Genomic DNA, 72,089 nt, shown 5'->3' with positions numbered 1-72,089 from the left:
ATGATCTGAAGCCATGAAAGGTAGATTTACAAGTTTACTCGATGTGAAATCACATCTCAAATCAGCATTGGTAAGAAACCAATTGATTCTTTCTTTAGTTGTGCTATTTTTCAATGTGAATTGGGACCCTTCATTTCCATTTCGATGAGGTTATAGTAGTAAATCATTTCGTTAAAATCTTTAGTGTGGTGAGTGTAAATTTTCATACCACATTTTTTATTTTATTTTCACTACTTCTAAAAGCATCTCCCATAAGACAGTGAGCCCCATTTGTGTTGTTTGCAATTTCTTTAATTTAGAACCATACTATCAATTGATCAATTTTATAGGGAGGGGCATAAACAAAGGTATTAAACCAACACTTTCTAAGTGTCTCCATGAAGTTTGATTACTATTCCCACACCTCTAAGGATCACTTCTAGGTCCTCCCTAGACTGGAACTCTAAATGAAGGTTAGGGAGCCTCACCCAAATATCTATTTCCTCTAGTTTTGCTTTAAGAGGGTTAAGTCCAATCTTCTATCTCATAAAGGACAAGTGCTTTTCATTTACAACCCAAGGTCCTTTTGTGAGAATCTTGTTATAATCTGATTCAGTTGTGAAAGAGAAAAGGAAGAAACTGTTAGATAGTTTTGTATGCCCTTAACTTCAATCAAATTGATGTACTTTATGAGTTTAGTGTAAATGAATAAAAGTGCATATTTGGTTCATGTTCCCTTGGTATGTTTCTGTGTAATACCCTTAAACTGGACACTTATTGACACTCGTGATAGTTTAGAATGTTCACAGCCAGTGGGTCGGTCTGGGGAGACCTATCCTGACAAGGCTGACACTGTGGTGCCACCAAGTTGGTTGGGGTGGCTTGTCTCAGCTACCGGGGTGAGACCCTAGGCACATACCGTGTGGGATTAATTGAATCTTTGAACTGGACCAGATTTTCAGTATTGCCTTGGACCTTGGAGATTGATGGGCAAAACTAGAAAGTTACACCCGACCCCTAGACTCGATTATGATACTGCACTAGGTGTCGGATCGGGCTGTCTTTGATGTACCAATCAGTGAGATCCTTAGCGGGGGTCAAAACCTGGGTATGTTGGGACAATCCGAGAATTCATCTGAGTGGGTGATCATAGTGATAGGATCAGCCCCTTTGTCGGACAAAGGTAATGATCGGGGATGCGCTCTCACTGTTGGAAACCAAGACTGCCGACAACCGATTTCAACCGTTGAGATTTGTTTTGCAAAGTATATTTTATATGAGATATAAAAGTATATATATTATGGTTTCTAAAATGTTTGCAAAAAGGTTTTAATTCCCATGATCCATATAAGTGGAGAGTGCAACATTGTTCCTTGCAGCCGAGGGAGAGGTCCTCTCTTGTCGGGCAGTGTATGATCATTAAGGGCTGAGAGGTTAAGTGTAAGACCATTGAGGATAATACCTGATGGGCTAATCTTGCATCTGCCCACAGTCCCTGGGTGTTACAAGGTGGCTTGGCCCAGGGACCACTTAGGGTAAGTGTTGGGCCCATAGAGCCCATTCGATGGGTTTCAAGGGGTGCACTGTCTTTAACAGTGTATTCGACCAGGCCTTGTAACAAAGGCAGGGCCAAACCCATGTGGCTGATGTGTAGATCAATGCTTGGGTCCCACACGATACAAGGAAGCCCAACTGGGCAGCAGTTAGGAAGGTTAAGTGAGCACATAAGCTTAATGGGCCTAAAGCCCATTTCGAACTGGGCTATTTATTTAGTTAATTAAAGGGGCGAATTCTGAGATGGATTAGCAGATAGGATAGGGTCTTAATCCTATCCACTCAGAGAGTCCAGATCTGAATGTGATTTAGATCTAGAAACCTCCTAATGGGATTAGGAGAAAGCTGATCTAATCTGCAGATAAGATAAGGGTTTATCCTTATCACTAGAAGAGAAGGCTGATCCAAATATGATTTGGATAAGCAGCTCCTAATGGGATTAGAAGCTGATCTTTTAAGTTAACAAAAAGAAGGAGGGGGCGGCAGCCTTTAGGAGATATACATCAGATCCTCTTTAGTGCTGAAATCAAGAAGAGAGAATTCTGCATCCTGCGAATACTCTCTTGCCGCCTCCCTGTTCTTGTCGCCCTGTTTGCCAGTTCGATCTCCAGTTGTGGAAGAAGTCAAGATTGGATCTTGATATCAGTTATTTAAGAAAGGATTGAAAGGAAGCTGTGCTCACGTATCATTCTACTGATTCTTGCGAAGGACAGAGTTCTTGGGGAAGAACACTGTTGATTCTGCTCCATCCTGCACTGCGCCATCTTCAGTGGGAGCAGTCTTTGGATCCTTCCTTGGGTGTGAACACCTTTGTTGGGAGATATTACTTCTCCGTATCAAGTATAATTCTCTCCTATTCCTTTTGGTTCAGATCTAGTTCAGTTTAAGGTTCAAGAATGATCATTGAAAATATGATTTTCTAAATAGGGAATGTGATTCCCAGTTGAAGGGAGAGAAAAATTTTGGAAATTCGCCCCCTTATTCTGCAATCTTTGGAAGTCCATTGGATGGATCTCTCATCCCTTCAGTGGTATTAGAGCCATGGTTCAAATCTTGAACCATTCTGTTTCAGATCTGAACCTGCGCAATTAGGGAGAAGGTGTTCTACCCAATTTTCGCAGATATGGTTTTTTGAGAAATTTGTTCCCAAATTAGATGGGCAAATAATCTGAAATTAATTTTAAATAAATCTGATTATTATTTAGATATATTCTTTATAATTTTCTTGATTTATGGGCTGTTCGTACAAGAGGAGATCGAATTCTTGGTTTGCGCAGGGAACCTGCGATTTTGCAGTTCTTGAATTAATTTTGGGTCTGTAAATATTTTTTTTTATTTTCTAGACTCAATGTATAGGTATTCGATCTGATGTAATTATTAATAGAAATAGGGTTTCTATTTATTTTTATTTTGGATCAAAGATGGTGGCACAGAAAAGGAGATTTCGCAGAGAAGGAGATTTCGCAGATGAGAGAAACACTATCTGCGATTTGCAGTTTGTGAAACTGCATTCTGTGATCTAACCTCTGTTTTACAGGAAGGATTGTGCGAACAACCCTGATTGACTGATTCTTGGTTTTCCTTTTATCAATATTTAATTTCAGATTAATTTCTTGAATTAAGGATTTAATTAAAAATCAAACCCTAGACCCATTCGAATCGAGATTGGTTCAAACTGTTTGGACCAATTCTAGGGTTTAATCAAGGCTGAAAGTCAGCCCTAATTTCCCACTAATGGGCCTAAGGATTGATATTTAATTAAATGGTTAATTCGGCCCAGCCTGTAAAGGCCCAGTTTTAAATAGTTAAAATTGCAAAAGCCCATTTTAAAGGATAAAGCTATATGGGCCGAACTGGGTAACCCTAATTCAGCCCATATACCTAGATAATATTAATGGTTAATATTATGGAATTTTAACGGGTTTCCAACGGGCCTTACAGATAATTAATTGATTGGATCAATTTATCCCTGCATGAGATGTATGGATGTGTGATGTGCTGCGTACATGGGCGATAAGTACTTGGCCCATGCTCATTCAACAGTGGCTCTTGCGCACACCATGGCTGAATGCACATCATTGCCATGGTGTCCCTTTTGGTCATTGGATGACTTCCCTCAGTTGTGGGCCCCACACCTCATCAAGAGGTTACGTACAGAACCCTAGCCGATTTAAGGCCCACCGAAATCTGGCTTTATGAAAGTCAGTGGGAGCCACTTTGGTTTGACCTAAATCAAACTAGGGCGTAATTTTGTTTCCTCCAGCTAATATGAGTGCATGTGATAGGGAGATTCATATGATGAACTCTCTAAAGGCCTTCCATCATTAGCATGAGGATGGGTCCTTCAGTAATGAGGAAACACACCAAAAAATGGGCTATCCATTTGCTGTTGGACTTGTATGAGTGTTTCATAAGATGATAGGGGCGTCATAGACCGATGTGGGAGGGGCTTCAACAGAAAATGGGAACTCTCTCACGGTACCTTGGCGTTCACGAATATGATGGGTAAGCACTCACTGGACAGAAAGGTTTACCTGAAAACGGCTCTGAACCTTGTCTGATAGAGGCCAAAGGGAAAACTCATATGATGAGTGGATATGATCCTTCACAGAAAAGTGGTGGGGTTATACAGCTGAAACAGTTGGCTCCATGCACCCTATGTGATTTCCCACATTTCCAGAGACAACCCGTAGTCTCTGTCACTAAGAAAGGAGGGAAATCTCAGAGACGAATAAATGAAAATGGATCGTAGATTAAAATCCATATCTATGAAATGAACATGAGTCAAATTAGGTTGTGGACTGATGTTTGCTCTTTTATCAGAAAATGTCAAACGGATCTTTTGCAAAACTGCTTGATTCCAACAAGTTGAAGGGCCCAAACTATGCTGACTGGTACAGGAACCTTATGTTGGTCCTAGCTTATGAAAAGTTGGACAAAGTGGCAAAGAATCCTGCCCCGGAGCGTCCGGGTGATAGGGCTTCTGAGGCCCGAAGAAGAGACTATCAAGAATGGGAGGAGAAAAACTCCCTTCCCCGGTGTTACATCATTGCCTCCTTGGACAACTCAATACAGAGGCAGTTCGATCAGATCGAACTTGCCAAAGACATATTGGACAGTCTCAGGACAATGTATGAAGAGCAGAATCGTTCTACTCGACAAAAGGTCTTGAAACAATTCATGACCGCACAAATGTCCAAGGGTCAACAAGTTCACGACCATTGTCTTCGGATGATGGGATACATCATCGAACTGGAGGCTCTTGGATCCGGGCTGGACCTTGCAACCCAGATAGATGCTATCCTTAACTCTTTGCCTCCTTCTTTTAATCCGTTCATCATGAACTATAACATGAACAAGCTGAATGTCAGTTTACAAGAGCTCAACAATATGTTGCAAAGAGTTGGAGAACTGATTAGAAAGGATGAGCCTATAGCCATGCTTGTTGAAGCTGGCAAGACTGACAAGAGAAAGAGGAAGGCAAAGAAGCATCAGAAGAAAGCCACTAAGAGAAAGAAGCAGAAGAAAGACAAAGCATCGGATGCCTGTCACTTCTGCAAGAAGACTGGCCACTGGAAAAGGAACTATCCTACCTACCTGGAATCCAAAAAAGGTAACTTTGAAACTTGTGTTATAGAAACCAATTTGTTGGTAGCTTCTGCGTCTTGGTGTATTGACTCCAGGGCTTCAACTCATGCTTGTAACTCACTGCAGGGGTTCAAGGTAAGCAGAAGGCTGAGTGAAGGAGAAGTCACACTCTACTTGGGGACTACTACAACTGTTGCAGCCACGGCGATAGGAACCGTGGAGTTAAATTTTAGAGAAGGAACAATTGTACTGAAAGATTGTCTTTATGTGCAAAATTTAACGAGAAATTTGATTTCTGTCTCAAAACTGTGTGCAGATGGTTATTCTGTATTTTTTAGTAATACGATTACTATTAAAAGAAACAATAGATTCATCGCATACGGGGAACTAGAGAACGGTCTCTATGTTCTACATCATTCTCTAGAAACTAACATAACCGAAACTACGTAGGCTGAAATCCCCAAGAAGAGAGCTCGTGATACAGTTAATCCCACGTGTCTGTGGCATTATCAACTTGGCCACATCGGTGTTGACCGAATCACAAGGTTGGTAAAGGACGGTCCTTTGGATTTTCTAACTATAGAAGATCTTCCCACTTGTGAGCATTGCCTACAAGGCAAGATGACGAAACGGCCATTTAACGGTAAGCTTGAAAGATGTATAGGCACACTTGACCTAATACATACTGATGTATGTGGTCCCCTGAGTGTTAGGACACGAAATCAGCACGTGTATTTCATCACATTCACAGATGATTTTTGGGGTTACGCACATCCTTTTGGGGTTACGCATTAGAGACCTTATTGGATATGGTCCGGTCACTTCTCATACACTCAGAGTTACCCACATCCTTTTGGGGTTACGCATTAGAGACTACGATTTATGTGCTGAATCGGGTTCCAACCAAATCGGTTCCGAATACTGCATATGAACTTTGGACCGGAAAGAAACCAAGTGTCAGACACTTGAAGATTTGGGGTTGTCCAGCACACGTTAAAAGAACGAGTGCAGACAAGTTGGAATCCAAGACCAGCCGTTGCCTATTTGTAGGCTACCCAAAAGGCTCTGTAGGTTACATATTCTATGACCCAAGTGAGCATAAAGTGTTTTGCAGTCGTAATGCACAATTCTTGGAAACCGACTATATCCTGGACACCCATCGTCAGGAAGTTGTTCTTGATGAGGAGAGCTTAGGAGTAGTGGGAGATGTCCCACAAGTTCCAGGTAGTGACCAACCTAGAAGATCCACTCGGGTATATAGGCCATCAGTCCGTTATGGTTATGACCAGGATAGTTACCTGGTGGAAACCTTGACTAGTGAGGAGGATCCTGTGACTTACACGGAAGCTATATTGGACATAGATTCCCAGAAGTGGGTGGAGGCCATGAGAGCAGAGATGGACTCAATGGAGACCAATGGAGTCTGGACTCTAGTAGATCCGCTCTCCGGGGTAAAAGCAACTGGTTGCAAATGGATTATAAGAGGAAGAAGGGCCCCGATGGTAAAGTTGAGACCTTCAAGGCTCGTCTGGTGGCGAAAGGGTACACTCAGAAAGAGGGCATCGATTATGAGGAAACTTTTTCACCTGTGGCCATGCTTAAATCCATTAGGATCCTACTAGCTGTAGCAGCATACCATGATTATGAGATTTGGCAAATGGATGTCAAAATTGCAATCCTGAATGGATATCTTACTGAAGATATCTATATGCAGCAACCGCAAGGCTTCATTGCTGCAGGTTAGGAAAACATGGTATGTAAACTTAATAGATCCATTTATGGACTTAAGCAAGCTTCTAGAAGTTGGAACATCTGTTTTGACTCTGCCGTCAAATTATTTGACTTCGAGCAGAATCCGGATGAACCCTATGTCTACAGGAAGTACAGTGGAGATAATGTTACCTTCTTGGTTCTGTATGTAGATGACATTCTACTCATTGGGAATGATGTAGGTATGTTAACTACGGTGAAAGTATGGTTATCACAATAATTCTCCATGAAAGATCTTGGAGAAGCCTCCTATATACTGGGTTTTCGACTCTATAGAGATAGATCGAAGCGGATAATAGGATTATCCCAATCTGCCTATATTGACAAAATAGTCAAGAGATACATCATGGAAAACTCCAAGAAAGGAAATGTTCTTTTTAGGCACGGAGTCACCCTCTCCAAGAAGATGTCTTCCAAGACTTCTGAGGAGATTGATGGAATGAAAGACGTTCCCAATGCCTCTGTCGTAGGAAGCATCATGTATGCCATGCTGTGCACTCGTCCTGACATAGCTCAGGCAGTGAGTGTAGTAAGCAGATTTCAGGCCAACGCAGGGCAGGAGCATTGGACTGCTGTGAAAAACATATTTAAGTACCATCGAAGGACAAAAGAGTTTTGTCTAGTATTCGACGGTAGCTCACTACAGATCCAAGGGTATATAGAAGCCGATTTCCAGTCAGACCCAGATGATAGAAAGTCTACATCTGGATATGTTTTCACGATAGGATCGTGTGTTGTTTCCTGAGTGTCAGCAAACAGGGGTCCTAAGTTGCAAATTAATAGTCCACAACCCAAGCCGAGCGCATTGCCATAAGTGAGGCTGCCTTATGAATGAAGGTGTTCATTCATGAATTTGGAATTCAGCACATCACCCATTCCATTGTTGTATGACACCACTGGACCTACGGGAGGATGATAGTAAGAGGTAGCATCAACGGCGGAGAATGTGGTAGACTCTGAGTCAAGGTTAAGTTTGGTTGGCAGGAATAGGGGTATGGAATCGCAATTACAATGGGTTATTCCGATTCCAACTGTTTGATTGGGTGGAATCTGAATTCCATTCCCATTCCTGCTGAAATGGCATTTCCCCATTTGAGGGAATGGCCATTCCCTGTCCTTCCCTTGGGAACGAAATCCCATTCCTGCTGATTCTAATTCCCATTCCCATTCCTGTCTGAACTAAACAGACTATGGGAATGGACCATTCTGATTCCGATTCCGGATGATTTTGACTCCAACTGCAAACCAAATGGACCCCTATGTCTTTAGCCCAGTCGATGGTTTAATCCAAGATTTAAAGCATCAGTATTCCAAAGAGTCTGAATTGTCTCCATTACCATCCACCAGTACAGCTTACTTTCATCTTTAAGATCTTAAAGAGTTCTTCCTGCTATGTCAGCAACATCAAATTCGAGGAACATACCATAATTGGATCCATTAGTTGTAAGTCTTGAACTTTACAATATAGATTATTGCAATCATATGGAATATTTCAATTGTTCTATATATGACTCAGAAGTTTGTGTTATTTTTGGATTTGACAATTTAACTTTCCCAATGTAAATGGCAGAAAGAAAATTGGTTTTCTTTTTTTTTTTTTCTTTTTACTTATTTTTAATTCAAATCACCTTATAATCTAGATGTTCATTTTTTAGGCATCTTACATAACAATTACAAGTGGCGGGAAGGAATACTGAACAGAAATCCAACACTCTTACCAGTAAAATGAGTTCTTCTTCTCATGCCCATTTAGATTGAGATTAGTGTTAATCATTTCTGAAATATCATGTAAGGAAAATAGGTTGCTTGGTTTGCCAGCCCCTCACATATTTTCATTATATTGTATATATAAATTTCATCCAACTATGGGGTTGAAACTTATGACGGCATTTGCACTGATCACAGTTGGTCCTTTAGGGGTGAACTCGAGCTCAGTGATTGTTTATGAGCTGGGGGTTAACTTGTTCTAATCCAGCTAAATTGACTGGTCTCATTCTTACCATTTTTATCTAAAACTGTGATAATTAGATTACTTGTTCGTATTCAGTGGTTCATGATTACAGATTATATTCTCACTTTCCCTTCATTATATTTCATGGTAATCTGTAATCCACATCATTGGTCATGTCAGTGCTCTCAGTCTACTGTAATACTACCAAGAAACTTTGGAAGTAACAACTAAGGGAAAAACCTTCAGTACTAACAGCATTTCAATAACTATGAACTTTTGAATGGTTGCCTCAGCTTTTGAGCTATACAACAAGAAATGGAATGTCTATTTTTTCTCATCCTCTGCTTCACTCTTATGAAGATAAAATATGAATTCATAACACAGATCACAATAACTTTAGTAAGTCTTGAAATTTCTGTTTCTAAGGGAGTGGAGAACTGAGACCCTCTTGATAAGATAATGGGAAGGATGGTTGCCTCTTGATTGTGGATGCTTTTCTATTGAAAGAAGGCCTCCTATTTAGCTGTCGAAGTATTTTCTTGGTGAAAAGGGTATGGAACAATGGTGACGTTCTCTCCCTAAACTTCAGTATGACAAAGAAAAGTAGTCTGCAGGATATAAGAATGATAAAAACAGCAGTCAAGTCCATCCACTTGGAGTGATCCATCGGAATCCCAAACATTGTTGTGATGATTGTCTCTCCCTTGAGTTTAGGACCACCAGGTATAAAAGGATCAAACTCGAGCCCAATCAGATCGTTCTTGTACTGTCCCTGCATCATTCATTACAATTACAATAATACGCAGTTTTGGATGTAATCAATACAAGAAAATAGGCACAGGGCATGAGCAAGGAATTAGTGCTGAACAATAAATTAGATCGCTAAGGCCTTGGTTCAATCACAGAAATTGTTGGGTTCTTGAAAGATTCAACAAATTGAAGGGTAAAATCATGCATTTTGATCAATATTTTGCCTATAAAATTGAATAATCCAAACTTGTGTAATGATGGGTAAATCACCTGAACTGTTGTGTTCAACATGAAAATATTAATTATGGGGAAATGTTAATAAGCTGCCTATAAAAATTTACCTGTAACGACCATGAAGTGTAACTGATATATGACATTGGGTAACGCCAAAATAGTTTGGGAAGATCGGGCAGCAAACGAAAGAATCCGGAGCCCAAATTCATAATTCCCTACACAGAAAAACCATAGGAGATGAAGGATGAAGCTTGTGGAGGTAATTGGTGATGACAGATGATGAAGATTATGATGAACCGGAAGTCTAAAACTGGTTTCCTTACAAGTATTGCAATTCCAACTATGACACCCATCAAATAGTTTGGTACCAATGAAGCAACAACCATCATGATGCCTTCTACAGTACCAATGCAGCTTAGTAGATTAGTGTAGGTGAAAAGAAGGTTAGAGAACCCTGGGTGGAATTTCACCATGTAGAAGGTTATTGAGCCAGTAAAAAGAGACACTGCCAACAAGAAAGGTAATGAGGAGAGAAAATTGGACAGGATGAAGACTGCATTTCCATAATGTCCATTTAGCCTTTCACGATAAAATACCTGCTTCAAATAGAAAATTTGTTAAAATTTAGTAACACAAGTTCCATTTTTTCTCCCCCGGTTCCCCATTGAATTGAGATTACTTGCCTTCATTTCTTCAATGAAAGATGGGAAGCCTCCAACGGAGAGGAATGTCATGAATCCTACTATGAACGCAGCGCTATTTCCTCTAGCCATGATTGCATTAAAGCTAGTTCCAACATCAAAATACATGGTGCCAACACCTAAGGATACCACAATGTAGATTATGATCCTTACCCAGTAGTATCCAAGATCCCTAGACATGTTTGAGAGAGACCTCCTAGTCAATGTGGAGAGCTGTCTCCACCAGCTAGCATCACTTCCCCTGTTTGATCCAATTACAGGTCCTTCCTGCATTGAACACACACTTGAGCTTACATTATATGAAATTGCTTTGACTACTCTATTTGATTCACAAAAAAAATCATTGGTTCAAATTGATTTCAGAATATTTCAGTCTTAAGACTATCTCATGCCATTGAATAATATTTCATCACATCCTAAACTTGCAATTCCTTCTGATGGTTGGGGGGTAGTAATTATGTTTCTGCAACTGGAGTTTGAAATACCTACAATGCATGAGAGTTCTCTAATCCGTCTTCTTGTATTTGTTCCATATTCTGATGTTTTATATTTCTCAATAAGTATCTTATTGATCTCTGAACTTGCCATATTCATTAGAGGATCTGATGATGCTTGAATTGCCTGTAACAAAGAAAAGGTCCCCATGCCATAAACAAAGTAACAAAGTACAATAGGATCATAAAATGGTAATTGCATGCATCAAAGAAAGAAATAAAACATTGAGGAATTTAAAGACTTATATGTTGTTAGCATAGGGAAAATAAATGTAGAAAAGCTACCATGACAACATACATGAAAGCTCAAAGAACCCCTTAGAGCGGCAGATATAATATCGAAGTCGGTATTGATACAACGAAGGAAGTGGTCTGAAGGGTTTCTTTTACTTGGACATGGGAATCCAGCTTCAGAAAAGAACTGCATTACGTAATATCAAACATAAAAGATAAAACCCATTAGAGGTTTTAATCATTAAGTGATATTGTTTGATTTTAGGATTGTTTAATTCATGCTTACATTGACAGCCATCTGTGCTTCTCCAAAATAAATAGCTTCTCCACCAGAGAGGAGAAACAGATCATCAAACAATTCAAACACCTCACTGCTAGGCTGGTGTATTGAGGAGATAACAGTTTTTCCATCACATGCGATGTTTCTCAGAGTTTGCATCACAAAGAAAGCAGCTGCGCTGTCGAGTCCAGTAGTTGGTTCATCAAGAAACAAGAGTTGAGGACCTGTAAGGATCTCAAGCGCAATGCTAAGGCGCTTCTTCTCTCCACCACTGATTCCTCTCATATGCCAGTTTCCTATCCTTTTGTCTGCACAATCTTCCAGACCCATTTTGAAAATTGTTTCTTCTATCACCTCATTTACCTCCTCTTTGCTTAAAGAATCAGGAAGCCTTAAGAGGGCTGAGTATGTTATTGTTTCTCTGACAGTCAGAGTACCCAACAAAACATCCTCTTGTGTCACATAGGCCTAAATATGTGGAAACACACTTATATACTCAATTAAGAAGACGATACGAGATATATCAGTTGGAAAAAAATCTATCAAATAGCTAGAAATTTGGATGTATGAATTGCTTTACTTACAAGCACTCCATAGTTTAAACTCTTTTTCTTCCCATTCATGAGGACACTCCCAGTCATAATAGTATTTCCTGCAAGTCTCCCTAGTGGAAGCTCAAAGAGTATCAGTGAAGGTGAAAGTAAAATAAGAGAAAGCTACACCATTCCTAGTTTTCCACCTTAATTAACATTTACTTCATCATATTTTCTTCGGACTTCCCTCTTTCTTTTTGTTTCTTTTGTACACTATTTCTATAAAAACTATATAGTGCCTTAATATTCAGGTTTTTGGGTAACTTAGGCCATGTTTGATTTGAAGGAAAAAGTAGGGAAAGGAAGGGTTTGTACAGGTTTCCCTACCTTTTCCTTCAAACCAAACTTAGCATTAGAAACCTTGCTTTTTCCTAAGGATGAATTTGTTTAGCATCTTTTTATTTTTTAATTTGCTGCAAAGAATAACTAAGGATGAATTTGTTTTAAGTTTTAACCATTAAAGCAATCCAAGAAATGGGGGTGATCAGCTTATTAATGATATTTATCTTGCATCATAGTAAGAGCATCAAATTTATTGATTCTATTTCTATCAGACCTTGAGTAATAAATATTTATATCTACCAGTACTGTTCAGAACTATCCAATTAAATGCAATCCCTAGGATGGGTAATTTGATGAAGTGGGTGAAACCAAAGAAAAGTCTATACAGGTTGTGCTCTTTCAGGCGAATATTTATGAAGAATGTTGGTGCATTTAATTGATAGATTCAAGATTTCCACAGAAGGCGACTACTCAAGTTCTGAATTATAGAAGGGCAAGATCTAACGAGGCCCAGATCTAACATAGCTGCCAACTGAGGCTCAGTTGGTAGGTTCTCTTGTTATTTGTAGATTTCAGGAGGGGTGTTAACGGTCTGATTTAGTTTAGTTTAGAGATCTCAGGCCAAACTAGTAAATTACAGTTTGAAAAATTTTCAAACCAAATCAAATCATTTTAGCATAGAAATTAAATCAGATCCAATTTCTAATATGATTTTTCCATTTTATTGGGTTTAACCCAACTAGAAAGCCCTCATAACATGCATACATACATGTTTAAACACATTAGTCAATCCCATATAATTGGGATAAGGCATGCATGAAGATGATGATGATGATGTGTTCAAACACATGTATAATATATTATATACATTAATAAATATATCATTAATAATTCGGTTTACCTTTTAATCCGATTTCTAAAATAAAAAAACCAAATAAAATCAAAACGTTTTAAGGCCAGTAAAATCCAACTACCAATTTTTATTTAGTTTGGTGTGGTTTGCCATTTAGACCATATAATGAACATCCATAGGGTTTGGGGGATGGGTTATTCCTCATTATGCATCTCCTTTCAATAGAAAAAAAAAAAAAGAAAAAAAAGAAATCTAACGCACTTAAAACCCTACAATTCCTTTTTGTGATGTGACATATTTGCAACTGACAAAGAGCAATGGTAGCATTGAAGAATACAAAATGAATGATGTCTAACAGGTACACCATCATGATAGCTCAACAATAACTTGGTAGTGTGGTCACACCACAATAAATAGGCCACAGGTTTGTATTTTTTCCAGACCATAGAAAATTTCCTTTGAGGATCCAAGAGTTCCTCAAGTATTTAAGCTAAATAAATAATAATTTATAAAAAAACATTACTAGATTGATTAAGTGGTAGGTATAATGCAAAATTTCAGCTAATTTACTATTCATTACTAAATTGATTAAGACTTCCTCACTACCCTATATTCAAGCATCAAATTTCAGTTAATGTTCTAGAAAATAATGCAAAATAATTCTTTCTTTTCTATATATGCATATATATATCATTAGGATATGACTTTTCATTTCATGGAAGTTGAGATCTAGTGGGTGAGAGAATAGGATCGGAGATGGGATTTGTTCTTGAGTGTTTTGTATCAATCTCACAACATATCGCTGGGCATTAAAAATATCTTTTATACTTTATCATTCATGGGAAGATATTTTCAATACATAGTTGATCTATCTACAGTATGGGTTGAAAACTGACAACATAACGGCCCCAACTGAATCCTTGGGCATTTCAGATCAGCAATTAAATATGCTGATTGGACAAAATCTAGAAATGGTTGAAAGAGGAAATGCTATATCTCTCTCTCCATTGTTGGTGCACATCAAAATCGGTCCACAAGACGTTGCACCATAGTTAGGGGTGCAACTTATATCTCTCTCTCCATTGTTGGTGCACATCAAAATCGGTCCACAAGACGTTGCACCATAGTTAGGGGTGCAACTTTTGCCTGTTAGGGTTGAGATTCTGTCAAAATTTTAATGGGCCCAACCCAAAATCTGGGCTCATTACAGTTGTAAGTGACATTAATTGAGGTAATAAGAAATCTCCAGTATGAATTAATTTTTTTTTCATAAAAAAACCACATATTTCCTTTTGAATGGGCTCCATTTGATTTTTTTAGGTTGAAATATTTCCATTTAAATAGAAAAAGTCAAAAACAAACTTTAAAGGACAAGATCCAATTCACGCACATGGAACATTTATCTCCGTGTACCGGAGAAATAAATTAAACACAACTAATAAAAACTAATTCTCATTAAGTTCAGTTTGGACAACACCTATTTTGTACCAAAAATACCTATATATTTTTTACCCAGGAAACATCAAATTTTACATTCAAATCATTTACATTGTCATGCTTTTGTTTCAGTGCAAATTTATTTGCAACTCAACCAAATACAGCCTTATGTTACTTTTTATTAACAGTTAAATATATCTTTATCTAATGTAAAATATCTACTTTTTATTAATCTTTATCTTTTACGAAGAGGTTTAAAAACGAGAAAAAGAAATTAAAAAAATGTGAAGATAGGAAAGAAAAAAAAAAGAAATATAAAACTAATAAGGCTCAATTTGGAAGGAGTACAAATACAAATAGGTACAGTGCAAATACATACAAAATAATACAAAATACAAGGTTTTGCACTCTATATATTTGTATTTGTACTCCTTCCAAACTGAGCCAAAGGTGCATATAGCTGCCTCCTAAGATTGCAAATTAACATCTTGCAACGTTTACACACAATTGGAAGCAGGATTCTAAAATTTATCAAATGGGCTAATTTCCCTTGTTACTGAGGCTTGAGCTGTGAGTCAAGACATCAAAGCTTCGACCATCTTGTACCAAATTTGTATTGCTGTGTGTAATTCAAGGATGGTCATGCACCAGACTCTTTGCAGGGGTGGTAGAGAGATTAGCACAACTTGAGCTTTGTCTTAATACCACTCCAAGGCTGGAAATGATTTGTGATATTGCTAAACAAGTAAGTATATGGTAGGAGTAAGGGAAGGAAGGGGATTACGTACCAGCCAAGGAGTCAAGTAGTGTGGATTTGCCAGACCCAGAAGGACCCATGATAGCCAGTATCCGACCTGGTTCTTCATACCCACTAAGTCCTTTGAGCAGCTTTCTTGGTGGGCTGTTCCCCAAGTTGGCCACCACCACCGACAGGTCTTCCCATACTAAATACGTCCCCATCCTGTTTTTCCTATTCCAAAAACCTCCTTCCGATGAATTTGCAGCTATATCATCTATCCCGTCGATCTCCATGTCTGACCACCACCACCACCACCAGTTAGCACATCTATCACAAAACTCCTGAGTCCTGAGTTTACAGACTGCAGTAGTGGTGATATAATGCTTAGATATGGGCGAGAATGAAGTACAGAATAGGGGAAAGGTGAGGGGATATGAATGTGCCTTTTGTATACGATGGATTAACTCATGTGCCCACACCTGACAATGTTGCTTCTGTATTAAAAAAAGGTACAACGAAATTAAAGCATTGCCATCCTTCAGACTCTATGGCTAGGTTTGGAAAGAGTACAAATATAAATATATACAGTGCAAATGTATATAAAACAATATAAAATATAAGGTTTTATACTGTACATATTTGCATTTATACTCATTTCAAGTAGAGCCTTTCTGTTTGAAGTGAGTATAAATGCAAATATATACAGTATAAATTCATGCAAAATAATATAAAATATAAAGTTTTACACTCTATGTATATATTTGTATTTGTACTCCTTTGTGGATCAGGGGACTGGGGAGCAGTGAGGCCTTAAATTTGTTAATACTAAATAAAGAAGGTACAACCTAACTGGATGAGAACTGAGCATTACCCCATGCCCTATAAATATGAAGGAGACATAAACAATGCCACCTAACCAGATGATCCAATACGCCGCTGAATATTTTCTGCTTGATTAGTTTTTCTTCACATTGATCAATGAATTGATCACCCCACATCGAGTTTGGCTTCTGTCAGGGCAACTCGGTGCTCACACTGTTCGAGCAGTCCCTTGCAATTTTGCATTGGGAATATCTCTCATGAAATATATCACATAATTATGGAGATATTCTCAACGTAAGACTGTAAAGGTTGTTGGAACGGGCTTTGCCCTGACTGAAGTTGGACTCCCCTACATCTAAGGCAGAGTTTGGGATTACTTATTTAAAAAATAAGTGCTTAAAATTAAATTCTTATATAATCTAACAAATCTCCATGAGTGTTTAGTGAAAAATCATTTATTTCAAATAGGTGTAATATAGGTATTTTCAAAATGACATGATGGGCCAAGACAGGCCAAAAAGGAAATAAACACTTAAAACTAAGCTAAAATTTTAGACTTTTCGAATAAGTTCATCTTATTTCCCAAATACAAATAAGTGTTAATTTATTCGAATAAACACTTCCAAACTGTAGACTAAGGGTGGCTCACTGGCCACAAGTTAGATTAAGAGCTGAAAAAAAGCAACCTCATGATCAAGTTAGAGCGTATATCATCACTATTGGAGTTGACAACTTCTAACATGGAACTTCATTATTTTCTGAGGGTTGTGTTTTCTTCTTCTTAATCTGATGTAGACCATCCTTCAATATTATTGATCTTCTAAGTGATTAGTATGAGGAAACACTCGTACAGTATGAATTAAAATGTCGATCAACTATCACTATAATGGACCCAGATCCACCAAATTAATAATGGGAACCTAGACTTTTACTCTCTTCCCTCCCTCTTAATTAAAAATTTCAAGGTTTGTATACTTGTTGGTGTGTTCACCAGACCTTGGGTTAGTGCTGATTCTTAATGGCCGTTGAATTTGTGGAGCCGAATTGGGACATTATGCTTCAATCCAGAATCTGTGGCTGAGGTTTAGAATTAGAGGAAGAGGACCTAGGACTAGGGATGCTAATAAGAACCAAAGAACCAAACCGAAAAATGTGATTAACCAAATGGTTGGTTCGATTTTCGGTTAAGATAGAAAAAATTGGTAGTTAACTGAATCAATCGGTATATATATTTATATTATACATATATTTTTAATATATGTCACATATTATCTACATAAATATATATATTATATATAAATAAATACATATATATTATATTATAAATATATTATATATATTATATATCTATACCACATATAAAAGAACAAATGTCCCTTCTTTCTAGAATTTTCATTATACGTTTTTTACCCTTTATCCAAACAATATACAATGGGCATAAAGAGGGCATATATGTCCTTTATTCTCACTCCAAAAATTGCCACTTATAACTGTTTAGAAACTGTTTACTTGTAATTATTCAAAAACTGTCTATGAATTATAAATAATTTTATCTTAGAGATGCTGCCACGTGCAAATGCATATACATGTTTATTAGTATAAATTTCCAATAGGTACCTTATACTTTAGGCCTAGTGCTAATTCAGTATCCAAACTTTAAAATGCAACAATCTAATACCCAAATTTTCATTTTGCAACAATATAGTACCTACTGTTAATGAATGAACCATCAATTATGTATATTAGGTGCCCTCATGTGCAATTTAAGAATTTTAAAAATATCAAAATTACCCTTATAAAAATACACTGTTCATCATCTTCTTTGTCTCTCTACATGTCCAATTCCTCAGCCATAACGAAACTCCACCGCTCCATCTCCTCTCTCACATTTTCTTGCAAAGCGGTTTCCTTGAGATACAGTGTAAGCCACATGATGCAGACCAACCCAACCCACGTCCACCTTTCACTTCGTCATGTGTTAGCTACCCTCAGTTCATCTGATCCACCTTTGACAAGCCCTCTAGAGCTACGGTCGAGGCCAACTCCAGAGCCATCCTCTTTTCCACCGGAGGTGACTGCAATTCGTACAACTCCAGATATCGAAACCATGCCGCTGCCTGAAGTAGGGATCCCCAATCCTCCTCTTGCTCCTCCATCCCAGATACCGCCGAGGCCTAATCTTGGGCTGGAATTTCCAGGACCCCCAATTCCGTCTCCGAGCATTCCTGACATTCCGATACCAAGGCCGTCAGATGTAGTGCCACCTCAACCGCTGGATCAAATACCGCCTAGGCCTCCAAGTATCGACCCACTACCATCGCTGCCTAGTGTCTCCTAATATCATACCACCCACGGGGCCATTTGTAGTTTTTCTACAACTAGTTGGTGAATTGTGAGGATTCTTCTTTAATTAAGTTTGATATATATATATATATATATATATATATATAATGTGCTTATTTACAGTGTACATAAAAGGGTTATATTTCTAATTGGTGAGCATTATGCTCGCTTTTATTTATTTATAGTTTTTCAAAGAAAAAAGTTTCCATCGGAAGAGTCGCAGAACAGAGATCAAATCACAAATAGGAGGTCAAAACAGTGGCGGGGGAACAGTAGCGATGAACAGTATGATGCGGAAACCATGGTTCGAACTGGAATAGTGGCAGTGAACAGTGGTGCATAGGCTGGAACAATGGCGGTGAACAGTGTGGGAACAGTGCGGTGAACTTTTGTTTAGTTTTGACTCTATAACACTGATTTTCTTTCTCTCGTTTTTTCTCTTGCGGTGTTTAATGAATTGTATAAAATTAAATGAAACTTAAGGGGTATTTGTGTCTTTTTCACTTAATGGTGAATTAACTCAGATACTAAATTGTCACAAAATGAAAATTCAGATACTAAATTGACACTGAGCCTAACGTACAGGCTACCTATCCGGAATTTTCTCTTATAAATATCCATGTGGAACAGTCACCATTGCAACAGAAGCTGCAAGCAAAACTAGAACTCTTATTGGTTACTATGCTGAGGATGAGACTCACTAAACCCTTGAACTTATTAGCGATGCATAGAACTGATCGAGTACATCTTCCCCATTGGGATTTCATAGGAATTCTTCTATCCTTCTAGCTATTGTTGGCTAGCAGCTAAAGAGAAATTCTTCAGGGACATGGCGGATTTTGGGATTTTAGAGGAAGGTCTTGCGTTGGTTTGGGTGCTTGGAGGTTTGATCAAGGTTGTGGTAGCTGAGAATGGGGTTTGGGATCATGAAACCTTCCTCTGTAGATGTTTGATTTAGCATTTCTCAAGAGGCTTCCCTTCAAATGAAGAGGTAGAATGTTTAGACATCTCACCGGTTGAGGAACCTGCAAACTCCGTTTGTTTAGAGACTTGAAGGGAGCAAGTGGTTCATCATTTTTGCTTTAGAGGAAGAAGCATGTGGAGCTCTTCACTCCCAAAATAACTTTCTCAATGGGTTGTGGTTAGTGTTCCTCTTTGAGTTTGGTGCCCAACGATCTTCAAGGAGATTGGAGACACTGTTAGTGGTTTCTTCACTAGGGACCTGAACAATTAATCTTGCTTGGAAAAATCCCAAAGCCCTCCGTCTTCTTGTGTGGAATAGGGTGGTTCCCGACATTCCCAAAATTTTTGACGCAGCGTGGAAGCAATGAGAAACCGGGCTGGCTATGCAAGCACCGGGCGATCGCTAGCTTCTAGCGAAGAACACTGAATTCTCTAGGAGAGAGAAAAGGTGGCGAAAATAGAAAAAAGAGAACTTGAAGAAATTCTGAAAATATAAAGTATGAATTGATGAATAATTATGAAAAAATAGCAGTATTTATAATACATTTGGAAACTGTAAAAGAACTAGGAAATAACAACTAGTATAGATCTAATCTGATAGGGTCAAACTCTTCTTGGTTTGATCTCCACATTTCGATCTTCCTAGATGCATGAATCTTGGATTATCTTGTTAATCTTGATGCTTCTTAGAGTCTTTCTTGATAATCTTGGAAGAGTCTTGCTAATCTTGGATTCTTGGATCCCTTGCTTATCTTGAATTCTTGGATCTTAGTTAGTCTTATCCTTATCCTAGGAGCTACCGCCCCTAGGGGTGAGATGGGCCTCCATCATTCTCCCCCACTTGGAGAGAACTCGACCCCGAGTCATGACTAGGATAGGCAAGTGTTATTTTTGGCAGGTACCAATGAAGGTCAACAATGTTGAAGGTCTTGGACCATATGATCTAGTAATCCACTACATAGGCATTGTCATTAATCTTCTTCACGATCTTATATGGACCATACTTCCGAGGCTTCAACTTGTTGTAAGTACCTACAAGAATCATTTCCTTCCTTAAGAAGACCATAACCTCATTACCTACATCAAACACTTGAGGTCGGCGGTGCTTATTTGTGGCTATCTTGTACTTGGCGTTGGGTTGCTCTAGCTTCTGCTTCACAACCTCTTGGACAGACTGGATTTGTTCTGCCATCTGCTTTGTTGAGATACTGGCGTTGGGTACTTTGGGTAGCGTCACTAAATCCAGTGCATGGTTATGGTCCTTCATGTATACGATGGAGAATGGGGATCTACCTGTAGAACTGCGCACTGCATTGTTATAGGCGAACTCGACTTGGGCTATGGCGAAGTCCCACTGTTTTGGCCTCTCCCGACATATGTTGCGAATTAAATTCCCTAAGGTTCGGTTTACCATTTCTGTCTATCCATTTGTCTGCGGATGGGCTGTACTGTTAAAATTAAGTGATGAATCAAACAACCTCCAAAGGGTCATCCAAAAGTGACCAAGGAACCGTGTGTTACGATCTGATGTGATGGTCTTGGGTACCCTATGCAAACGGACAATCTCCTTGAAAAACAATTTGGCTGTAGCGGATGCATCTGCTGTTTTCTTGCATGGGAGGAAGTGAGCCATTTTTGAGAATCTATCAACCACCTTGAAGACGGAGTCCATGTTTCTTTGGGTCTTTGGCAAGCCTAGCACAAAATCCATGGACAGGTTTTCCCAAATAGCAATAGGAACGGGTAGGGGCATGTAGAGACCAGTATTTTGGGTTTGTCCCTTAGCTGTCTAACAAATATAACATCTGCTTACAATAGTGGACACATCCCTTCTTAACTTCGGCCAGTAATATCGCCCCTTAACTGCTTCTACTGTTTTATCCCTTCCCAAGTTTCCCGCTAATCCACCCCCATGCAAATCTCTAATGATTTTTTCGTGGAGGGAGGTGCAAGGGATACACAGCTGTCCCCCTTTCATAAGGACCCCATCATAAATAAAGAAGTCCTCTGCTGGCTGCTTAGTCACACATTTCTCCCATACCTTTTGGAAGTCTTCATCCTAGGCATATAAATCTTTTAGGCACTCAAAACCCACAATCTCAACACTGAGGGTCTTGATGAGAGTTACACGCCTGCTAAGTGCATCAACCACTTTATTTTGTTGTCCTGTCTTATACACAATTTTATATGGGAACTTGTCTAGGAAAGCAGACCATCTAACATGTAAATCACTTCTTAATTGCTTTTGCCCACTAAGATATTTTAGGGTCTAGTGGTCAGTATAGAGAACAAATTCTTTTGCAATTAAATAGTGTTCCCATGTCTTCAAGGCTCTAACTACAACATATAACTCCTTGTCAAAAGTAGACCATTTTCTCCTAGCTTCACATAATTTTTCACTGAAGAAAGCAATGAGTCTTTTCTCTTGGGACAATATAACCCCTATACCAACTCCACTGGCATCACATTCAACTTCAAATAATTTATTAAAGTCTGGCAAGGAAAGAACAGGAGCAGTACATAATTTTTCTTTTATGAGAGCAAAACTTTGCTCTTGTTCTTCTCTCCATTGAAATTTACCTTTTTTCAAGCATTCAGTAATGGGAGCCATGATACTACTAAAATTCTTAATAAAGCGCCAATAGAAGGTTGCCAACCCATGAAATCGATTGACATCTGTGACAGTGGATGGGGTTGGCCACTCCCTAATGGCTTTCACTTTTTCTTCATCTACTTTCACACCATCATTGCTTATAATAAATCCCAAGAATAATAAATTTTCATTCATAAAGATGCATTTATTCAATTTAGCATATAATTTATTTTCCCTCGATGTTTTTAGGACCTCCCTAATATGTCCCATATGTTCAGTGATAGATTTGTTGTATATCAAAATATCATCAAAATAGACTACCACAAATTTACCAATGAAGGGGCGTAATACTTGGTTCATCAGCCTCATGAATGTGCTGGGTGCGTTGGTTAGTCCAAAGGGCATGACTAACCACTCGAACAAGCCATCTCTAGTCTTGAAAGCTATCTTCCATTCATCTCTGGGACGGATCCCGATCTGATGATATCCACTCTTGAGATCTATTTTTGAGAAAATTACAGCTCCGTTCAGTTGGTCCAATATGTCGTTCAGCCTAGGAATGGGAAATTTGTACCCAATAGTAATCTTGTTAATGGCCCTGCTGTCAACACACATTCTCCAACTGCCATCCTTCTTAGGTGTAAGTAAGGCAGGTACTGCATAAGGACTCATGCTGATTTGAATGTGTCCCTTTTTCAATAATTCTTTTACCTTTTCCCGTAAGATTTCATTCTCCTTAGGACTCATCCTGTAATGTGGGAGGTTAGGTAGACTAGCACCTGGAACAAAATCAATATGGTGATGTATATCTCTCATGGAAGGGAGTTCATTTGGTAACTCTTCTGGAACTACATCATTGAATTCATCTAGTAGTTCCTATACTTCAACTGGAATTTTATTTTCATCATTAACATCTTCTCCTTTTACTACTGACAATTGTATTTCATGAGTATCCTTACATTATTTAACAAATTCAGCATGATGATGGGTGATGGTAAGGAAATTCTTCTCACGTGCCTTTAGAGTATTTGTAATATTTTTTTTTTCTGATATGGGTAACAAAGTATAACGTGTACCATATTTTTCAAGTTGGTAGGTATTCTTCCTACCCATGTGCCTTGCATCAGTATCAAACTGCCAAGGCCTCCCTAACAAAATATAGCAAGCATCCATATAAACAATATCACAATATACTTCATCATGGTACTTACCAATAGAAAAAGGTACCTTGCAGCATTCTTCCATTCGTACGCCGCCTTCTTCCTTGATCCACCCAAATGTGAATGGGATGGGATGTTTTATAGGGATCTACTGTAATTGTTGGATGACATCCTTGCAAATAATATTTTCATGATTGCCACTATCAATAATTAAATTAAATAATTTTCTCTTGACAGTACATCTGGTATGAAATAATCTATCTTTGAGAAGTATCCTTATTTTTCTGGGACAACATTAATTTTCTTACCATACAAGTATACTCCTCATGTTCATATGGACCCTCTTCATCCTCCCCATCAGGTCCATAGTATACTTCCTCCTCAATATCTTCTTCCTCCTCCCTTTCTACCATATTAACTGTACTCCTCCTGGGACAATCACTATATCTATCTCCCACCTCATTACATTTAAAACATTTAATAGGAGCAGGCCTTGCATAAGGGTTATTGGGTTTATGAGGGTTGGAAGGATTACCTCGAGTATGTCCTCCTGTAGTAGCCTTACCGGCATTACTTGTGCTTGCCGGGTGAGAAGGTTGTACTGCCAGGACTGATTTGTTCTTGTCGACAGTTGTTGGTCTGTTGTCGCTCCTGCTGTACTGGTAGTAATTATCACTGCGTGCCTTGTCTTGAAACATTAATTATGTTTTCAAGGCTAGGTTCCTTGCTTCCTGCACATTGAAAACCATCTGTACACCAATTTTGTCCCTGATGGACGGTCTCAACCTGCTCAGATAACGGGCTACCTGCTGGTTATCGCTTTCAGACAACTGGTTTCTTTTTGCTAATCTTAAAAATTCTGATGTGTACTCATTAACACTACGTGAACCCTATGCACACCTCTGATAAATTCAAACATATATTGTTCATAGTCGGGAGGTAAAAATCTACCTCTGATTAATTGTTTCATGTGCCTCCAGGTTCAAACAGGACCCCTTCCTTCTCTCATCCATGTCTCTCTCATCCGTTCCCACCAAAAAGATGTGCCTCCCTTTAATCGGAAAGCTATCAGTTTTACCCTTCGTTTCTCTGGTATCTCCATGTAATCAAAGAACCTATCGACTTTTGTGATCCAATCCAGAAGTCCCTCTATGCCAAGATCTCCACTAAAAGTAGGAATATCTACCTTGAGTTTAAATTCATCATTATTCCTATGGGGATTGAAATTACCTTGATTGTGCCAATTTCTACCATTTCTGTCGTTGCCGGGAAGAACTGGAGCACCACCAAATTCTAGATCATCATCACTGTCATCGTCCAGGACTGGTCGTCATAGTGCAGTATGGAAGGGTGGTTTGTCTTGATTGTCTCCCTTGATTTGTTGTGGATGTTCCCGGTTCCGTGGAGCAACCTCCCGTAACAAGGTTCGCTGTTGTTCAACCATCTCTTTCAACTGCTACTCGATGTTACATGTGGTTGTACACTGTTCTTCAATTGCTCTCCAAACAGCTGGAAACCCCTGATCTCCGTCACGGGGTGGGTTGTGACTGCTACCGTCTGGGTTGGACATGATCGGACGAATTCCCTGCTCTGATACCACCTGACACAGCGTAGAAGCAATGAGAAACCGGGCTGGCTATGCAAGCACCGGGCGATTGCTAGCTTCTAGCAAAGAACATCAAATTCTCTAGGAGAGAGAAAATGTGGCAAAAATAGGAAGAAGAGAACTTGAAGAAATTCTGAAAATATGAAGTATGAATTGATGAATAATTCTAGGAAAATAGCAGTATTTATAATACATTTAAAAATTGAAAAAGAACTAGGAAATAACAACTAGGATAGATCTAATCTGATAGGATCAAACTCTCCTTGGTTTGATCTCCACCGTCCGATCTCCCTAGATGCATGGATCTTGGATTATCTTACTAATCTTGATGCTTCTTGGAGTCTTTCTTGATAATCTTGGAAGAGGCTTGCTAATCTTGGATTCTTGGATCCCTTCCTTATCTTGAATTCTTGGATCTTAGTTAGTCTTATCCTTATCCTTATCCTAGGAGCTACCGCCCCTAGGGGTGAGATGGGCCTTGTGATGGGCCTCCATCAACTTTAGAAGTTGAAGTGAGAGGTATCACGTATCTTTTGTGGATTGTAGTAGAAGATATTAAGTCCTTGATTGCTTATCAAACTCAGAGCTGTAGCAAATGGGATTTGAACTTGCAACCACCTGTTCTGCCTCTGAACACGGGATTGGAACAATCTCACCTTGTTTTGATGCTAGGGTTTGATCCAAGGAATAGTGGAGGCTTTCTGCTTGGTCATAGGGCATCTATGGTTTTTGTCAAATAGAAGTGCCACAAAAGAAGAAGAGGGAAGAAGTGGTAGGGTCTAGGGGTGAGCACTATTCGGTTAAAAAAGAAAATCTGAACCAGAAATTTTGGTTTCAGTTTTTGGTTAAATTGGTTTGGTTAATTTGGTTTTTGGCTAATTTAATTTTCGGTTTTGGTTTTTAAAACTGAAATTTTGGTTAACCAAATTAATCGAACTTTTTATTATTATATGTAATATATATTATACAATATGTAACATATAATATATTATATATTTATATATTAATATATAATATACTGAAATTTGATTTCATAATATGTACTTTATAGGAAAAATTCCCGATTAGTACCCTGTACTTTGGGCCTAGTGCCACTTTGGTCCCTATACTTTAAAATGTGACAATTCAATACCCAAACTTTTAAAATGTGACAATCCAGTACCTGTTGTTAATTAACTGTTAACCATCTGTTAAGTGGCATTTGAAAAAGACACAAATGCCCTTCAAATGTTATTTATTTAATTTTCTTTATCAACCATCTAAATGTTGACAAAAAGATAACAATCCTAAATCTTTGTCTTTTCCATTCAAGAAAGTTAGGGTCACGTTTGATTGGGCATTCTGGTGACCCAACTTTCTTGAATAGAAGAGGCAAGGGTTTAAGACTGTTAACTTTTTGTCAATGTTTGGGTGGTTGATAAAGAAAATTAGATAACACTTAAATGGCATTTGTGTCTTTTTCAAAATGTCACTTAACGGCTTGTTAAGACCTAGTTAACAATAGGTACTAGATTGTCATGTTTTGAAATTTCGAATATTAAATTGTCGCATTTTAAAGTTTAGGGACCAAAGTGGCACTAGGCTCAAAGTACAGGGTACTAATCGGGAATTTTTCCTATTTTATAATGTATATAATATATATTAAATGCTATAGTATATATAATAGAGTATATATTATTAAAATTCGGTTTTAATAGAAATTACCAAAAACTGAACTGAAAATTTTAGTTTTGGTTCAGTTTTTAAAATTTTGATTTATTCGATTCTGTTTTTAACTGAATAAACCGAATTCTCACCCTTAGTAGGGTCCACTTCATGGGGTAAGTAGATAGACAAGGGAAAGGCAATTGAAGAAGGTCCCAGCATTGGAGGATGTTGAAGTGGGAAGTGGGGGATTCTCCCCAAAGTCGATCTTCTTTGGCAAGTGGGAAATCTGAGGTGGCATAGCCGTTGGTGGGAGCTTTGCTAGATTTGGTGCCACCGGAGAAAACAGTGGGCAGGATTTTCAAATTTAATTCTGTTTCGAAGTATGTTAGGCAGGCAGAGAATGTTTAGTCTGTTTTCAAATTTCTTTTATTTGCCCGCTCAACGGCCAAGTTCATGGGTTGGGCTCACCTCATTCCTCTTTGAAGCCCATTTTGGTTGGGACCTCTCAAAATCTCGTCCCTTTGAAATCCATTTGGTACTTGGTAGAGATTTGAGAGAATCAAGGACCCTTCACGTGGTGATGAAGGAAACAATGAATACCAAGATCCTTCATCTAGGAATGAAAATCTGACCAAAATGCAGTTAGGTTTGACATCTCGTCTGGATCAAGGTGAGCCTAGTTTTTATGGGGATTTGGTGAGTGATTCATTGTCTAACCTGTAAGAGGAAGAAGGGTTGCTCTACATGGGTGGTTAGCGTAGATCAAGTGGAAAAAGCGATGGATTTTAAGAAGTTTCTAGGGGTGTCCTATCTAGTGGAGCAAGAACCTCAAATACAAGACTAATTTAGGGCTAATTCCATCAATGAGGTGAAGGCTCATTCCTCTCAGACTTTTGTTTTGTCTTGGATATAGATGTGGAGACAGAGAGCTTGTGGTTGGATATTTTTTTTCTGCACATTTGATGCTTCTATTTGGGAGCAAAAATCCAAGTTATTGATGGATTGTTATGATTTGCTGGTTTCTAATCCTCCTTCCTGAGGGGCATGCAGCACCAGGGGGAGAGGTAGAAGAGGTTGAGGCAGAAGCAACTCAGCCCACTAGGGTCGATGTCTTCCTGCCTTGTATTGTTTTCAGGGTGTATTTTTGGTCATCGGGTTTAGGTTAGACTGAGGCATTGATGTTGGATGTTATCTTGTGTGTTGTTTTATTTTGCTGTTTATGGCCCTTGAGTGGGTGTGCTTGGGTTGGGAGTGGCCCTTTTTGGGGTCTATTGCTTTTGTTTTCCTTTTGTATACTTCTTGTACATTTTGTTTTCTTTCTTTTTAAAACTGCCTTACCTTTTACAAAAATAAAATCTAAAAATATATTTATAGTATTTATAATATAATATAAATATTTATAATATATTTTATATAATTTATTATTTATTATATATATTCATATAATATATATTATAAATATAAAAAACCAAAAAACCAAAGAATCAAATTAAAAACAGAAACTAGTCAACTAGTTTGGTTTCTGTTCGGAGAATCACAAAAACTAGTAAGACGGGTTAGGTTTCAGAAAAATGCCCATGGTTTGGATAATGAACTCCCTCTAGGACCCTATTAATTAGATTTGGGAATGTTGGTAACCAGGCAAATGTAACTTTTTATGGGCTATAAAAAAAGAGTAATTATCTACAACTCTGGTGAGGGTGGGAATTCAATTATTGTAGGCTTCTACCACACCAACTAGACTTTATGCTGTTCACAGAAAGTGTGCACCTGGGAATGACAAATGAGCACATCACCTGATTAAGTTAACAGGAATTTAACGGAATTGTTCTGTTAAAGCTGGTCCAACCATCCACTAAAAACAAAAAAGTGAAAAACGACAACCTCCTCCATTTGAATTACTCTCTCACCATCTTTCAACATCAAACCACAACCAAGTTGGGAGACCGATAATTGGTGACCGACAGTAAAATGATCATCTTCTTTTCCTCTTTCTGTCACAGACGGAATGGAAGTGTAGGATATGTAAGTAGAAAAAAGAAAAATCAGAGAACAACAAAGAAGAAGGCCAAAATCAATCGGAATGCTCACTCTTGCATTGCCATCCACATATTCGCTGATTTCATACATCGTGAGATCAGCGTTTTCTGCTCTAGTAGTCAGGCTTTTATGTAATCTTTTGCTACCAACTTCTGTATCGGGATCAAATCGACTATAATCCAAACTTCATGTAATTGTGCTACAGCCGATTGCTTCTTAGATTATTTAGTTCATATATAATTTCAAGTGCTTAAATGCTCTTGGAAAATGTACACATACTTAGCCAGGATTGGGGAAAGCTACTAGAAATGTGGCTTAATTTCGTAGTTTTGATTGATTTTCATGGAATAGGAGAAAGTAATAAATGAAGGTAATGATGAACAAATTGATTTTTTTAACTATCCCCGGATGGATTTTCTCTCCCAATACCTCAACTAACATTTCGGTTTTATTCATGCTTTCCTTTTCTCCCCCTCAATTGTCAAAGCTCAGCCTACTTTAATGATCTTAATTTTGAAGGTTAGGCTTACTTTACTCCAACAACAACTGGTAGCGGTTGATTTCTTGCCGCCGAATCAGACAGAGGGTGTTGGGGTTCTGAGACATGGCCTTGAGATTTCAGAGGATTGTTGTCGATAAAAATGAGAAAAGGAATAAGAAGAAGTGGAGGAGAAAGAGAAGAATCAGACTTTGGTTGTCGGTTGATGCCTCACACTGAACGTCAATTGTTGTGGTGGCCAGTGGTCAAGTTACAGTATGTTGAGGCTTTGAGAGACAGTTGGGAGGAGAGTTTGAATGAGAGAGTGAAGTATTATTGGGTTTTATTGTTTTTTTTTTTTTTTTTTTTTTTTTTTTTTTGTCTTTTAGAGGCTGGTTCAACCAGTTGGATTATTATTAACTGAGCAGCCCCATTAAACTCCTGTTTATTTAGTGCCCGTTTGCAAGTTTTTTTCAAAAGATCTATTATAACATCTGATGGTTAAAAGACGGGATGAACTTTTTCAAATAGATCTTGGAAGACCAAAGACTGTTTGATTGAAATATTTTATTTAGATCTCACGAAAGACTATAAAGCTAGAAAACCGTTTGATAATGTGAATGTCGTGTGTGTGGGCCAACAAACCTTTCATTTAACATGTGAGACCCACATGCATTTTTTAAGGTGGAACCCACATACCATTGGTGGACATGTATGTGGGGCTCATGTATATTTTACAAGGTAGGCCCGACATACCATTGGTGGACATGCATGTGGGGTCCATGTATCGACATGTATGTGGGGTTCACGTATATTTTACAAGGTAGGCCTGACATACCATTAGTGGCCATGCATGTGGGGCCCACACATTTTACGAGGTGGGCCCCACATACCATTGGTGGACATGCATGTTGGTCCATGTATGTAGAGTCTACATACATTTTTCAAGGTGAGCCCACATATCATTGGACATGTATGTAGGGTCCATGTGTGGACATGTATGTGGGGCCTACATACATTTTACAAGGTGGGCCCCACGTACCATTGGTGGATATGCATGTAGGATCCATGTGTGGATATGTATGTGGGGTCCACATACATTTTATAAGGTGGCCCCACATGCCATTGGTGGAAATGCATGTGGGTCCATGTGTGGACATGTATGTGGGGCCCATATATATTTTTCAAGGTGGACCCCACGTAATACCTAATGTGGACCCCGCATGCATTTTCCAAGGTGGACCCCATTTTCTCCCAAGCATGTGCATCGTACCACACGTTCAAAGAAGACGGGGAACTAAAAGACTATAAAAACTTCATTTGAATCTTCAAAAACTCAAATTTGGGCTTCTAGCATCTTTTATAGATTGAAGCTTTTCCTGTATAGATCTTTCTATTGCCAAACAAAAAAGGCCCAGAATTCAGGTTTCCGGACTTATAAACAGTCCAAAGCTCGCGTGGAAATACTTGCCAAACACGGCCTCACTAAGACAACATGTTCATTTTTCATTGCAGGTGCACGCTTCACAAAGGGTCGGTCACACGATTCGCGCTCCAAAACTCCATATTCGAAAACTCAAAATAGTCAAGGTCATTGAATGATGTTAGAGAGAATATTGAAAAACTGGTGGTCGATATTTTAACATACAATATGGAGAGATTAGTTCTCTCTCTGTTTCTCATCAATTTTCAGTCAAACACGTATGGTGAGAATAATGTGGCTTCCAAGTGGATTGATGAGAATTTAAACGGGACCAGTTATGGTTGATTCCGCACCCCATCTGATGAGTCCTTGCCATCACTAATTCACCATTCACCACCCATTTTATTACAATACAAAACCCACCCAAACTCATATCCATATTGAATATTTTCAAGTTTGGAAAGGAATAACCATGTGCATATTGCACGTGTAGTTTCCATCCACGTCCTGCACCAAACCAAAAAGATGAATGCATGAACATAAAAGCCCTCATCCGTGAAAACTGTGATTGACTTTGAAACAAGATGGGATGAGATAGAGATCGAGTAACTGCAAGGGCTCATAATTTTGATCAAGCATTTCGACCATAGATCATATATACATCGGATCATGGTGTAATATGGGTATGTAAGTCTTATAAAATTAAGGGTGTTCATTTGGACTAACTTACCTTTGATCACCGGCGCCAGGACAGTTGTTTCTTGCCATTAAACGCAAGGAAATTTCCAGGTGTTAAAAGCTTTCCCAAAACCAGTTCAAATCAAGACTAAAGAGGATAAAATGGTTAAAAACATCTAAGCGACCTGATCGTCGGCAAGTTTCTTGGTCCTATCGATGGTTGCCTGTCGCCAATGAGACTGGTCTGCCATCCCTCTGCCTTCTTTTATTTGAATGGAAGGACGGTTTTCTCTTCATAGGGGTATAATGGAAAATAAATGAAATATTTAGGGACTAAGCTCAAATAAAAAAAGCAATTCCCAAGCGACTTGTTAAGTGCTTTTTTTAGAATAACCACTTATTCATGAGATTGAAGGGATGTAGAATCCATCAAATGGATGATCAGACCATGCTGGACAGTTGGACAAAATTTTAAAAATTTTCTTTCAAGCTTATAGGAATTGTATTCCTAGTTTTAGAAAAATTGCATTTTTCTAGGATTGATCTTGCATTGAAACCAGAGCAGATTTGAAACCAAAAGGAGGGAAATGCATACCTGATACGAATTTCACAAATGTAGCTCCCAAAGTGGTAGTTCACGCCTAAATCAAATCCCAAAACCAGCTTCCACCGAAAATGACACAACATAAAGTGAACCCGGTTCAGCAATGCAGTTTTCAGCAAAACTGCAATCAAACTCCTTGGATCAAAGTGGGGAGGTGAGCACGATTTTTCTTTGTATTTTTTCTTGCGAAAATTAGATAGAGAATTGATCAAGATCAGTCCCAAATTCAGAGATTAAATTAGGGTTTCTTGGGCGGCAAGAGGATAAAAGAGAGAGAATTGAAAACTGAGTTATCTAGAGTAGTTCAATCTCTCATTCTTTTAACCTTTTAAGCAGCACCACTCATAATCGAATTCGGAGGTTTAATCCAAATCTTTATTTGAATCTAGACTCTATTATAAGATATGTCTTATCCTCTTAAGAGAATGGGTGCTCCATACTCATATCAAAATCCATATTAACCCATGTCACATAATAGCTTAAGTAGTCATGTGATATCTTGATTAATTATATTAATCATGGGCTTTAGGTCCATTATCTAAGATTGTATGTTTAATTGACAATATAGGATAAAGAAATTTTAGGGAACATTGACTTGAGGGTTCAACATACAAGTGAGACCCATGGAAGGAAATGTAGAGCTTGATCTTGCCTTAACTTTCTAATTTTCTATTATTTTCTATCAAGCTAAACATACAATCAGATTTGACACTCACAAGACTGTTCACACTGCTCGTACAATCCCTTGTAACTTTGCATTTGGAATTTCCTCATAAAAAAAGCATATAAATACATAGATATTCTCAATTCCCAATTGTCATTGAAACCTATGAGTGTAGCATATTTATCACTCTGCAATTCAAAAGCTCAAATAGTAAAAACACAATACTTATATCTTTTGTTTTTCTTTATATAGAATACTAAATTTTTAATAATTTATTAAATTTTAATAAATAAAATTGAATATCAGATTAGATATGGATATATGGCATACTTAAGAGATTCGAATTTGAATCACTATTTATAAGGTCCAATTAGATTGGATTTTGGATTTAGATATATTGGGTCCTTTAAATGGGTTTAGATATGTTATCAACCAAACTCTCCCAACATGTCCCAACTAGAAACCGCAGCCACACATTTAGAACATGGGAGAATGTTCCCAAGGCCTAGGCCTATTGGTATAGTGTTGACAGTGTTTAGTGGATACTGATGTAACTGTTTCTGGTCACGTATCATTTTTTCGTGATGTATCAACTTTTTGGCTAAGTACCTCGTCATCTCGTCTGCACCCATGTGGTTGGTGACTCAGGGGCTAAAGTGGAGCTGCCTGGTGGAAAGCTACCTAGTGGCGAACTGCCTGGTGGTGAGTTACCTGGTGGCAAACTGCCTGGTGGTGAACTACCTTGATGAACTGCTTGGAGGTGAGCTACCTAGATGAGCTGCTTGGTGGTGAGCTACCTGGTGGCGAGCTGCCTAGTGCCGAGCTGCCTAGTGGTGAGCTACCTGGTGGTGAACTGCCTGGGGGTTAACTACCTTGATGAGCTGCTTGGAGGTGAGCTACCTTGATGAGCTACTTGGAGGTGAGCTACCATGATGAGCTGCTTGGAGGTGAGCTACCTTGATGAGCTGCCTGGTGGTGAGCCACCTTGATGAGCTGCCTGGTGGTGAGCTACCTTGACGACCTGCCTGGTGGTGAACTACCTTGATGAGCTGCTTGGGGGTGAGCTACCTTGATGACGAGCTCCCTGGTGGTGAGATACCTTGATGAGCTTTGTTGCTCTTTTAGAGGCTTGTAAGGAACTAGATGTCAGAGGACCCGGGTGTGTTTACCTGGTGAGGTCACTCCGATGGCTAAGTCAGCACTTGGTTATGAGCTGAAAAACAACCTTAGAGAATGAGAGAGAGAGAGAGAGAGCTAGAGAGAACTAGAGAGCAAAGATTACCCATCCTTTTTGCATACCTTTGCCCCTGGGGGGTGAGGTCTTTATATACTGGAGTCCTCATGGGTTAGGTGGAGCAGTTCCTAGATTCCCGCTGTGATTGGACCTGCTTTCGTTTTAGGTGGGGATAAAGCCACCAACTGGTAAGGTTGCCCATTTTCACCTGACTTAGGGAGTGGGTGAGCTAATATAGTCGTTACAGGTCATAATCCCATAAAATGCAGGGTACGGTGGTGAGCTCCTCGAGGTTGTTAGGTTGGCGCCTGTGTCAGGCCGCCAGGTCGGTGCCTGGGCGAGGCTGCCAGTTGGTGCCAGGGCCAGGTCCCGTTAGGGCTAGGCTGCTAGCTCGTGCTAGGGGCCAGGTCGCGCTAGGGCCTGGCTGCCAGCTCGTGCTAGGGCCAGGTCGCGCCAGGGCTAGGCTGCCAGCTCGTGCCAGGGCCAGGTCGCGCCAGGGCTAGGCTGCCAGATCGTGCCAGGGCCAGGTCGCGCTAGGGCCAGGCTTCCAACTTGTGCCAGGGCCAGGCTACCTACTCGTGCTAGGGCCAGGCCACCAGGTCGCACCTGTGCTAGGCTACGCCTAGTGGGACACCATCAACTTAGCAAAGGCAAGTTGTTGTCAAAGTGGTCCCAGGTGTCACCTAGTTGTTCTGAGGTGCTAGGTGTCATAATATCATTGGAGGGCCAAATCTGCCCTCATCATTTGCCCTTCACTCCTGAGCTGAAAGTAACTCGGCGAAGGGAGTAGATTTCTCCTTTTGGCCCGTAATTCGACGAGTTTGTAAGCATTGATTCAGTTCTTAGGCTCTGGGTGCTGCTTGGAAGCGAGCTGCCCATAAGGTGAGGTCTCTGCTAGTTTGGTACTTTAGCCCTTTGGCTCTGGGAGCGATTTATAGTCCACTCTTGTTAAATTTGTCCATATCGACGAGGCGGTTGGCTCTTGTGCAGTATTGTGGTCCTTAAGCTTTGGGAGCGACTTGTAGTCCACTCCTGAACTTTGCCCATGCCGAAGAGGCGAATGGGTCTTGAGCAGTTTTATGGCCCTTAGGCTTTGGGAGCGACTTGTAGTCCACTCCTGAACTTTGCCCATGCCGAAGAGACGAATGGGTCTTGAGCAGTATTGTGGCCCTTAGGCTTTGGGAGCAACTTGTAGTCCACTCCTGAACTTTGCCCATGCCGAAGAGACGAATGGGTCTTGAGCAGTATTGTGGCCCTTAGGCTTTGGGAGTGACTTGTAGTCCACTCCTGCACTTTGCCCATGCCGAAGAGGCAAATGGGTCTTGAGCAGTATTGTCTAGGTGCCGAGCTGCCTGTGAGGTGCTAAGCTGCCTGTGAGGTGTCGGGCTGCTTGTGATGAGCTTCATTTCTCTTTAGAGACCTATGAGGAACTAAATGTCAGAGGACCCGGGATGGCTAACTCGGTGAGGTCGCTCCGATGGCTAAGTCAGTACTCTCATAGTAGACTACGAGCAAAAAATCACAGTCTGAGAGCTGGAACTTGCTTACTTGCTTTGGGGGTTGGTGCCTTTATACAGGCATTGTTTGGCATGGGCTTCACGCACCATATCCGAGATTTTTGCGAGGTCGTCTAAGTTGTTCGAGATTTCTGGAGGTAACTGCCATGCATGTTGACCACCCTCCAGATAGTTCGGCACGTGGGCCAACTTCCAAGGATCGTGGGAGTGTTTGGTTATGCATGTTGAATTCATCGGCGAGCATGTCTCGCAAGTCGCCAGGTCAGCGCATGTGTCAGGTTGCCAGGTCGCGCCTGTACCAGGCTGCTAGGGCGTGCCAGGCCGCCAGGTGATCGCCTTAGAGCTATGAAGCGAGAGCTTCAGTTTCTTTGAGTTCATAAAAAATGGAAACTACAAAGCAAGAGCTTTAGTTTCTAAAAAGGGTGAGGACTTAGCTTTCTGGGAGAAGAGGATTTAGCTTTTTGTAGGATGAGAACTTAGCATTTTGTAGCGTGTTCCCACAAACGGCGCCAAATGATGTAACCATTTTTGGTCATCTCGTCTGCTCCCCAGTGACCTGTGACTTAGGGGCTAAAGTGGAGCTCCCTGGTGGTGAGTTGCTTGGTGGCGAGCTGCCTGGTGGCGAGCTGCCTGGTGGCAAGCTACCTAGTGGTGAACTGCCTGGTGGTGAGCTGCCTGGTGGTGAGCTGCCTGGTGGTGAGCTACCTAGTGGCGAACTGCCTGGTGTCGAGCTGCCTGGTGCTGAACTGCCTGGTGGTGAGCTACCTTGATGAGCTGCTTGGAGGTGAGCTACCGTGATGAGCTACTTGGAGTTGAGCTACCTTGATGAGCTACCTGGTGGTGAGCTACCTTGATGAACTGCTTGGAGGTGAGCTACCTTGATGAGCTGCTTGGAGATGAGCTACATTGATTACGAGCTCCCTGGTGGTGAGCTACCTTGATGAGCTGCTTGGAGATGAGCTACATTGATTATGACCTCCTTGGTGGTGAGCTACCTTGATGAGCTGCTTGGAGATGAGCTACATTGATTACGAGCTCCCTGGTGGTGAGCTACCTTGATGAGCTTTGTTGCTCTTTTAGAGGCCTGCAAGGAACCAAATGTCAGAGGACCCGGGGGTTTTTACCCGGTGAGGTCACTTCGATGGTTAAGTCAGCACTTGGTTACGAGCTGAAACATATCCTTGGAGAATGAGAGAGAGAGCTAGAGAGAGCTAGAGAGTAGAGATTACCCATCTTTTTCGCATACATTTGCCCCTGGGGGGTGAGGTCTTTATATACTGGAGTCCTCATGGGTTAAGTGGAGCAGTTCCTGTATTCCCGTTGTGATGGGACCTACTTTCGTGTTAGGTGGGGATAAAGCCACCAATTGGTAAGGTTGCCCATTTCCGCTTGACTCGGGGAGTAGGTGAGCTAATATAGCCGTTACAAGTCACAATCCCATAAAATGCAGGGTACGGTGGTGAGCTCATCGGGGTTGTCAGGAAGGCGCCTGTGTTAGGCCGCCAGGTCGGTGCTTGGGTCAGGCCGCCAGGTTGGTGCCTGGGCAAGGCTACCAGCTCGTGCCAGGGCCAGGTCGCGCAACGGCCAGGCTGCCAAATCGTGCCAGGGCCGGGTCGTGCTAGGGCTAGGCTGCCAGCTCATGCCAGGGGCCAGGTCGAGCCAGGGCCAGGCTGCCAGCTCGTGCCAGGGCCAGGTCGCGCCAGGGCTATGCTGCCAACTCATGTCAGGGCTAGGTCGTGTCAGGGCCAGGCTGCTAGCTGGTGCCAGGGCCAAGTCCCGCCAGGGACAGGCCACCAGGTCGCGCTTGTGCCAAGCCATGCCTGGTGGGGCACCATCAACTTAGCAAAGGCAAGTAGTTGTCATAGTGGTCCTGGGTGTCACCTAGTTGTTCTGAGGTGTCAAGTGTCATAATGTCGTTGGAGGGCCAAATTTGCCCTCATCAGATAGCATTTTAATTATGTTACTTGGCTCATCTCAGACTTCTCTACCACCTTTAAATATGTTTAAATGTAATATTCAGGGTGATATCTTTATTTGTAAATATAGAAATTTGATAAAAATAAAAAGAATTATCTTACAACAGGGACGTAGTGATTTGATAATTTGAATCAGTTTGCATTAAAATTTGTTTCTTCAGCATACATGTGTGTATATATGTAACATTTAAATATGCATTTATGTATGTGGTAGGGGTGCAAGTTGGGTGGATTGGGCCAGGTTTACAGTCAATTCAGGCCCGTTCCTAAAATTTGGGCTTAAGGCCTTATTCCGATTGTTTTTACCCGAGCTCAGCCTGCACTGTAATTTTGGTGCATTTGGATTGGGCTTGGGCCTAGGCCAAGTTCGGGTTGGTCAATGAATCCACTTAAAAATTGTATATATGTAAATATGTATGCAAATGTGTATATATATTACTAAATATATATACAAGTATATAAATGTGTATACAAATTTATATATATATATATAGATATGTATGTATGAATATGTATATTTGAGTCAGATTGGAATTACCTAAGGGCTAGGTCAAGGTCCAACCTAAAAAATAAAAATGCCTGACTTCTTAAGCCCGAACCTAACCAATGTAAAATTTCGGACTGGATCAATTTGGCTTTGGGCTGGGCTTACCCAAGTTGCACACCTAGAATGTAAATAGTCAAGCTGTTGTTGAATTGGGCTAAGGTCTATTAAGCTTGGACTACCAAATGTGTAGGCATTGGCCTTGTTCCAAAAATAAAAAAGCCTGATGTTTTGGGCCCAGGCCCAGGCTGACGACAAAAAAATCCAAACCCACCCATATATGTTTGTGAACTGGGTCGGCCTGGGGTTGGTATGGACCCGCCCCAACTGGCACTCTTAGAGGTTCCTTAGACCTACCTCCAAGAATTAATTTAAAGTGTTTTTTTTTTTTTTCATAAAATGTATTAATCTTTAGGCAAGTGATAAGAGGAATGGCAGTAAAAAACTTCCTTTTTAGTAAAGCAAAAACAAGGGGATTGTCGTCATGAATAAATTACCATTTTATGGTTTTAAAATTGGAAAGAACTAGATTAATGTTTTTCCTAATAGTTTGAAACCTGGTCTAACACTGGGTGTTTAGTAAGACCTCTTTCTTTACTATGTAGGCCGACATGGACCAAACCAGACGGTCTGATTGCTTGGACCTGAACCGGCAGCCAAAACAACTTTTGAGGTGCCCTTTTCTTAGATATGTCAACCTTGTTAAAAAAACTCTAACACATGTATTAGGCAGTGTTAGGTATCATTGCCAATTGCCATGAGAACATTTTGTATGAATATGTCTTGAAAATTGGGACAAAACATTTTTTTTTTCACTTTATCACAATTAGGCGCCACTAAGTATCGCATAAGCCAAACAATAGAAAACTCCTTACAATCGGAGAAAAAATGAGGCGGCCACTTTCCTTATAAATGGCTCAACCAAACAAAAAAATGAGGCATCATTGCAAGAAATGCCTATTAATTGGCGCCAATTTTCTAATAAATGGAAATGGTATTAGATGAGGGCGGATTTTGCCCTCTAATGACATTATGACACGTGGCACCTCATGACAACTAGGCAGCTCACCACCAAGCAGCTTGGCACTTCACAGGCAGCTCGCTACTAGGCAGCTCGCCACCAAGCAGCCTGACACTACACAGGCAGCTTGCCATCAAGCAGTTTGGCACTTCACAGGCAGCTCGCTACCAAGCAACCCAATAATTCACAGTCAGTTCACCACCAAGTAGCCCGGCACTTCACAGGTAACTCGCTACTAGGCAGCCTGGCTCCTTACGGGCAGCTAACTTTCTAGTCAAACCGACCACCGCATGACAACCCTGAGGAGCTCACCACCGTACCCCACATTTTACGGGATTATGACTTGTAACGACTAGTATTAGCTCACCCACTTCCCGATTCAGGCGAAAATGGGCAACCTTACCGGTTGGTGACGTTATCCCCAACTAACACGGAAATAGATCCCATCACAGCTAACTTAGCCATCGGAGTGACCTTCGCTGGGTAAACACCCCTGGGTTTTTTGATTCAATTCTTGCAGATCAACTAGGTCCACCATCTATAAAGATGAGTAGATCATCTCCTACAGGGAGCAGCCGGGTTGCACTATACTAGGCAGCTCCACTTCGGCCTCTGAGTCATCGACCACTTGGGAGCAAACCAAATGATGAGGTACTTAGCCAAAAAAATTGATATGTGACCGAAAAGCGGAACATCATTTGGCGCTGTCTGTGGGAACTGCTTCTAAATACCCTTGTCTCCATTCAAAAATCTCAAGCTCAGAATCAAATCCATGGCTTCCTCCAGCAATGCTGGACAAAACAACGAAGTGAACGTCTTCGAAGGGCAACCTCAGTTTCCGTCTGTCTGCATAGGTCAGTTCACCATATTGCTTACTGCGGCTGGGGTCCTAGTGCTGACGATGCCCCAAGTGACTGCACAAGTGAACGCGCCACTCCCTCCTGTAGTCAGCGCGACATTCACTGAACCCTCAGTGGTTTTGTGGGAAACACTACAAAAAGTTAAGTTCTCATCCTCTAAACGGCTAAGTCCTCTTCTTATAGAAAGCTAAGTCCTCGCTTTATAGTTTCCATTTTTTATGAACTCAAAGACTATAGGAAGTTGATAGCTAATAGACTAAGCAACTCTACCAACTTTACTTTCAATTCAGATAAAACCTCATCAGTCCTCTTTGCGAGGTCCCCTCTACAAAGATGAGCTTTTCGTGGCTTCTGCGGGAGTTGGCGGCCAATAGACTACATGGGCGCCCTTGATGGTCGAGCCTTCCAAGGCTCCTGTGTGAGCTGGTGACCTAAAGTTAGTAGTGCTGCTCACGAAGGTTGAGCTCTTAGTAGCTTCTTGTAGGAGTGGGTGACCGGCATCACGAGGCTGATGCAGCGCAATCATAGCTTTAAGGCACCCACCCGGTGGCCTAGCGCGGCCTGGCACGGCTTGGCGTGGCCTGGCGACCTGCATGCGACCCGATGACCTGTGCACGGCCTGGCGGCCTGGCGGCCTGGCAGCCTGGCACATGCGCCGACTTGGCGGCCTGGCCTAGGTGCAAACTGACAAATTGATAAAAGACTTCCTCATCACATAAGACCCAATCGCCTCTTCGACATGGGCAAAATCAAGGAGAGTGGACTATGAGTCGCTCCTAGAGCCTAAGGGCTAAAATACCACATAAGATCCAGTTGCCTCTTCGGCATGGGCAAAATCCAAGAGAGTGGACTACGAGTCGCTCCTAGAGCCTAAGGGCTAAAATACCACATAAGACCCAGTCGCCTCTTCAGCATGGGCAAAATTAACGAGAGTGGACTATAAATCGCTCCCAGAGCCTAAGGGCTAAAGTACCGAACTGGCAGAGACCTCGGCACTACATAAGACCCAGTTGCCTCTTCGGCATGGGCAAAATCCAAGAGTGGACTGCGAATCGCTCCCAGAGCCTAAGGAATTGAATCAGTGCTTACGAGCTCGTCAAATTCCAGGCCAAAAGGAGAAATCTACTCCCTTCGCCGAGTTAATTTCAGCTTGGGAGTGGGGGACAAATGATGAGGGCGGATTTGGCCATCCAATGACATTATGACATGTGGCACCTCATGACAACTAGGCAGCTCGCCACCAAGCAACCCGACACTTCATAGGCAGCTCGCCACTAAGCAGCCCAACACTTCACAGGCAGCTCGCCACTAGGCAGCTTGCCTCCAAGCAGCTCGACACTTCACAAACAGCTCGCCACTAGTCAGCTCGCCACCAGTTCTCTAGCTCTCTCATTTCCTAATATCATTTTCAGCTCACAACTAAGTGCTAACTTAGCTATCGGAGTGACCTCACCGGGTAAACATCCTCGGGTTCTCTGATTCAATTCTTGCATATCAACAATGCCCGCCGTCTAAAAAGATGAGCAGATCATCTCCTGCAGGGAGCAGCTGGGTTGCGCTACACTTGGCAACTCCACTTTGGCCTTTGAGTCATCGGCCACTTGAGAGCAGACCAAATGAATAGGTACTTAGCCAAAAAAACTGATATGTGACCAAAAAATGGAACATCAGTACCAAACACTTCTTAATAGATATTAGGGTAAATTAGAAGACCCTCTGTACTATGGGGTCAGTGAAAAATACCCCCTAAACTTGCGACAAATATTCCCTCCGTTAGAGTTCTGTTGGTTAATTTCGAAAAAAAATCTTCATTCAGCTGTTTTAAATTTCTTAAATCCTCAAATTACCATTTTCTTTTTTTTTTTTTTTGAAATATTTATGATTCCATTAGTTTTTCTAAATATAATATCAAAGTCCTCTCGGTTGTCCCAATAGATCCTTGTAGATTTCATGCTGGATTCAATATTCAAATAAAATGGTAGAGGATTTCTTATGATAAATATAAATTTATGGTTTCATTTGGCTTTTTTTTTTTGATTTATTGGAAGAAGGAGTGGATTATTTTTATATTTTCAGATTAAGAGAAAAGGGTGAGGAAAAGAAAATAAAGAAGGTTCAGGTGGGCATTATGATAATTTAACACATTCAGTCATCAGATTTAAGGTTCGGGGGTATTTGTCGCTGAGTAAAAGATTGGGGGGGGGGTCTCTGTTTTAAATGAAAGTTCAGGAAGGTATTGTTGCATCCTTGTTCAGACAAGATGTGAGTTCGCTATTGATTTAAGCCTATTTTAAACTTTTGATGCAAATTAACTTTTGAAAAATAATCTCTAACCATTTTCATTCTTTTTTTTCTTTTTACATTTTTAATTTGAGTGAATCAAATGGCAGTTGAACCATTCAACCCATGTCCCATCGTTCAGAATCAGAATTGGAATGGTCTATTCCCATAAACAGTTTAGACAAGAATGGGAATAGGAATTTGAATCAGCAAGAATGAGATTTCATTCCCAAGAGAAGAGTAAGGAATGACCATTCCCTCAAATGGAAGAATGCCATTCCAGCAGGAATGGGAATGAAATTCTGATTCCGCCTAACCAAATGGTTGGATTCGAATTCCAGACCCCTATTCCCACTAACCAAATGGGGCCGAAGAAAAGACCCCGAATCTGCTGTGAACACTGATTCCAAAATAAACATTACTTTTGGATTAAAATAACCAATTGCTATTACCAGCACAATTGCATAAGTGGTCAAGTTACAACTCAAATTGAATGAAATTACTAAGAAAGCTTACAATGCAATAACATTATAGCTTAAATTGATTGGACTTGCCATCGAAACAAGCTCTATATACCATAGTTTTGAAAACTGGATCGGACTGGATGATCAGAATGGTTGACCCAGGAACCGGTCAGGTAACTAGTTCCATTTCACCCTAAAACCATTCCTGAGCTAAACAACCATTGATTTGGTTAGTGACCCGTTGACCTGGACAGTCAAACCGTCGACCCATTGATCTGGACAATGGTTTTTGGCCCTTTTTATTTCAATTTTTTTTTTTTAAATCAGAATGGGCCATCCATTTCAATTAAACGGTCGGACTGGTTTTTAAAACCTTGATATAAGGTCAAAAAGGAAAACTAATTATTAGATAAAAGATTAATCCTCTTCATTTTAAAGGGTTGTTACGATTATGATCAGGGTAGGGAATATAATTCTTTTTTTGGCATGGCAGGGAATATAATTGATACTTAATAAACCTAAATACAATGTTGAATTGAAGGCCGTCGTTGGCCCAGATTAATTACACATGGAGCAAATTTACGGTAAGAATTTAGAGAACAATAAGAATATGACATTGAATTACGTATCCAACTTCTCTGTAAGTACACGATATTTTGTTATAAAAATAAAAAAATTCCAACATTTCTCAAACCCAAGTCCATTCAGGAACATAGTTAATGAAGTTCATGAGACATGTTACAGGAATTATTCTGAGCTCTAACAGGGATTTGACTGCTGCTGTCTCTAAGGGAGTGGTGAGTTGAGACCCTCTTGAAAGGACAATGGGAAGGACGGATATCTCTTGATAGATGTCTTTCTCTTGAATGAAGGCCTCCTCTTAAGCTGTCGGAGTGTCCTCTTGGCATAAAGGGTGTGGAACAATGGCGATGCTCTCTCTTTCAGCTTTAGTACGACGAAGAAGAGTATCCTGTAGCATACGAGAATGACCATGACAGCGGTCAAGTCCCACCACTTGGAGTGATCCAGCGGAATCCCAAACATTGTCCGGATGATTACATCTCCCTTCAGTTTAGGATCACCAGGTACCAGAGGATCAAACTCGAGCCCCAGCAAATCGTTCTTGTATGAGCCCTACATTTGGATTATAAAGACAAATCTAATTTGCAGAACTAAATTGTGATTAGAATTCATGATTGATGAACTGGGTTTATTGAAGAATTGAATTGATTCCATTGTAATTAAGTAGAATTGATTTGATTTACTCTTTTGGGGAAAGTTGGTAATTAATGGGATCTGGGTTTTAATTGACCAAAAAAATTCATGTCCTTTTTTCAGATTAATGTGGAGATCAGGGAAAGTATATTTTTTAGGTAAGTGATACCTATCTCCCATGCACATAAATAATTTTCCCTCTCAAGAGAAATTTGTTAACACTTGGATGTGACAAAAATTCTCCCTTAATAATAGATTTTTGGGAGAAGTACAAATCAGCCCAGATCAGAATTCTCTAGCCCCAAAGTACAGGGGGAATGCATCCTTACCGTGAATTGATATCAAATTCACTGGCAGTATGTGGTTTATAGGGGGGCAGAGGGCTAGTGGTAGGGGGGCTGGAATTCAGAATTGTGTATCGTGTGTTCCATAGATTTTTATGACCAAAATAGACGTCTTATTTATATGGGAAATGAAAGAATATGGGTAAATGTATTTATTTGGATAAATAAATTACCGAAAAGCAAACAGGGCCTTGCTTTAGAATATAAAACAAGCTCAGTATATCAAATTATATCCCAAATGTAGAACTTAGGGCCCATTTGGTTCATAGGAATGGAGGTGAGGAATCGGATTCCAATTGCTTGGTTGGACAGAATTGGAATCCCATTCCCATTCCTGGTGAAATGGCATTCTCCCATTTGAGGGAGTGGCCATTCCGATTCTAACTGTTTCATTGGACAGAATTGAAATCCAATTCCCATTCCGATTCCTGTCTGAACCAAACAGACTATGGAAATAGATCATTCCGATTCCAACAGTGAACCAATCTGACCCTTAGTTAATGGAAAATATGAATAAAACCAGTTCCAGAGTTAATTACCTGTAACGCCCATGCCCCATAATTGATATACGAAATTGGATAGCGCCAGAAGGCTCTGGGCAGATCAGGCAGCATTCGGAAGAACCCAGAAGTCATCATCATGATTCCCTGAGTACACAAGCGCCCGTTGGATATAAAATCTGTTATGGTGATTGTTGAGTGAATACAAGAGCAGAAAGTTTTGTTTTAGGGAGGCTATGGTAGTAGTTTCTTACAATAATTCCTGCCCCAGTGATGATGCCCATGAGAAAATTGGGTACCAGAGCTGCAACAACCATCATGCAGCTTTCTACAACAGCAATGCAGCCAAAAAGATTAATACAGTAAAACACATAATGAGAGAACCCTGAGTGTAGTTTCACCATGTAATATGTTATGGTTGCAGCCACCACAGACACAGCAACCAAGAAAGGGAAAGACGAGAAGAAGTTGGATAGGATGAACACTGCATTGCCGTAATGCCCATTGAGCCTCTCTCGAGAAAAGACCTGTTTCAAAAGAAGAGACTTCGACAGCTCAATAAAATAGAACTAGACCAAATTTCTTGAAATGGGTTCATCTCATTAAAGATTACTACCTTCATTTCTTCAATAAAAGATGGGAAGCTCCCTATGGACATGAATGTCATGAAGCCAGATACAAACCCACCACACGCTCCTCTCGCCAAGATTGAGCTATAGCTAGTGCCAACGTCAAAATAGATGGTGCCAACACACAGAGATACCATTATGTAGACTATTATCCTTAGCCAGTAGTACCCGATATCTCTGTACATGTTTACAAAAGACCTCCTTGTCAATGTGGCCAGTTGTTTCCACCAGGTGGCCTCGCTTCCACTGTTTGATCCAGTGGGAAGTCCTTTCTGCATTGACAGAAGATTAATCAGTAGCAGTTCATCAGAAATTTTTTCTTTTTGGGGTTGAAGGGTAGAGGGTGGATCAATCTGTTTTGCTCGAGTTTGAAATGCTTACAACGTTTGCGAGTTCTCGAATCCGTCTTCTTGTATGTGTTGCATACTCTGATGTCCTATATTTTTCAACGAGGATTTCTTTTATCCTTGTAGCTGCCAAATTCATTAGAGGATCTGATGCTACTTGAATTTTCTGTAAACAAAACAGAATAGGCTCAAATTCTGGAGGCCATACCAATGCATCACAGAGATTTAATGGAATTTGTATCACATACTCGACGAATCCTCTGAGATCCCTTTAGAGTTGCATGTACAAGGTCGAAGTCTCGATTGATACATCGAAGAAAGTGATCAGAAGGGTTTCTTCTATTAGGACAAGGGAATCCAGCTTGAGCGAAAAACTGTATCAAGAGTTACTGAATAATATATTAGATTATCATTGTATTGTTCTTTTTAAGTTCTCTGATGGGTTATTTCATTCTTTCCTAATTACCTCCACAGCTTTCTTAGCGTCTCCAAAGTAAACAGCTTCTCCACTGGAGAGGAGAAACAAATCGTCGAACAGATCAAACACTTCACTACTTGGCTGGTGTATAGAGCAGATTACAGTCCTCCAATCTCGAGCAGTAGTTCGTAAAGCTTGAATAACAAAGAAAGCTGATGCACTATCAAGCCCAGTGGTGGGTTCATCGAGAAACAAGAGACGAGGACGTGTGAGAATCTCCAGTGCAATGCTAACCCTCTTCTTCTCTCCACCGCTGATTCCCCTTAGATGCCAGTTCCCTATCAATTTGTCTGCACAATCTTGAAGACCCATCTCCAAGATTGTGCCTTCAACCACCTCATCTATCTCTTCTCTGCTCAAAGTAGTGGGAAGTCTGAGATGAGCAGAGTAAGAGATAGTTTCTCTAACTGTGAGCGTTCCCAACAGAACATCCTCTTGGGTTACATAAGCCTGATGAAAATTTGAACAGAGATATTCATGGGTATGAAATGATGAACTAGTAATAAGAAGGAATATATACATACAAGAGAAAATAGACTGTTACTTACAACAACTCCAAAGTCTAGTCTCTTCTTCCCGTTGATGAGAACATTCCCAGTCATGATAGCATTTCCAGAAAGCCTACCTGTTAAGGGATCAAAGGTCAGTGATTTTCGAGGTAAAGTAGGCCTCTTGTATATTTGGGTACATGTTAATACATGTGTGAATAAATTCTTTAAGCTTAGTTTGTTTGCCGTGCGAATTTCATTTGAATTGGTCTGAATGCATGCGAGTGCAAATTGGCTGAGTTTTAATTCTGGTTTACTTTTTCTTCATATTGGACTTCGTCTTGTTTGTTTGTGAGAAGTAAGATAGGAAGCTAAATAGTCTCCTGTTTTCTGGGATTGAGGTAAGAATCAGGATTATGCTGTTCCCACTTTATATGAGAGAATTGAAGTGGAAAGAAGGTGATGTAAATTTTGCATCAGTCTTAGATGTAAAACATGCACTGACTATTGGTGCAAATGAGACAAAGTACAAATTTTGTATCAGGAGAGACTGCAAATCATGGTTACAAACAAACAAATGCAAAGCTGAACCAGGTTCAAAATTTGTATCTGGTTAGATTTGTGTCAAAACAAACAGAGTCTTAAGAAAAAAGGTATTTTTATAGTTCAGTCCACCCTAGAGAGCTAAGATTTCTAGGGGTGGATTGAATTCTGCCCGTGGATTGATGCCAAATTCATGGGCGGGATGCGGTTTATAGGGGGGGGGGGGCTACTAGTAGACTAGGAGGGGGCTGCAATTTCAGATTTCTGAGAGGGATTGCAATCCACTTATCCCTAAGAAAAATCATTTTGGCTTTTCTTTTTTGACAAATTACAAAGACCCCCTTAGCTATGGGCTCAGTGACAATTACCCCCTTGAACTTTCATTTGTGATAAAAACCCCTTAAACTTTTACTTTGCGTTGAACACCCCTTCTATTAGATAACTTGCTCTAATAGACCCTTATAGATTTCTTGCTGAATTCAATATTCAGATGAAATGGTAGAGATTTCTTTTTGATAAATATAAATTTAAGATTTCGTTTGGTTTTTCTGTGGTTGACTGGAGAAAGGAATGAGTAATTTTATATTTTAAGATGAAGAGAGACATTTATACAAGTGAAATGAAAGAATTTAAAGAAACATGTTTTTCTATGTTAGTGAAATGAATCTTGTTATTTTAGTTGGTTTCATTTGGAAAGAAATGGAGGTATTTTTGGGTTAATTAGGGTTTAACAAAAAAAGGGCAAAGTAAAGAAATAAGGAAAATTGAGGTGGATATTTTAGTAATTTAATACATCCATCGTATAACTTAACAGTTAGGGGGTAATTGTCACAAAGTGAAAGTTCAAAGGGGATCTTTGAACTACTATGTTTCCACCACAAACCAATATGAAATTTTGCCTTCGGCTTTTTCTCAACTTAATTTGGAGTAGGTTGCAACAAAGAATTCAAGCCACAACTATAATGTATTATGCTTTTAAACCAAAAATTGACTCACTTAAACTATCCATTATCTTTATTTTCTGGAAAACCAAATATCCTTAATTTTGCAATAAGCTTCATTACTAAGGCTTTGTTTGTTGCAGCACAAATCTGAATCAGTTGAATCCAGATAAGTTCTAGAGAATTTTTGACAACCTTATTTGATAAGATTTTTTTCATATTATTGATCAGAGTGTATCTTGTTTGGTTATTGTTATAATTAGTATATCGAGGAGAGGTTATTGTCTCTTGATGTTTCCATCCAGAGAAGTTGTAACCCCATTATGTAAATTGATAGTGTAAGTTTGGGCTATGGTCCGATGGTTTTTACCTTCACATTGTCTCTTGTTGTGTTTGATATTTTGTCTCATTGGACTTTGTTCTTTATCTCACCATTAGATTTATCATTATTGATTTGCATACCCCAAGTGGTAATTAGAGTTGTGTTTAATGTATTTTGGGTGTAAATCATGGATGTTGGTACAAGTCATATAACTATGTCTAGAAAAAAAAATAGACTATTTTGAAACCAAAAAATGAAAGATTATTCTATTGTAGGGACTTACATGGATTTATTGAATGAAAAGAAATCAAATCAAAAGAAATGTCCATTGAGGAATGCAAGAAACTTGATCGAAGTTTATAAGAGTCTTCAAGAAATGGATTGAAGATAGCATCTTCCATCACATTTACATAGAAACTTTAATAAACTCTTTAGAAAAGTTGAAACTTTTGTATAAAAAAAAATAGGTAGTAAGGCTTTCTTGATTAGGAAGCTTGTGAATTTGAAGTTTAAGGAAGGTATTTCAATTGTTGAACATTTGAATAAAATGCAAAACATTGTGAAATTATGAAGGTGTACTTATTAATTACTTCTAGGTGCCCTGTACTCAATCCTAAGAAAACGGGTTTTGATTATTAAGATGTGGTTTCTTGAAAGAAAGAACTATGTGCATCTCGAGAGCAGTGCATCTACCCGCATATTGGGAATATCTCCCCATAATTTAATGTACAAGTACATGAAACATTTACAATGGTGGTTGGATGCCATGTTCTAGGGGTATGTTTGTATGATTTTTGCTTTTAAGAGATCTAATTTCTTACCTATATCTATATTAAAAGCAAAAAGAGGGGAATTGAGGGGTTATCGACCATAATTGATGTCAAAAATCAAATATGCCAATCTGAGCCTAACCAAATTTCTATTCAATGCCATGTATTTTCTTGGACTTGCTTGCTAGTTACCAAATAATTAAAAAGGTCTAACCACTTTACCAAGAAGAGGAAAAAAAAACTAGAGTTCAACTATGATACCTGAAAACATATAACCAATCAATCTATATGTCATGATAAGGTCACCAATCAAGTGTCATTCATCAAAAATACATACAAGGAGGGTTTTACTTGTTTATTTTTTTTGGGTAAATTATAGTTAAGTACCCTGTACTTTAGTGGTAGTGATAGATAGGTATCCTGAACTTTCAAATCCCACACATTTGAGTACCTTGAATTCCTACAAATCAATTCCATAATCCAACCATTAGTGTTCCCTTAAATATCTGAAGTCATGTGCAACTTTAAACATTCCAAACTCCCAAAACTACCCTTTTGTGTTTTTTAGACCATTTTGTCTTTCTTGGAGTGTATGGAACTGTAAATTGTAAATCTGTTATCCCTATTTTCATTCACAAGTTTGAACTACAACATACATGGATCAATCAACAAAGAAGAGAAGGGTTTTCATTCTCAGTAGATTTGATTTTTCTTAGGGTAAATTACATATAGGTACTCTATATTTTGGGGATAGTGACAAATAGGTACCCCCTGACCTTTCAAGTGCAACATTTGAGTACTCTGAACTCCTAGAAATAGACACCCTAATTTATTTTGAAATCCTTATTTTTCTTCTAAGATTCTATTCTCAGCCTTGAGCGAAAAGAAACATGGATCAATCAATAATGAAGGAAAAGGGTTTCATACTTGGGTTTGATTTTCTATTATGAGATCTTCGTTCCCGAGTTCTTATTTTTAAATACTTATTTTTCTTGTCAGCTTTCATTCACAGTTTTATTATCAGGTTTGATTATTACAAATCATTGCTATGTAAGAGAAGTGTCTAACTAGGTTTTGGGTACTCAAGTGTCACATTCGAAAGTTTAGGGTACCTATCTGTCTCTACTCACAAAGTATATCTTACCTATCTATAATTTACCCTTTTTTGGGTAAGTCAAGGATGGTTTTTAGGAATAGCGACAAGGCAGGGTGAAGCTGGGTTTGCATGCTTCATTCCCATGGGGAATGGGGATCCCTTAATTTTTTCAATTTTGTTGAAACCTACGTAGAATTATTGTAAGTATTATGTTCTGTAATATAACATAAGATAAAAGTTCTATATATACATAGTCCATACTTTTGGTCGGGGCAGGTCAAGGGTCGGGGTTAGGACTGGATGGACACATACCATCCTTGGTAACCTAAGTTTCAGATTTCCCCAAAATCCACCTAAAATCCGATCACTGCTCAATAATCCGACCCCAACTAGGGTAGGCAGGTTGGAGCATGAATCATGACGAGTGAAATTGCCATATGGGTTCAAGGAGTGTTTTGTAAATTAAACCCTACTTTCCTCCCTACACTTCCCAACCCATACCGTTTATGGATTGAATGTTTAGAATTTAAATATTTTCCGTACATAAAAATGCAAAACTTGCATTTAAGGCTGAGGTGAGTTGGATGCTGGTTAGGTGTAGAACCCGTCATTTAATTTCCTATTATTTTCTATTATGTATAAATATTAAACAAATAAAATAACATGAACAAACGTCTAAATTTTTAATTATTTCTACAGAAAAAACAAAAAAAGAAAAAAACTCCCCGTTGAAGCTGATTCGGACCGATACCCGCCAGGTAGAGTAAAATTAAAGATTTGTAAAAGAAAATGAAATGTGGCTGGAGGAAGATGGGCCAGGCTCACATGATTACAATTGTCCGATTTAATGCACTGGAAGGTATAGTTAATGTGGTTGGATCAGGGTGGGCCCAGGAGTGACAGTCTCGTAATTATGGTGGGTCTCTATAAAAAAGAATAACGAATTGGACGGTCACGATCAATAGTATTGCCCGTACACTAAGAATTAGGTTTAAGGTAGGGACCACCGTCATAGGATTAAACCCGATGCGTCCATATACTTCATTCCCACCAACTTTCAAACTCAGTCTTATCATTTTCTCTAAAATTAATTAAGGAATACTGGCCTTTATATGAAATTCACATCGCGTGCGTACCACAACATATCCCACCGTGTATTAGGAACATTTTCCACTAAGAATTCCAGAAGATGTTCTCAATGTACGCTGAGAATTTGTCGAGCATAGATATTATCTCCTTTGTATGACTAAATCGAACTTTTTTCCAAATTTGTCCCAAACACCAAGCATGTTGAATATATAAATGGTATGAAGTGAACACTCGAATTAGTGTGACGTGTAATTGTCTACATTAACAGGTGTCCCTTCGGATAAAAGGGTTTCAAACTAAGGTCATGGGAGGGGATGAGTTCAATCCTCTACAGTCTTACTCGTAAAATCGGTTCTCTTATGAGGCTCGATTCCAATATTGGAACCAGATAACTGAACTTACCCATTGATAAGAGAAAAGGGTAAGTTTTGAAGTTTCATTGTCTCGTTGGCTTTACGCAGTATAATTCCAATTGAACTGGTGCAAAAGTACCGGAATACAAATGAATTGAAATTAGATTTTTCTTTCGGAGTTGGTTTGTATTGTTTTGTTTGATGTGCAGATGAAGCAAAAGAGAGATGAAATAAAAATAACGTAAAACAAAACCAAAAATAAACAAGAATTTGCATTCTTTCAATCATATCATTTGAATTCTTATAATTGTATCAATGTAAATGAAATTGCACTGTAAATAAATGGATTTGGAACCTAGATCTGTGTTTGGTTGCAGTATAATTTTATTTGCATTAATATAAATGCAAATTCTAGTTTAATTTTATTTTCACTTTCACTTTATTCTGCTTGAAGTCTTATTGTACTTTATTTTCATTTATACTGCAATCAAACGAAATAAGATAAATTTTAAAATAAAAATAAATTATAAATTCGTATTGCAACCAAACACAGCAAAAAAAGGCGATTAGATTATACGTTCATGAGAGCTGAGAGGGAGAAGCTAGCTTACCTGATAAAGAGTCAAGTAGTGTGGATTTGCCAGACCCGGATGGACCCATGATGGCCATGATTCGACCGGGTTCAGCGTAACCACTGAGGCCTTGGAGCAATCTCCTTGTTGGTCCTTTGCCAAAGTTGGGTAACACCACCGTTAGATCCTCCCATACCAAATACGTCCCGATGTCATCTCTGCTGCTCGAAGAGCCCATCTCCGATAAGTTGCCGATTGTGCTTGACACCTCAATCTCCATTTATGACTCTTGACCGGCGCCACCTCCACTGTCGCTGCTGCCACCGCCACCGCCAGGTCCGCCACCACTAGACCCACCTGAGTTTTAGAACTCTAGCTAGCTAGTCCGAGGATTGATAAACAAAGAGAAGATGACAAAGAGTTTTCTCAACTACCAAGAGTTAATGCGTTTGATCGATTAAGCAACGCCTCTACCGACGGCTCTGCATGCTATTATTGTGGCAGCAATGGAAGTTACAAATTTGTGGTGGATGCTTTGACGTGTTATTATTTTGCATCAGAACAATAATTAATGTAGAGGCTTTCACGTGATTTACAGAAACTACGAGTGACGAGTAACGACTAATGAGTAATGACTGATGGCAGTTGTGGGCTTGTAGTGGATCAACTATAAGCCATGTACCGTGTAGGAGGCTATGAAATGGACCAACCCAGGCCCAATTCCAATTTCATCTCATATATATTGAAAGGTGGGCCGGTCTAACAGCTTGAGTTAGTATGCTTGGGCTTTGAACTAAATTGGGCCCATTTGTGTTCAAGGTCCCGATGCAGGAGTTGGGTCTAGATTGGACTTGGATCCAGCCCCATCAATGCTGGTGGGGTTTTCGGATTGGGGAGATGAGCTAATACTACCCCCGTTGTAGGAGCCCGGATCTCCTGTACTATTCAAGCGTATTATGAAGTTCGTACTAGTCTGGATTAGTGTTTTCAATTCGCCGATCAGTTTTTTCAATTTGCCGTTTATCCAGTCGGTTGAATCATTCAAACTGTATCTCGGCTTTGATTTTGGGTGTAGTTCTGTTGAAATTTGAAATCTGTCTTTTGGTAAAAAAATGTTGATTTGGTAAAAAATTGTTTGATTTGGGTAAAATTCAAACATTGATCTTTCGGCCCAGTCACCAAGTCGTAGGTAGGGGTGCAACTTGAGCAGACTCAACCCGACCCAGAACTAACCCAGCCCGAAATTTTACATGGGCTGGGTATGGATTTTCGGTCCTCTGCCCCCTATAAAGTACATCCTGCCCGTGAATTTGGCATCAATTCACGGTCAGCATGCATTCCCCCTATACTTTGGGCCTAGTAAATTCGGCGGGGCTGATCGGTACTTCTCCCAAATTAATCTGTTATTGGGATCAGTGGGTGCAAAGAGGATTCCGGGCCTAATACAGTAATACATGAATGAGAAACATCAAGGAATCTGTGCAACTTTGCATGGCCCCACATAAATCAATCAGTCTCGAAGAAACATACACATTGACTAATTCAGGCACCAACTCTCAAGCCAGAAATTTCATCTCTATTTTAATTGTACCGTAGACCTGCTGCTTTCGACTTCTTGTTTGTCTCTAGCAGATCCTGGACGTGGCTTATTCAAAGATTAGGTCAAGTCTTCTTTCTAGAAGAATTGAGCCTTCCACAAAGTCTTGTTTTAGCAGGAAGACGAAAATGTCATCTTTGATCAGGCAGAAATTTATCAGAGAAGGTTGCAATTTATGATAAGAATAAACATTGGTCACGGGTTTGACCAACCCTCACCGAGAGGAGAAGAGAATGGCTCTGCGTTTCGTGCTCTGGTTCTTCTTCTCTTCATTAACGATACTGTTATTATGGCTTACAGAAGCACCGGCCGTAGAAGCAACACCCTTGGCGAAGCCTGGGTGCCAAGACAGATGTGGGGATGTCAGTATTCCCTTCCCCTTCGGCATTGGAGACCGATGTTCCAAACGCAAACAATTTGAGATAACTTGTGATCGATCTTCTAGCCACCCCACACCTTTCCTGAGCTTAAGCACTGGTCGCTTCCAAGTTCTGAACATATCGATGAATGGAGAACTGCGTATCAACGTCCCAACATTCTCGAGCCCCAACGAGATAGAAGTCCATGGACGCATCAGTTTAGAAGGAAGCCCATTTTTCTTCTCACAAAGCGGCAACGTCTTTGTGGCAGTCGGCTGCAACAACCGTGCCTTCGTCCATAACCATCACGACAACAGCACGGTAGGCTGCATCTCGACTTGCTCAGGCAGAGACGTCAAAAAGAAAGGTTGTTGCGGCATCAGCTGTTGCCAGACCCCGATTCCGTGGTCGCTGCAGACCGTAGATGTGACCATCACTAGTGCAGGCATCTGCAACGAAATACTGGGGTGCAAGTCAGCTTTCGTGGTCGACCAGCAGTGGTTCGTCGTCAACTTACCAAACCCTTACGATGTCAAGAATATGACAGAGGTTCCGGTGGTGCTAGATTGGTGGTCAGATTGTGGCCCCAATTCCTACCCTATAAGTTTGTCCTCTTCGAGGAATACTTGCATTTGTAAGTATCCTTTTGAAGGGAATCCTTACCTTCCCCATGGCTGCCAAGGTACAATTTATTTGCTTGTTCATACATACACAGTTTCAATATTCATTTGTTAAGGATTAATTTATGTTTGAAGTATTGATGAACTGAGCAACTTTAATTGGTTTATGAATCATGTCAGGATGCAAGGTTGGACATCGTTGCGAAAAGGGAAAATGGTATTTGGTGAAAGCGATCAGCCTAGGTAAGATTCCTTGGTCATGGATTCTTCTCATGGGAATAGCATTATTAGTAGGACTTAGGACAAATGGTAAGGTTGTCTTTGGTTGCAATACAAATTTGGTTGACTGTCTTATTATTTGTTTCTGAGATTTTAAATGAAAAGTCAGTCCCGATTTCCTACCAACTTCCCTCTACCTCCCTCTCTACTAACCCATTAAAATTAAAATTAGGGAGAAATACCGATCAGCCCAGTTCAGAATTTACTAGGCCTAAAGTACAGGGGGAATGCATCCTGACCGTGAATTGATGCCAAATTCACGGGCAGGATGTGGTTTATAGGGGGGAGAGGGCTAGTTGTAGAGGGGGGCTGGAATTCAGAATTCTGCATCGTGTGTATCCGTACTTCTCCTTTAAAATTATTCCAGCTGTCACCAAGTCCTATATAGTGTAACAATTGACTAATGCCTTAATTAATCCCTCTGTTAGATACTATTTTAAAGAAATACCTATTTTATGCATTAATTAAATATTTTTAAAAATAAAAATATAATAATTTTGGGTGGTCTATAACTAGGGGTGCTTACGGTTCGGTTACCCTTTTTTGTGAATCGCATTGGTAGTATCTGTTTTTGGAAAACTGATAATCGAAACTGAATTGAAACCAGTTGGTTAACTGCTTGACCGGTTTAGTTCATCGACTTTTCGGTTTTTTTAACTTTATAATATTTAATATAAAAATATATATAACTATATAATAAAAAATTATAAATATAAATAAAATATTATATTTTAAATAATATATAATATATAATATATTATAAATATATATATATATTTTGGTTTTTTTGCTCACTCCTATTTGTAACTCTTTTTCAATGCATGAATTTTCTGTACTAGGCTTAGAAAAGAAATACAAATAAAAATATCTATTTTAATTATATGCAAATTTCCCATTCTCTAATTATATGCAAGTTAATTCTCTAAGCCTACTAAGCAAATTCATGCATCGGAAAAAGAGTTATACACCACTCAAAATTATTATATTTTTATTTTAAAAAATATTTAATTATTGCATAAAAATATAGGTATCTCTTGAAAATAGTATCTAACAGAGGGATTAATCAAGGCATTAGTCAATCGTTACGCTAGATAGGACTTTGTAACAGCTGGAATAATTTTAAGGGGTTAGTAGAAAGGGGAGTAGAGGGAAGTTAGTAGGAAATCCGGACTGATGGAAAGTAAATAAAAATGCATCGATAATACTTTAAATGAAAAGGAATGGAGGTTGGAGAAGGATTGTTAGGGCTGCCAACGGGCTGGCCTGGGTTGGGCCCAGGACTCCTGGTAGATCCGGAACCAACTCTGCAAGAAACATTAAGGATCCAGAATTGCACCCGATAGGGTATGTAATTTTAGTCTTAGAATCAAACTGTGGTTCTTGGGGCAATTAGGTCTGACCCGATCGACTCAATTATAATAAATCCTGATCCCTGTCTTATGGGGATCCTTGTTACTCTCTATCTCTCTATATATATATGTGTATATATGTATGTATGTATGTATGTATATTTTTAATAGGATTATAAATTTTAACTATGTTATATTTAATTCTTAAGATAAGTGAAAAACAAAAACAAAATGATTGACATTATAAAATATCACGGGGAATAGGGATCCCTGTGGGGATGAGGATGGGGACCCCACCCTGTTGCCATTCTTAACCGGGTCTGTCGGCTCCAACCCAACCCAACCCAATGAAAGCCCTAATAATTGGTATTGGAATAAGGTAGGATGCAAGATGTTGTAGTCTCTAGTTTATGGAAAATAATTGAAGTGGGAGGAAGGTGGTTCAAATTTTGCATCAGCTTTTGAGATGCAAAATTTGTAATGCCAATGAATAGAAAAAAGACAAAAAATTACAAATTTTGTTTCAGATAAGAATGTAAATTATAACTACGAACAAATAAAAGCAAATCTGAACAAGGTACAAATTTTGCACCTGATCAAAATTTGCATTGCAACCAAACGCCAGCAAACACTAGTCTCATTTATTCTCAGATAGTTGTTGCTTTAGCAGTATTATTAGTCACCAGTCCTAAGAATTCTTCTTTTGCACCACAAATTCCCCCACGGTTATAACAAGTCTCCAGTTACCACTCCAATAGTTGCATTCCCGTCTCACTAAAGCATCCTGATTGATGCTGATTTTCACTACATATTTTCTTGTCATAAGTTGAGTTGGATAAAGATAAAGTTCGTTTAGAAAATGAAAACATTACTATATTATATCCTTTAAGATTGATATAATCTTTTTCATTAAGTTTCTATTTCTTTGTTTCCACTATTTGTGCAGGTGTAGGATTGGGGTTTGGACTACTATTGATGTTTATTTTTAGCTTTTGGCTATATAAAGCACTAAAGAGAAGAGAGATCAAAAAAGTCAAAAAGAACTTCTTCAAACGAAATGGTGGATTGTTGTTACAACAACAGATGTCTTCACAAGATTGTGCTCCTGAGAAAATAAATGTTTTTACTGCAGAAGAGTTAGAAAAGGCAACTGACAATTATAATAAGAATCGAATTCTTGGCCAAGGAGGTCAAGGGACAGTTTACAAAGGTATGCTATCAGATGGAAAAATTGTAGCAATCAAGAAGTCCAAAAAGGTAGATGCTGTCCAAACTGAGCAATTCATCAATGAGTTTGTGATACTTTCTCAGATTAATCATAGGAATGTGGTTAGATTATTAGGTTGTTGCTTAGAGACAGAAGTTCCTCTGCTAGTGTATGAGTTCATATCTGGTGGAAACCTTTTCAACTACATCCATGATCGAGATGATGGTTTATCATTTTCATGGGATAATCGCTTAAGAATTGCCATTGAGGTTGCAGGAGCACTGGCTTACTTGCATTCGGCAGCTTCAGTAGCCATTTATCATAGAGACATTAAGTCCTCAAACATACTTTTGGATGATAAGCTTAGAGCCAAACTATCAGATTTTGGGACTTCTAGGTCAATAGTAACTGATCAAACTCACTTAACCACCATGGTGAAAGGAACCTTTGGGTACTTGGACCCAGAGTACTTTCGGTCAAGCCATTATACAGACAAGAGTGATGTTTATAGTTTTGGAGTAGTTCTCATAGAGCTCCTAACAGGTGAGAAACCAGTTTCTTCTACCAGACCCTTAGAGGTGAAAAATTTAGCTGTATATTTTATGTCTTCATTAGAAGAGAACAATCTTTTTGAAGTTCTTGACAATGAAGTTGTGAAGGATAGTACAAAAGAGGAGCTCTATATGGTTGCCAACCTTGCAAAGAAATGTTTGAATTTGAATGGGAAGAAAAGGCCAACAATGAGAGAAGTTGTTGTGGAGCTTGAGGGGTTAAGATTGAGGAAACAAAATTCATTAGTTAAACAAGATGATCGAGAGGTTGAATATTTCACAAATGAATCATCGAGCCTATGGGACACTTATTCAACTTCAAGTGAGAATAGAGATTTGGATCAGTACAGTATCACATTGCCAAGAAACAACGCATTTTCTACCATTTGACAATGCATTATTTCAGTCGCCATAAGTAGCAGAGGGTAGAGGACATTCATTAATTTTCTGCATGCATGATACAATTTTGGGTTGTAACTATGCAAATGTTAATAAATTCATATATTTTTGTATAGCCTTCTTGATTTACTTTAATGTTTAATTTATTGTTCTATATATGTATCAAATTCATAAATTTCTTATGTGAAATTACTGATATGCAGACTTTCTTTAATTTGACGTAGAAAGTTTCTATGAACTGTGACTTATTCAAACCAACGTAATAAATTTAATTTTGGATCTCTCTTCTCATTGGGTCCTAACAAAAAAAAAAAAAAAAACTATTGTTCCTGTGTTATTCAACAACAAAGGTTATATATACCCGAAGTAGTAGAGTTTGGATGTTTATGATCATCAAGATGTTAAACAAGTTTATGATCGAACAAGCATTGTTAATATACCTATATATAAGCCAAATAAAATTGAGTGAAAAGGATGAAATAATAATACACTTAGCCGACAGGTGTTTTTTTTTGATAGCTAAAAGATGAGCTACACAAGCCTGGGGGTAGCTCTTCCCCTTACATCCGAATCACAAATGAAAATAAAATCACTAAAATTAAGACCCCTATCACTCCCTGCTTAAAAGAGCTTTACGACCTAACCAGTTTGTCGATTGATTTGCTTCCCGATACGCATGCTTGAATTTGATATTTAAGTTCAAAAAGTCCACTAGGTTTCGGCATTCTTTGATGACACTTTTCAATCTTCACAGAGGCGCAAATCTACCATTGAGGAAGTCGATAACTAGCTTAGAGTCACCTTGAATGATGATTTTCTTATCCCTATTGACGCAGCATGGAAGCAATGGAAACCGGAGCTGGCTATGCAAGCACCGGGCGATCGCTAGCTCCTAGCGAAGAACACCGAATTCTCTAGGAGAGAGAAAAGGTGGTGGAAATTCAAGAAGAAGTCTTGAAGAAAATTCTGAAAATATGAAGTGTGTATTAACTGAAAATTATCAGTATTTATAATACATCTTGGAAGTTGTAAAGTAATTAGGAAAGAGGGTTAGGATAGATCTAATCTACATGATTCTTGGACTTTCTTGATCTTGATCTTGATCTTGATCTTGATAGGCCATCTTGAGCTGTCTTGGTAAGATCGAACCTCCTTGAACTTGATCCTCCACCGTCCGATTTCCCTGGTAGTCTTCTATGCATGAATCTAGGAAGTCTTTGGAAATTTTGATGATGCTTGGAGTCTTGCTAATCTTGATAGTCTTGGGAGTCTTGAGTTGTTCTTGCTTATCTTGAATTCTTGGACTAATCTTGATAGTCTTGGGTTCTTGGATCCTTCTCTATCTTGACTTCTTGGATCTTGCCTTATCCTTATCCTAGAGCTGCCGCCCCTAAGGATGAGATGGGCTTTCTTGGGATGGGCCTCCATCATTCTCCCCCACTTGGAGAGAACTCGACCTCGAGTCGTGATTAGGATAGGCAAGTGTGATCTCTGACAAATACCGGTGAAGGTCAGCAACGTTGAAGGTCTTGGATATACCCATCTGATCTGGTAGGTCCACTACATAGGCATTATCATTGATCTTCTTCACGATCTTGTAGGGACCATACTTCCGAGGCTTCAACTTGTTGTAAGTACCTACGGGAATTCTTTCCTTCCTTAAGAAGACCATAACCTCATCACCTACATCAAACACTTGAGACCGGCGGTGCTTGTCTGCGGCCATCTTGTACTTGGCGTTGGATTGCTCTAGCTTCTGCTTCACGGCCTCTTGGACGGACTGGATCTGTTCTGCCATCTGTTCTACTGAGGTACTGGCGTTGGGTACTCTGGGTAGCTTCACTAAATCCAATGCATGGTTAGGGACCTTCATGTATACAATGGAGAATGGGGATCTGCCTGTAGAACTGTGCACTGCATTGTTATAGGCGAACTCGGCCTGGGCTATGGCGAAATCCCACTGTTTTGGCCTCTCCTGACATATGCTGCGAATTAAATTCCCTAAGGTCCGATTTACCACTTCTGTCTGTCCATCTGTCTGCGGATGGGCTGTACTGCTGAAATTAAGTGATGAATCAAACAACCTCCACAGGGTCATCCAAAAGTGACTGAGGAACCGTGTGTCACGATCTGATGTGATGGTCTTGGGTACCCCATGCAAGTGGACAATCTCCCTGAAAAATAATTTGGTTGTAGCGGATGCATCGGCTGTTTTCTTGCATGGGAGGAAGTGAGCCATTTTTGAGAACATATCAACCACCACGAAGACAGAGTCCATGTTCCTCTGGGTCTTTGGCAAGCCTAGCACAAAATCAATGGACAGGTCTTCCCATATGGCTGTAGGAACGGGTAGGAGCATGTAGAGACCTGTGTTCTGGGTTTGTCCCTTAGCCGTCTGACAAACATAGCACATGCTTACAATGGTAGACACGTCCCTTCTTAATTGAGGCCAGTAATATCGCCCCTTAACTGCTTCTACTGTTTTGTCCCTTCCCAAGTGTCCTGCTAATCCACCCCCATGCAAATCCCTGATGATCTTTTCGTGGAGGGAGGTACAAGGGATACACAATTGTTCCCCTTTCATAAGGAACCCATCATAAATAAAGAAGTCCTCTGCTGGCTGCTTATTCACACATTTCTCCCATACCTGTTGGAAATCTCCATCCTGTGCATATAAGTCTTTGAGACACTCAAAACCCACAATCTCAACACTGAGGGTCTTGATGAGGGCTATACGCCTGCTAAGTGCATCAGCCACTTTATTTTGCTGTCCTGTCTTATACACAATTTTATATGGGAACTTATCTAAGAAGGCAGACCATCTAGCATGCAAATCACTTCTTAATTGTTTCTGCCCACTAAGATATTTTAGGGCCTGGTGGTCAGTGTATAGAACAAATTCTTTTGCAATTAAATAGTGTTCCCATGTCTTCAAGCCTCTAACCACAGCATAGAACTCTTTGTCATAGGTGGACCACTTTCTCTTGGATTCACATAATTTTTCACTGAAGAAAGCAATGGGTCTCTTTTCTTGGGGCAATACAGCCCCTATGCCAACTCCACTGGCATCACATTCAACTTCAAATAATTTATCAAAATCTGGCATGGCAAGAACAGGAGCAGTACATAATTTTTCTTTTATGAGAGCAAAACTTTGTTCTTGTTCTTCACCCCATTAAAATTTACCCTTTTTCAAACATTCAGTAATGGGAGCCATGATACTACTAAAATTCTTAATAAAGCGCCTATAGAAGGTTGCCAACCCATGGAAAACGCCTGACATCTATGACAGTGGATGGGGTTGGCCACTCCCTAATGGCTTTCACTTTTTCTTCATCTACCTTTACACCATCCTTGCTTACAATAAATCTCAGGAATAATAAATTATCACTCATAAAGATGCATTTCTTCAAATTAGCATATAATTTATTTTCCCTTAATGTTTTCAGGACCTCCCTAATATGTCCCACATGCTCAGTGATAGGTTTGCTGTATATCAAAATATCATCAAAATAGACTACCACAAATTTACCAAATAGGGGGCGCAATACCTGGTTCATCAGCCTCATGAATGTGCTGGGTGCGTTGGTAAGCCCAAAGGGCATGACTAACTACTCGAACAAGCCATCTCTGGTTTTGAAGGCTGTCTTCCATTCATCTCTGGGACGGATCCTGATCTGGTGATATCCACTCCTGAGATCTATCTTTGAGAAAACTACTGCTCCATTAAGTTGGTCCAGCATGTCGTCTAGCCTGGGAATAGGAAATTTGTACCCAATGGTAATCTTGTTAATGGCTTGGCTGTCGACACACATTCTCTAATTGCCATCCTTTTTGGGTGTTAATAAGGCAGGTACTACACAAGGACTCATGCTGATTTGAATGTGTCCCTCTTTCAATAATTCTTCTACGTTTTCCCGTAAGATTTCATTCTCCTTAGGACTCATCCTGTAATGTGGGAGGTTAGGTAGACTGGCACCTGGAACAAAATCAATATGGTGCTGTATATCTCTCATAGGAGGGAGTTCATTTGGTAACTCCTCTGGAACTACATCCTTGAATTCATCCAATAGTCCCTGTACTTCTATTGGAATTTTATTTTCATCATTAACATCTTCTCCCTTTACTACTAACAAATGTATTTCATGAGTGTCCTTACATTTTTTAACAAATTCAGCATGATGATGGGTGATGGTAAGGAAATTATTCTCATGTGCCTTTGGAGCATTTGTAATATTTTTTTCAGTTATGGGTAACAAAGTATAATGTGTACCATCTTTTTCAAGTTGGTAGGTATTCTTCCTACCCATGTGCCTTGCATCTGTATCAAATTGCCAAGGCCTCCCTAACAAAATATGGCAAGCATTCATATCAACAATATCACAACAAACTTATCATGGTACTTACCAATAAAGAATGGTACTCTGCAGCGCTCCTCCACTCGTACGCCGCCTCCTTTCTTGATCCATCCAATTGTGTATGGGTTTGGATGTCTTTCAATAGGTAGTTGTAACTTTTGTACCATATCCCTACAAATAATATTTTCTTGACTGCCACTATTAATGATTAAATTAAATAATTTTCCTTTGACAGTACACCTGGTACGAAACAACCTGTGCCTCTGAGAAGCATTTGTATTTTTCTGGGACAGCATTAATTTTCTGACAACACAGGTATATTCCTCATGTTCATATGGACCTTCGTCATCTTCCCCATCAGGTCCACAGTATACCTCCTCCTCAATATCTTCTTCCTCCTCCCTTTCTATCATATTAACTGCCTTCCTCCTGGGACAGTCACTGGACCTATGTCCAACCTCATTACATTTAAAACATTTAATAGGAGCAGGCCTTGCATAAGGGTTACTGGGTTTAGGAGGGTTGGAAGGATTAACTCGAGTATGTCCTCCTGTAGTAGCCTTATCGGCGTTACTTGTGCTTGCCGGGTGAGAAGGTTGTACTGCCGGGACTGATTTGTTCCTGTTGATAGTTTCCGGTCTGTTGTCGCTCCCGCTGTACCGACGGTAATTATCACTGTGTGCCTTGTCTTGGAACATTAACTCTGCTTTCAGGGCTATGTTTCTTGCTTCCTGCACACTAAGAACCATTTGTACGCCAATTTTGTCCCTGATGGACGGTCTTAACCCGCTCAGATAATGGGCTGCCTGCTGGTTATCACTTTCAGACAACTGGTTCCTTTCTGCTAATCTTAAAAATTCTGATGTATACTCATTAACACTACGTGAACCCTGCGCACACCTCTGGTAAGATTCAAAAATATATCGTTCATAGTCAGGAGGTAAAAATCTACCTCTGATTAATTGTTTCATGCGCCTCCAGGTTCGAACAGGACCCCTTCCTTCTCGGATCCGGGTCTCTCTCATCCGTTCCCACCAAATAGATGTGCCTCCCTTTAATCGGAAAGCTACCAGTTTTACCCTTCGTTCCTCTGGTATTTCCATGTAATCAAAGAACCTATCGACTTCTGTGATCCAATCCAGAAGTCCCTCTATGCCAAGATCTCCACTAAAGGTAGGAATATCTACTTTAAGTTTGAATTCATCATTATTCCTACGGGGGTTGAAGTTACCTTGGTTATGCCAATTTCTACCGTTTTTGTCTTTGCCGGGAAGAACTGGAGCACCACCAAATTCTAAATCATCATCACTGTCGTTGTCAAGAACTGGTCGTCGGAACGCAGTATTGACGGGTGGTCTGTCGTGATCATCTCCCTCGATTTGATGTAGATGTTCCCGGTTCTATGGGACAACTTCCCGTAACAAGGTTCGCAGTTGTTCAGCCATCTCTGCCAACTGCTGCTCGATGTTACGTGTGGCCGTACGCTATTCTTCGATTGCTCTCCAAACAACAGGAAACCCCTGATCACCGTCACGGGGTGGGTTGCGACTGCTACCGTCTTGGTTGGCCATCTGTCTGGGCGAAATCCCTGCTCTGATACCACCTGACGCAGCGTGGAAGCAATGGAAACCGGTGCTGGCTATGCAAGCACCGGGCGATCGCTAGCTCCTAGCAAAGAACACCGAATTCTCTAGGACAGAGAAAAGGTGGCGGAAATTCAAGAAGAAGTCTTGAAGAAAATTCTGAAAATATGAAGTGTGTATTAACTGAAAATTATCAATATTTATAATACATCTTGGAAATTGTAAAGTAATTAGGAAAGAGGGTTAGGATAGATCTAATCTACATGAATCTTGGACTTTCTTGATAGGCCATCTTGAGCTGTCTTGGTAAGATCGAAACTCCTTGAACTTGATCCTCCACCGTCCGATTTCCCTGGTAGTCTTCTATGCATGAATCTATGAAGTCTTTGGAAATCTTGATGATGCTTGGAGTCTTGCTAATCTTGATAGTCTTGGGAGTCTTGAGTTGTTCTTCCTTATCTTGAATTCTTGGACTAATCTTGATAGTCTTGGGTTCTTGGATCCTTCTCTATCTTGACTTCTTGGATCTTGCCTTATCCTTATCCTAGAGCTGCCGCCCCTAAGGATGAGATGGGCTTTCTTGGGATGGGCCTCCATCACCTATAGTTGATAGCCATATTAATGGCTTCCCAAGCTGCCCAAGCTTCAGCAAGATTGATGGTTGAAATTCTAATTCCATTAGGTTTAGATTTTAGGACATTGCCTTGATGGTTCCTAGCTATGCAACCAATTGCACATTTGCCACCATTCAAGCAAGATTTATCAAAGTTAATCTTGATGCAGTTGTGTTTGGGCTTGAGCCACTCAATGTGGGTTGCCATTTTTCTATTATTATTAATCAAACAAGAGGATATCTCTTTAGTCTCATTCCAATAGTCCAAGACTATTAATGATGGTCTCCACATCACAAGTACTATCATTAAAACATTTACTATTTCTATTCTTCCAAATGAACTAAGAGTTAGAAGCAAATTTTTCTCTAATGAAGTAGTCTTTGAAGATACCACTAGGTTTACATAAATTATTCCACCACATGTTCATTGAGATAGAAGAGCCCACAAGAATCGGCAGTTCCCTCGAAAGGCAACTCCAAACTTGCTTAGCCGTACTACAATTAATAAAAAATTGGTCAATATTTTCAACTTCCCTGCAAAAGACACATGTAGGATCCAACCCTAAATTCCTAGAATTGAGGTTGTTTTCTGTAGGAAGTCTATTGTTAAGTAAAAAGTATAGGAAAATTTTAATTTTTGGTAGAAGCATGATATTCAAAATATTTTTTTGACAGTCAAAAACAGAATCCGCACTACCATTAAATTGACTTTCCTCCTCATAGGCCGATTTAAAAGAGAAGTTCCCATCCGGGGTGAATTTTCAAACTCTTTTATCTTTAGAATCCTCATGGGGAATAAGGAAAGGTTTTATCAATTTCCAAATCTGCTGATTGGCATGTGACAAAATGCTATCCTCATTCCATATTCTTCTTTCAAAATCGATTATCTTACAAATAGTCATATTCATATCAGTAGGAACACTACTGTCCCACAATTCTATTAATAGGCCTTCTCCATCCCATGAATCTAACAAAAAATTCACACTTCTACCATTGCCAATCCTCCACATAGAGCCCCTCTTGAAACCATAATATCTCTCTAGGCCCAAGACCAACTTTTCTTCTTATTTGCATCCTAGAAATTACTGTTTCTAAGATATTTATTATTTACAACCTTGACCAAAAGATTATCACGACAATTTAAATATTTTCACCCTATTTTAGCGAGAAGAGTTTTATTAAGCCATTTGAAGTTCTTCACACCTAGTCCACCCCACATTTTGGGAGTATAAACCCTATTCCACTTAACAAGATGAATGGGGTTTTGACAACTCTCTTTTGCCTAAAGGAAATCCCTTCTGTTTTTATCTAAATCAGCAACAATACTATTTGGGATTTTAAACGATTGCATAACAAATTGTGTAACCATCGAAGCAGAAGCATTAATTAAAGTTAACCTCCCAACAAGAGATAGAAAATATTTTTTCCAACCCGCAACTTTATTAGACATTTTCTCATTCAAATATTTAAAAGTATCCTTGGATACTTAGCCGATAGGTGTTAAACACACAACAACTCTGATCTTTAAAGTCTTATTAGGTTAAAAGAATGGTGAAACCCATTATAGGTCTTGTTAAATGTTAATAAACAAAAAGAGGAAATAAATAGGTGAGCAAACATATCGAAAATGCCTTTCTGTTTTACTTTTTCGAAGGCCCATAGGCTAATTATTCATTCATCAATCTTGATAAAAAGAGTCAGCTACAATAATAGTAGCGAGAAAGTCAGGGATTACAGATAAAGCAACTATTTAAAGTGAGTCCATTCTTTTGCTGCATAGTGAGCTGCACCATTAATTTGCTTTCCCAGGAACATATATTATCTGACCAAGAAAGAAGGATTGTGGAGAAGAATACTTCTGTAGTCTGTGTAAACTGAGACTACAGTGTGAAGTCTCCACGATGGGATACCAGAACCAGCCAACAGAATATTGACTATTTGTAGAGCATCATCCTCAAAAATAACTGCGAAAATTGCATGTCTAAGGCAAAGGATAGGCCATGGTAGAAATTTTTTGGCTCGGCTAGATTAGGTTCTCACACAGAGAGCTAGGGGAAGCACGAGCAAACAAGAAAGATCTGATATGATCTCTGACCACTAATTCGGCCGATAGAAGCTGTTGTAGCACTAACGGCGGCATCAACATTAATTTTTACGGGGAAGTACGGATACACCCAATGCAGAAATTTGATTCTCACTGCACAGCTATAAACATTCAAAACGACCAAAAAATACACCTTATGCACTCATACCCGTTCGTGAATTAACATCAATTCCGAACTGGCACCTACCTCATATGTACTTTAAACCCACAAATTCTGACACAGGGAGTATCGACCATTCTCCCTTTTTAAGGAAAAGTACAGTTACACCCAATAGGGGGTTTTTTCCGGTGCACCATCTGAGGAGTAGGGGTAGCAGTCTTGATAGGATGCTGGTAATTGCTATTTAGAGCAAAGATATGGGCATGGGCCAAGGTAATGATCTTATGTGGATCAAAATGAGCTCCCTCAAAAATCATGGCATTACTAGCTAATCAGATTTGCCTCATAATAATTGCTCCCATAAATAAGCATTTAGGAATGGCAAAGGGACGAGTTCGCGGTGGGGATCATATTCCCTGTTCCTACCTCCGATTTTGAAGTTAACCTCTATCCCCGTTTTCGATCTCTATTAGGGATAAAATTTGTCTTCTACCCCCGATATAAATTCCCCACGGGGACCCATATCCCTGCAATTTTTTAAATAACAGAATTTGTTTTGATAAATAAATTTACTTAAAATAAATAAAAATTTAAAATTGAGGAAAATTATCATCCCTAAAGCATCCCTTCTCATTATCATTTGCAGAGCTGTACGTCGAGCTTACACCAATGATAGACAAACTCAGATACTTTTGTGGACTGAATTTCCAGTGGTTTGAACTAGAGCCAATAGCTAAACCACACAGGCTGGACTCTTGGGCAAAGAAAAAGACAATGGATGCTTGTTTCTTCGACGCCACTATAGACTAATCTCTCTTGGAGTGGAAAGAACCTGCATATACTATTTCTTGTTGGAAAAATATTAAGAAGACTCTTCCGCACATACAATTTGTTGACTTGAAGTAGGAGTTTTAACCTCTAGAGTTGATTCCACTTTATCTCAGCATACAAAAAATCAACGGAGGACCCACTAAGGACATCTTGTTTGAGAGGAGTCTTCTAATTGAGGATGTAGTAAGATTTCCCCGTTTTGTATAGGTCTACACCAGTCTATGTTGAGCCATAGTGCTGTGAGGCCTAGGGAGTGAAATATTGCAAATTTTATTTAGAGAGTTGAACCATATATCTATGAACTGTTGGAGTCTATCTATATGCCAAACACCATCATCAGGAGTTCAGGATCAATGAAATTGGCTTCCTTACCTGGGTACGAGGGATGGTTTCCTATGCCGCTTAAAAATAAGTCATGTTTACACCACAGGTCATGGAGGAAATCAACCATGCCATCCTCCCTTTCTCAATATATCTCTGCACTACAACATCCTACCCAAGGATAGGAAGAGTGATTTCATATTAAAATTCCCACTATTGGCATTCTGTAAATAGTTTTCTTCAGGGATCTTTGACCAGAGAGAATAGTAATGAATCTTCATAGCAGTTTCGAAATGAGGGCCAGATTTCTAACTTCAACACGACAAAACCCAAGCCCACCATTATCCTTCAGAGTTGCAATTTTATACCACGTCCTAGAGTGAAGTCTTTTATTTTCATCTGATTGTCACCATCAGAAATTACAAGTGGAGTCAAGTTTTTGGCAAATCTCTTTTAGGAGTAGAAAATATTGCATATGGTAGGTGGGTATAGACTCTAGAGTTGATTTGATTAGAACCGATCTTCCCATTTGTGATGGCAAATTCATTTTCCACCCACCGAATTTTCTTCTAACCCGTTCAATTAACTCATTCCAGTTATGGCATTTAGATTTACCAATGAACATGGGACTTCCAAGGTACTTCTCAATTAGAGGCATCAATTTTATGCCTAGGGTTGAGGCTTTTGTGTAGATTCTTGCTGAAAGAGAATGCTGATTTTTGATAATTAATAATTTGCCCCGAGAATTTCATGAAAAGGTCTAATGGGCTTTGATTCCATTGTAATCTCTTGATTTGAACACCTTCCAAACAAATGCATGTAATCAACAAAAAATAGGTGATTGAATTTCACTTCTGTGCAATCAAATCATATACCTCTCAATTGTCCCATATTTATGGGACTGAGTAAGTTGCCTTGAGAGGATCTCAGTGTAAAGAATATAGGTCAAAAAGCACGATCAGGACTTCTCTTTACTAGTACCCCTAAGCCTAAGCTTGTAGAGGAAATAGAGTGAAATAATTTCACAGAATTGGAGCACAAAACCTAAGGAAGAGAGAATCCTCATGATAAACTGCCATTCAACCCTATCATAGGCTTTTGATAAGTCTGGTTTAAGTAGCAAATAGCCCTGTCTTCCTTTTTTCTTCTTCATTGTATGTATAACCTCTTAGGTGATGATAATATTATTATTGATAAACCATTTGGGAGTAAAGGCATTTTGATACAGAATAATTAATGATCCTTTCAAGAAAGGGTTTAATTCTATTAACAATAATCTTAGCCACCGGAGATTATAAATCTTTCCCAGTTAAGAAAAACAGAGGAAACCCATAATTGAAGAATATGATAATCTAGGTGGTGAGAGTGGGCACCAGGCTTGTGCTATTTATAAAGTAAGTGTTTACATGAGAGAATAAGTCTACAGGATCAGGAAATTTACAGATAAGAGATATAAGGGATTGTATAGGATAAACATGATAACTGATAAGGATAGACCTGCGATAGAGTTCATTGCATGACTGATCCATGCGATGAACTTTATCCTGATCCAATCATATGAGCTGGATCATTATCCTTAATATGCCCCTGCAAGCGAAACGACTTCGAGAAGACGTGTAGCTTGGATCGAAGGTGCAGAACTCGCGGTGTTGGTAGGGCCTTTGTCATGGTGTCAACAATCTGATCCTCTGATGAGATGAACCTGACTACTAGTTTCTGTTTGAGGATTAAGTCACGTAGAAAGTCAAAGTCGACGTGGAGTTAGATGTGTAGCTCCAACATTGTCACACCATGCAACCAAAACCCATAGTAGCTCCGTTATAGAATTGGCAAGTGCTTGGAATTTTACTTCAGCGCTTGAATGATCTATAGTGGCTTGTTTCTTAGCGCTCCAAGCTATGATGTTGGACGCCAAGTATATGCAATACCCACCCCACCGGTGGATTTACGATCGTCGGGGCACCCAGCCCAATCAACATTACTGTAGGCATGTAGCTGAAGAGAAGGGGATGGAGTAAAATGAAGACCAACATCCAATGTGCCTTTGAGGTAATGGAGAATCCGTTTGACTGCAGTCCAATGAGCATCGGTGGGAGCACGAAGGAACCGACAAACTTTGTTGACCAAATAGGCAATGTTGGGTCGAGTGATGGTGATGTACTGAAGCGCACCAATGATACTCCTATAGATGGATCTGAAAAAGCTATTCTTTGAAGAGAGGACAATTTGAAAGAGGGTGACATGGGAGAACATATGGGCTTGGCGTTAGCGAGTTTACTCCGCCACAGTAAGTCAAGGATGTAGCGGTGTTGAGACAAAACTAACCTTGTAGATGTAGGATAAGCCTCTATGCCCCAAAATAAATGCAGACGGCCCAAATCCTTCAATGCAAAGGTGTTGGATAGAGCTGAAATGATACGAGAAACAGTATGAGAAGAAGATCCAGTGACTAGGATGTCGTCGACAGACTAGTATGAATATAGTGATCCCATCATGTTGATAGATGAACAAGGAAGGATCAACTTGAGAACATCGGAAGCCAAAGTAGATGAGAGTAGTACTTAGCCGGGAAAACCACACCCTTGGAGCTTGGTGAAGGCTGTACAATGCCTTATGCAATTTACAAACATGTGTGGGATTGGATGGATCTTCAAACCCTTTGGGTTGCTTAACATATATTTCTTCTTTGACGAATTCATTTAAAAAGGCATTATTAATATCAGGTTGCCGGATGTCTCACCCGAGAGAGAGCAATCACAATGATAGTAGGCACAATTACTGATTTGACAACTGGACTGAATGTATCAGTGAAGTCAAGCCCTGGCATTTGACTGAAGCCTTGTGCTATTAGGCGGGCCTTGTGACGATCAATTGTCCCATTAGATTTACGTTTAATTTTGTAAATCCATTTGGTACCTATTACTTTCATGCCCGAACAATAGGGAAGCTGGGAAGTATTATTGTTCATGAGAGCATTGTATTCTTGTTGCATAGCGTGTTGCCATTGTGGACTCTTGGCTGTAGTGGAATATGTTGTTGGTTCACATTTGTCTGGGCTAATGTCGACAAGAAGAGCTTTGGGAATAGGATACCGAGCAGTTGTCTTGGTAAGAGATGTGGAGGAGCTCATTTATCTCGTGACCATGGGATGCGTTTGTCATTGATCAGGGGCCAACACATCTAGAGTGGAGTCAAGGAGTTCTTGAACCAGTCTAGTGCGTTATGGTGGTCTAGAAGTAGAGGCTGAATTACTTGAATCAGTCAAACCTACTGGGGAGTCTGAAGACGACTTGGGTGAAGCAGATAAGGTCTCGGTAGCTACTGAGACATCCAAAGAGGGAGGTTGGACATCAATCACTGGTGAGGGTGCCAGTGGTGGGCAGATCCGAGGTGGTCCTGTAACAGGGCCAGTTGCAAAACCTGTGGAGAGTGATGTAGTGTTAATAATTGAATTGGAAGAAGAGAGTAACTGTGTACTGGGAAAAGAGTATTTGTTGAATACAACATTTCAACTGATATATTCTTTTCCACTAGTTGGATGAAAGCACCTGTATCCTTTGTGAGTGGCACTATATCCGAGAAAGAGGCACTGTGGAGATCAGAATTCAAACTTATGGCGATTGTAAGGTCGGAGTAATGGGTAACACACACATCCAAAAATTTTGATGAATTTATAATTAGGAGTCCAATGAAATAATACTTCATATGGAGATCGACCTTGAAGAGTAGAAGAAGGCAGTTTGTTGATCAGATAGACAGTCGTCTGAGCAGCATC

General features: G+C 39.7%; 3 protein-coding genes across 3 annotated transcripts; 1 reads left to right on the top strand and 2 right to left on the bottom strand.

Annotated features, from left to right (window-relative positions):
• Window positions 1-9,070: 9,070 nt before the first annotated feature.
• LOC148872357 (ABC transporter G family member 15-like) lies at window positions 9,071-15,910 on the bottom strand. The gene is made up of 9 exons (XM_088967935.1): window positions 15,489-15,910; window positions 12,120-12,199; window positions 11,542-12,003; window positions 11,320-11,442; window positions 11,017-11,148; window positions 10,510-10,794; window positions 10,150-10,422; window positions 9,934-10,041; window positions 9,071-9,614 (listed from the first exon to the last, which is right to left on the bottom strand). The coding sequence occupies exons 1-9, from the start codon at window positions 15,730-15,732 to the stop codon at window positions 9,264-9,266; spliced, it is 2,058 nt and encodes a 685-aa protein (XP_088824061.1). The 5' UTR covers window positions 15,733-15,910; the 3' UTR covers window positions 9,071-9,263.
• A 27,037-nt stretch (window positions 15,911-42,947) lies between these two features.
• LOC148872356 (ABC transporter G family member 15-like) lies at window positions 42,948-52,583 on the bottom strand. The gene is made up of 9 exons (XM_088967574.1): window positions 52,083-52,583; window positions 46,418-46,494; window positions 45,858-46,319; window positions 45,640-45,765; window positions 45,426-45,557; window positions 45,032-45,316; window positions 44,670-44,942; window positions 44,455-44,562; window positions 42,948-43,490 (listed from the first exon to the last, which is right to left on the bottom strand). Exons 1-9 carry the CDS (start codon window positions 52,321-52,323, stop codon window positions 43,143-43,145), a joined length of 2,052 nt encoding a protein of 683 aa, XP_088823700.1. The 5' UTR covers window positions 52,324-52,583; the 3' UTR covers window positions 42,948-43,142.
• An 895-nt stretch (window positions 52,584-53,478) lies between these two features.
• Window positions 53,479-58,618, top strand: LOC148872355 (wall-associated receptor kinase-like 8). Its single transcript, XM_088972269.1, has 3 exons — window positions 53,479-54,681; window positions 54,800-54,862; window positions 57,194-58,618. The coding sequence occupies exons 1-3, from the start codon at window positions 53,874-53,876 to the stop codon at window positions 58,393-58,395; spliced, it is 2,073 nt and encodes a 690-aa protein (XP_088828395.1). The 5' UTR covers window positions 53,479-53,873; the 3' UTR covers window positions 58,396-58,618.
• Window positions 58,619-72,089: the final 13,471 nt, after the last annotated feature.

This window comes from Nelumbo lutea, chromosome 2 (genome assembly GCF_056320005.1).
Source record: "Nelumbo lutea isolate HS-2025 chromosome 2, American lotus-T2T, whole genome shotgun sequence".
Lineage (NCBI taxonomy): Eukaryota > Viridiplantae > Streptophyta > Magnoliopsida > Proteales > Nelumbonaceae > Nelumbo > Nelumbo lutea.
Note: the sequence above shows the minus strand (reverse complement) of the source record. Positions and strands in the feature narration are given on the sequence as shown.

What these genes read in the sequence shown, in the direction of transcription:
- LOC148872355 (XM_088972269.1), top strand. Translation starts at nt 53,874, where the DNA reads ATGGCTCTGCGTTTCGTGCTCTGGTTCTTCTTCTCTTCATTAACGATA. An exon ending in CCTTCCCCATGGCTGCCAAG is followed by an intron (nt 54,682 to 54,799) that starts GTACAATTTATT and finishes GAATCATGTCAG; the next exon opens with GATGCAAGGTTGGACATCGT. An exon ending in GGTGAAAGCGATCAGCCTAG is followed by an intron (nt 54,863 to 57,193) that starts GTAAGATTCCTT and finishes CTATTTGTGCAG; the next exon opens with GTGTAGGATTGGGGTTTGGA.
- LOC148872357 (XM_088967935.1), bottom strand. Translation starts at nt 15,732, where the DNA reads ATGGAGATCGACGGGATAGATGATATAGCTGCAAATTCATCGGAAGGA. An exon ending in GGGGTTCTTTGAGCTTTCAT is followed by an intron (nt 11,149 to 11,319) that starts GTATGTTGTCAT and finishes TCTTTGTTACAG; the next exon opens with GCAATTCAAGCATCATCAGA. An exon ending in TTAGAGAACTCTCATGCATT is followed by an intron (nt 10,795 to 11,016) that starts GTAGGTATTTCA and finishes TGTTCAATGCAG; the next exon opens with GAAGGACCTGTAATTGGATC.
- LOC148872356 (XM_088967574.1), bottom strand. Translation starts at nt 52,323, where the DNA reads ATGGAGATTGAGGTGTCAAGCACAATCGGCAACTTATCGGAGATGGGC. An exon ending in GACTAGACTTTGGAGTTGTT is followed by an intron (nt 46,320 to 46,417) that starts GTAAGTAACAGT and finishes AATTTTCATCAG; the next exon opens with GCTTATGTAACCCAAGAGGA. An exon ending in ACGCTAAGAAAGCTGTGGAG is followed by an intron (nt 45,766 to 45,857) that starts GTAATTAGGAAA and finishes CTCTTGATACAG; the next exon opens with TTTTTCGCTCAAGCTGGATT.